Consider the following 66,549-nt stretch of genomic DNA (forward strand, 5'->3'; position numbering starts at 1 on the left):
CGTTCTGTACATAAATAGGGTGTGTGAATTTTGATATCACGTATATTTGAATGTTGTAAACCTATAAAAGACAAGCCTAAAAGTTTTTTAATCCTTATATGTGTTAGAATGAAGTTAGTGTCTGTAGGTGGGTAAAGCAGTCGGCTGATTTTCTGATTTACTTATTTTTATAACGATACATTATGTACGATGTTTTATAATGCTTTTATTTTTTGTTATATATAAACAATAAGCATACTTTTATAATATCTCTAATTTATCAACGCTGGACTTACTTATCGATGCCTTACTTTCTCAAACTCGTATCTTATAAAGAGTGATTATTCAGGACATGGCAAAACTTTCTATTTACTTTTTTTGTCAAGGGTGTTCATTTGGGTGCATTACTGTAATAATAGGTTAAATCCAGTCTGCAAATATGAAGGAAATGTGTTGTGAAATCAGCCTGCAAAATTTGTATGTACAATCCATTTTTTGCGTTGCAGTAACTTTGCGCTTTAAGAAATGAGTTTGAGAAAGTAAGGCGACGTTATGTTGTTTCTCTTTTATATTTTTTTTTATACAAATGTTATATCTTTTTAAAACTATTGCCTCTGTTTCCTTTGTTTTTTCTTTAACTTCAGCTCGTAACAATTTTTTTTTCTTGTTTTTCGAACACTCCGTATCAGAAGTTTTTATAGTTATTTTTCATTTAAACATTTTATTTTTGTTTATAATTTTTTGAACTCTGTCGCATGTGCTTAACAAACAACAAACAGAAAGGGGTACTTTTCGTACGTTTAAGTAAATATATCAGTCTCTTTCACCCTCTATTGGTTTGTAAAGGAGACGGAGATAATTAGTACACAAGTCCAAATAATATGCAATAGTGTATCGGACTGTCGGCATCCTGCCTATATCACAACTCTACGTGCAATTTAGCGTGACTTTGAATGTTACTAATACTGATAATTCGAATGGGCAAATCATTCGCCTAAGTCGAATCCAAACACAATCATTCGACTCGAATCGAATGATTAACACTCCGTCGACCGAATGCCCCTGCCATTCGGTCAGGTGCACGAGTCCAATGATTATTATAACACTGATCGGAACGCCTCATTCGTCTTGTCTATACAACAAAATATCCCTGCCCTGTCACATTTACAGTATTTACCCTATGTCAGAGAGGGTTAGGTGATCACGAGCAGAAATGCTCTATGAAATCTATGGATGACTATTACTAATTAGTAATGAATGATCATTCAAATCATTCGAATACGAAAATGAGTAGGTTACTAATTTGACATTCGAATGACAGGATTCACAATTCGAATGTAGTTGATTATTTGCAATATTACCACAAGTACATTGCAACTGCAGGTTATTTGAGTGCGCGCTTGCAGTCATCGAGCAGTTGGTAATGAAATTGGAGCAACTGCATTGAATGTACGTATCAGGCAGTATTGTTTTTTACATAGTTAAGGCGGAGAATAACGCATATTGTTAGCTATGTACTCAATAATATTTTAGAGAAAATTGAATTGTCCAGTTTTTCAACTGAAAGCATCGATGCAATGATAGCTTAATATAAGTGTCGTAATATGACGATGTTGGCGCAAAAAAATCGATAAGAATGTTACAGCCAAGGCAACTAAAAGGTTAATGTCTGTTCTGGCAACTTGTTTTTTTTTTCCACAAATCCCCACTGCTTAGCTGCACCTGCGTACTCGTAGTGGGGTACTTGGGAGAAATAATCCAACTTTTAAGAGGATTAATGGAATACACCCTTTTGCACTTGTGTCACAGTTGCGTCAACCTCCGTACCAATTAACTATATTTTATAATACAGTGTTTTAGTAAATCAGCCGATTAAAAATATACATTAAGGAGAAAATATTTTTGTAGTGTTATTGTTCTAATAAGTGATAATATGAATGCCATTTTCTTTGCTTATTTTTCTAGCTTAAGTTTACTATTGATTATTGTTATTTACTATTAATTTGATATACCATATTATCAAATCATATTTGCTGTGTGTCCGTTGTATTGAACATTATTAAATTGCGTCCTAAAATGTTTTGTTGCTAAAATGGTATCACAAATCGTTGTTGTTATATAAACATTTATTATTTCGGAATGTCTAGAAAATATGGAATATTTCTGTATTCAATAGATACATTTTTAGAGGTGATCATAGTCATTAAACAATATTTATTTTGGTAATACTTTTTTACTACGAAAAAAATATGAACAGTCATTGTCTTGACCAAAATGTTTGGACCAGTTTTTTTTTCGCGTTTTGCAAGAGGCCGTGTCATAGTAAAATTTGTGACCAATGAAACATCGTCACCCATTCCGTATAATAACTACAATACTTCCTCCTTGTCATAAGTTCATAAATAACGCTTTTACATTTTGGTAGCTTTCGAGATATTGGTACCTAAAGATTTTTTTTGCTTTGAAAAATGTTAAAAAAGTAAAACTGAAACTAAATAAGATATTTAAAAACCGATTAGAGAGAGTAGTATATCTCGTTAAGCTGATCCCAGATGAGTTACAACTCAATTTCGCTAAAAATGTCGATTACGTTAGTTCTGACAAGGAGGGCAAAATACATGAAGTTTGGTAAAGTTCTACAAACTTACTTAGCTACACACATATCATAAATCCTCTATGATGTGTTCAAAAACCGCTAATTACGACCAGCATAAAGATAAACTATTTTGTTACAACAAATTTCTTACCTGTGAAAATGTTATTGTTGCATAATAATAGCGTCGAATACGATTTTATTATTACATTCAAATTTCGAACATCTCTGAAAAACAAAACTTGATTCGACCGTGAGAAAAGTTTTTGCCGCCATTTCGCCAGTCGTAACATGCGGTTCCTGAACACATCATAGAGAGCTTATAATATGTGTATAGATAAAGCAGTGTACATAATTAGGCATTAAAACACTCGTGTGATGTTTTTATGAAACTCGCTTGTCGGCTCGTTTCATAAACCCACGCTCGTGTTTTAATGCCTTTCATTATGTAACAGTCACATAAACTCCTATAATTTTACCCATGGTGAGCGGGTAAATAATTTTTACTTACATAACGTGCAAGTAATGACATTCTGCATTAATTTATATTCATCTCACTGTTTCATCATTCATTGCATTCATTTATCCCACAGGTCTCTTCTTAAGAGGGTCCAACAAATTGGTATTAAGCAATTTGATTATAAAATAACGACATTACCAGGGACCGAAATGGTTTACCATCATAAGTCTTTCAACGTGTGCAAAATTTAACACAAAATGTATGTTGATAATAAGATATACAGTTAATATTTCGATGGAACCGAAAATAAAAACATTGTAAATTAAATGTTGCGTTGAATTTTGCACACGAGTTGAAATACAAATAAAGATCACCGCTTTCGGTCCCTGATTAATACTATTAGAAATACCAAAATCTCATGACACAAATTACAATCTGACCTATCGGATTTGACCAGTAACTGCGATAGAACACTTTCGTTACTTTAATAAAGTTAATAGGTAATTCGTATTGCATACACTACAGAATAAATGCAGATAAGAGGACGCTTATTATGAATATAATTAGGCCCGTTATTGGCATTAATAACAACGCCTAAGCCTGGTAATAGGAATTGGCGTTTCTAGCTCACGCATTAAGTGGGAATGTGATCCTTATGGGCGAGAATGGCTTGTGTGCGTTTAAAGGGGCCTTGTGAAGAGTTATGTCGTTTTGATTCTGAGTGAGTGTGTCTTGTTAGTTCTGGCTCATACGTTAAGTGGGAATGTGAGGGTTATGAGAGTGTGTATAAGGGTGATAATGGTTTGTGTGTGTATAAAGGGGCTTTGTGAAGAGTTGTGTCTGTATTAATAATTATAACAAACTATATAGTTAGTAGAGTAATTTCATATCTCATGTTGTTTTTTTAAACAAGCCAACGGGCTCTTTACAGGTCTCTAGACCACGGTACTGGGATGGTATTAGTCCAACCCTTATGGTCTATAATTAATAGAAACCACAATATTCTGAACTAACCTTTTACATGTTACGTTAAAAATAAGTTATCGTTGATGCACTCAAGTGATATTAACTAAGATCTTACCTATCTTGTAGTTGAAATGGATTTATTAATACCGGCCTAAGTGTTACCTAAAACTTTTTTCAATTTCCTCACTTGTCATGAGCATTTGGTATTGCTATATATTTTTTTTGTTTTGCTATATTTTTTATTATTATTAGTATTGTGGGTAGCTTTTGCGTAATAAAAAAAATTAAGTATCATCCATCACAGATAAGGTCACAAATACCTTATTCGTTAATAAATTACTTTTCATTATTTATGAATAGGAAACGAAGTGTTTGTACTCATAATAAAACTAACTTACTTTTTGAAAAATAAAATTGTTTCCCGTACTTGTAAGCAATCAGATTTCTTTAGTGCGGTCAGTAAAACATTTAATTTTTTCGATTTGTAACGGTCGATAAATATTTAAAAGTCATATACATAGAGAAATAGGCGTAAACAAGGTGTAAGAAAAATTTCATGGAGTGACTCTATTGATGATACTGAATAATTTTTTTCAAAGAACTCTTATTGAATTCGCGGAAAAATTTGTCCGTAATTTTAACAATATGTAATTTAATACGTTATGGGATGTAAATTTTCATCTTCTACTATGAGCACCAGAGCAAACATAACTCTGAGAGCAAAGCCCAGAATACCCTGACCAGAACCAACTTAAAAATGTTTGTTTCATAAGTTGGCTGAAATTGGGAATCGAATTAGGAACCTCCTAATCAAGCGCCCATAGTATTAATCGCTTTGCCACCGAAGAGCATTAGCATACCCCGAAGTCGGGAGGCGACCACGCGCCGCAGGCCGAGCCCGATTCCACCGTAGGGCTCGTATCACATATTTGAATGTGGTAAATATGTAAAACACAAACTAAAAAGTTTTTAATCATTAGTGTTAGAACAAATAATGTCTGTAGCTGAATTAAGTAGTCGATTATAGGAAAGTGGGTTTCCTTTCCGACTGTGTTTCATATTGAAATTGAAAACCCTTTTTACAAAATTGGTTCACAAAATTGGTTGGCAAAATGGGTTCTTTAAGAAAGACGCTCAGTATCATGGGTTTCTACTCTGTGTCGTACTAGGTACGTTTACACTCTACATAATATCAACTAGTCTCCTATATGCAGTGTCTTTAGATATACTTGTTTGCGTTTGGAAAATCTATAATAAATAAATACCTTTATATTATCATGTAAATAATCCACCACTATATGTATAGAGCTTTTTTAACGAAACCTGTAAAATTACGAATTTACCGCATCATATCAGATTTTCTCAACAATATTTGCTTATTTTCAGGTCGTGTGATGGTTTTATTTAAAAATATTTTTTGTTGAAAATAAGAGATATAGTTAAATTTTTCCACGGATACTTAAGTTTTATTAAATCTTTGTAGTATAGGCATTTACAACATTTTTCATAAATCTTTTTGTATCTAACCTTATCTTTTGCCTGAATATAAGCAGATCTAAAACTTGTTTATAGTTTCAGCTATGTTATGAAAGATTGTTGTGTTTGTTACTGGTATTGTGTTATTTTCACGTGCGCCTACTATTTTTATAGACCTTTGCATTTATTATTATTGTGCCACCAACAGATGGCACTACTCGTCAGCGACATCGAGATAATGAGTTAATCACGATTCAGTACTTTCAGTAAAGGCACAAGCTGTAGTTCATTAGGTATGGCGTATTGTATACAATTTTAAATTTAATGCAAATCGAATGAAAATTGTAAGCGCACCATAACCTTACAACTGTATACGTTTACGCTTTTCACTCGCAGCTATAGAGAAAGTGGTTGTTATACAAAAGTGAGTGGAATTGGGTCGGACTTGGATGTTTAAATTATAAATTTATGAAATTGTAGTTGATCAAAATAGAAACTCAGAATGAAAAAGGTTAGATTAGAGTTTTTACAAACGAAACGAAATCATAATAAGGTTCATTTAATACAAATATGCAATCTCGTCGTTTCTACTGAAGTTTGTGTTTTTTGTAAATGCGACATAAGACATAGTGTTGACCCACTCTGATTGATCGATAAGATAGTTGGACATGGCGTAAAAGTTTTCTGTTTAGCCACTGGATGGCAGCACTTCCTCGACGCTTTTGATTACTAATTTGTATTTAATAGGAATGCTTAGATAGTTATATTTAAAAGTGTATTACTTACTCTATTAAGGACAGACAAACCAACGCGTTTGTTACACAGGGTTATTTGTAAAATATTAACAATCTCGCAAGATTATATTATCAACATCATAGACAGCAACTTTTGTTTCATGCCTTTTTATAAAACAATAAATTTACAACAAACTTTTAAGTTTTTGTTGTATTGTATACTACTACTACATAGTACGATAAATTCCTAAAATAAACGCCTCCCGCGTGCCGTCATTCATAAATAGTAGTTTATGTGACTGTTACATAATGAAAGGCATTAAAATACGAGTGAGGGTTTATGAAACGAGCCAACAGGCGAGTCTCATAACTCATATCTCACAAATGTTTTAATGCCTAATTATGTACAGTTCATACACTGCTTTATCTATACACATATTATAGCTCTCTGTGATGTGTTCAGGAACCGCATGTTACGACTGGCGAAATGGCGGCAAATAAAAACTTTTCTCACGCACGTCACACAACCGTATTTTTATTTTTTATTCATAGACAAACTTGAATCGGCCCCAACTATCACATCGTTCGATATCAAGCTTCTCAAAATTGTTTGCTATTGACATTTAATTTCGAATAAAACTTCATCTCGACTGATGTTAGAATTGAGGTTCAATCAAATTGCTTCGTTTTTCAGAGATGTTCGAAATTCGAATTCAATGTTATTATGAAGCAATAATAACATTTTCACTGGTAAGAAATTTGTTCTAAGAAAACAGTTTACCTTTATGCTGGTCGTAATTCGCGGTTTTTGAATACATTATAGAGAGTCTAGATAAAATAATTTTATTGATGGGTGCTTTCTTTTAATACCGCATTGAGTTATCACCACTTAGAGCGATCAATTTAAAATATTTTTATCTTTGTACGAAAATAAAATGTAGTGAAATATTAAAAATCATGGAACAAAAGAAAGACGAAGCATGAGTGGCACAACTGATCACATTCGCGGACGAATGCTGAGCGTGTTGGTTTGACCAAACGGTTTTGTTATTGATCAACTACAATCGCGTAATGATATCTTTTTTTTTGACATTATTATATTGTTAAAATTTATGAAATTTGTATTTGTTTTTTTTTTTTTGATATTGTTTACTTGCTCTACATCTATCAATCATATTTAGAAATTTTAAAAATCTCGCCTATAATTTCTAAGAATGTTCATTTTTCTGTTTTTTTTTAATGTGTCGGAACGATGGAAGGGACCAGAAAGCTTGGACAATGTTGTTTTGAACCTGTTGTTTAGATATAATTTGAATTTATATAATTATGTTGTGATCTTGAAATCTAATCAGTTAATACTAATATGCACTATTGACGAGGATTTAAAAGTACTTATTATATAAATTCTACTGAATTTTGAAGTGGTTTTCCGATCGATATAAATAAAATGATTGCTATATTTACTGAAGACAGAAACTACATCAAAAATAGTTCTTTTAATTAAAACCAATCGGTAGACATTAAAATTCACGTAAAATTATTGAACACAAAAAAAAACTGAAATCGGCACGTCTTTTAATGCATTTTTTTGAGACATTACGTATCACTTTGTTAAAGTAATATTACTTTTCGTAGTTTAAGCAATATGTACCCTTCTAAATCGGAACGCAGTAATGCTAATATTACTGCTTGGCGGCAGAAATCAGTAAGGCAGTACTTCCCCGGATGTACTCTTTCACAAGGAGCTCTACTGCTGTTAAGAAACTGCGCTATCAAGTCATCTTTATGAAAAATGCTGAAATAGCGAATATATCAACTAAGACCGGTCTTATGCGATGAAAACTTTTAAATCTATTAATGGTATTTTTGGAACAACAGGTTCCAGGAAATTCGTCACGGGAACGAGACAAATACGATTTTATTCTGTTTGCCGACTGTTTGGTGCCATTTTTCAATTTAACATATCAATAGGTACTTTTAAATCCTTGAGTCCATTACCAATAGGTATGTGTAAATAATGTTTATGAAGCCATGACGAGTGGTGACAAAACGCTTGTGCTTATTAAAAAATAAAAAAGATATATTCCAATTTAACAATTTGTTTTATTTACAAATAATCACAGATTTAGGTAGATCGTGATGGAATATTAGAGTTCACTGGTATCTTTTTCTGTTTACCCGGTCACGCGATTGTGATAATAAAAAATTTTTAATTTTTTTACTGACTTATCAAATAAAAAAACTGGTGGATCAAATAATAACTGCGCGTTAAACATTGACTTACAAATAAATGGACGACGGGTCTAATACAAAAACCACGAAAAAAATGTCCCAAGTCAACCTATTCGAAATTTAAATTGTTATGTCATCGCAGTATCGCGCTGTCCGTAGAACAAATGAAGACTAAAGCGGAGTGTCGCGCTCTGTATACGATTTTAGCGCCTTACAAGTGCGGACACTTTTTAGCGCGGACCCGACGTCCATATAATTGTAAGTCAATGGCGTTAAAGATACCGTGTGGCTCTCGGATGTATGACGAGTTAGATACTGATAAATAACATAGTAGAATAGGAACAATTATGGTAACTCCTTACTAAAGGCGCAGCGCGTCTTGTACATTCAAGAGCATCTTCATTTCTCTAGTGAATAGCGAACCATTTTATTTCATAAAGCTCTATTTACACTGCTGCGGAAGGGAATAGAAGCGAATTTTGTAACCATATATAATGAACTTAAGGGCACTCCCGACGAGGGATCGCCTTATTGTCACATTAACTAAACTACGTATCCGTTAGTGTGACATAGGGCCGAAACAAAATTGCGATGCGATGTCGCATTGCAGAAATCTACGAGCTTGCACGCATTCCTGGGAAAGAAGATTTTCTTTGTGTTTTTTTATATCAATAACAACAGTGCAACACTCTTACGATCCATGTTGCTACCTAGTTTAAAAAATACGTTCAGTACGGTTGATGGTCGTCGAAAGAATGGTTACTCGAATCGTGGCAGTGAGATGCCTTACCGCACGAAATCACATCGCAGCAATTCGCGTCGTAGTTTTCTGAGTTACCGATCCGCAGTTTTGTATTTCGACCCTTATGGGGGCTCCCCCACCGCGAGTATCGCCTGTGATGTAACAATCTAAGATTCATGAGAATCCGCGGCAGCGACTCGACGGCTCGACGGAAATTGCGCGTCAAACCCTGGAGACCGCCCGGTCACTCAGTACGGGTGAGGGCACGCGGAGTGTTTGAGTAGCATCTCAATCGATATTTTAATTAGCAAAAATACGACATTCTTTTTTTGAAACTCAAATAGTAATTTTTCAATACAGTAGCGCGTACCATAGACAATATAATTTTGGTTCAAACTAAAAGGGCGCTTTTGTAATATATTTCATGAAAATTATGAAATTGTAATTGACAGATTTTGATCTGTAAAATTCAGGAGTAGAAAAAGTTCTTTATGCTATTGTTACAAAAATTCGCCTTCATTCTGGTCCGCGGCAATATAAATCGAGTCTTAGTATCTGCATGCTACATCACTTGGATATTCATTCAACACTAGTAGTCAAATATAGGCTGTACACACTCAGTGGTTTACAAATAAACGGATGATTTTTTAATTATCAACCTTTAGCCGGATTTACATTTGTCGGACGTGTCGTGTCGTGACGCGTTAGAACGGTATCGGTTTCATACACACAACACATGCCATCACAACAGGTTGCGACACACTAATATAAATCTAACCATATAAATGTCAATCCGGCTACGCGCCTTCAAATTGGGAGATTACGTAGTAGCACTTTCCAGTATCGACAGACGCGTACGAGTCGCTCAACCTACTATCTTCTTACCAATTGTATACAAGAAAGATGCGTGAAAGCAACGAAAATTATAACTTAAAAACTTAATTACAACCAATTGTACTCTTTGAACAATCTATAATCTAGAACTCATATTGACTAACGATTACAAATAATCTAGCCACGGCGCTGCCTGCGAACCGCCGTAGCTGGTGGAGAGACATGACGAGCTCCATTTCGCCCACCTGTGGGCCTTCAGGTGAACATCGAAGTGATACCACGCAGATGTTGTTCATTGGTCGCATGCTGAAATAACCGAGTAAAGAAAAGGTTAATCACATTGAACATAGCAGCAGTTCATATAACGTTGCACAGAATTATATTGGTATAGACCACAGTGTCCCAAAGTGGTCCCTCCGAGTGGGCGCTGAAGAGTCCTAAGGGCAGGCGGCAGGGGCCTCGGAAGTAATTGGGGCCCCCCAATCTCGACGCCCTTTGATGCTGTCTCAAAAAAATATAAATATATAAACTACGCTACATATAATTTTTTCCTTGTGATTTTTTGTGTTATTTTAATATAAAAAAATACGTGTTTTCATTTATTTTTGTGGTGGTGGGTGTTGAAATTTTTTTATTTCGCCTAAGTGAGCGGTGGGCCAAAAGTTTGGAACCTATGGTATAGACAGCTGAATGTGGAAAGCACCTTCATAAGTCTACGAAAGATAGATCGAATTTTATTAAGAATTTCCGTCTCCAGCTACTTGGAATGGACCTGTCGTCCAATCTCAACTTCGGCAGATACATTGAATCCATGGCCAAAAATGCAGCCAGGAAGCTTAGCATCCTTTCCAAGGGTAGGCATTACTTCACACCGGGACAGTTGCTTCAGCTATACTAAGCACAAGTCCGGTCGTGTATGGAGTACTGCTGTCACTTATGGGATGGCTCTGCTAAATACCAACTGGCCACCTTGGACTCAAACGATAAACATGCCAAGAGGCTTATAACTGACTCGGAATTGGTAGAGGCGAAGCTGCCGAACCTTGAACATCGCTGTAAAGTTGCGTGCTTATCGGTATTCTACAGGATATATCATGGAGAGTGTGCGATGGAATTGCATAATTTGATTCCGCCTTCCCCTTTACATCATCGGGGGACTAGGCGTAGGCTGGGATTCCACCCCTATGTTGTGGATATTCCAAGGATTCGCACGAAGCGTTTCGCTTCTATATTTATATGGCGAACGGCTATGAGTGGAATTCCCTGCCTGCAGACTTGTTCCCTGAAAGTATATAGGTATAACTTGGGCCTTTTCAAGGCGAGAGTGAACAGGCATTATGTGTGCATGCTACATTGTCGACCTCATCGTCACTTTCCACCAGGTAAAATGGAGGCCAAATGCGCACTTATTTCTTTCTTTTTAAATGGTTTTTGTTACGGAGCTGGCACCACACAATAGTTAATGGTTATGCAAGGCTGAAAAGTTGTTGTTTGACGCGAGTGCTTGTATTGAAACCTGAGCAAGCGAAGGATTCCAAGATTGAATATTTGTGACTCGTTGTCGTCATAGCTTCGAAGCCAATTTTTGTAACCATAGTGTAGCGTAATGCACTTTATGTCAATTATGTAACGTTCAAATTCGATACGAGCCAAAAACCAGGTCGGGCGCTTTCGAGAGAATCCGCGAAGTTTCTGGAATTTCCGCAGCTACCGCATAAGACCTAGTTTGTACCTGCGTTACACAATTGAGACAAAGTTCATTACGCTATGATTACAAAAAGTCGTTAGATTTCGTGCTGACGTAATGTAAATTGAATCCATCGTGTTTACGTAGTACTTTTATACAATAGAAGAGAACTTACACAAAACAACTAAGATCCATAGGCTTGACGCCGTCAGGCGCGTCGACTTTGAGCATCCGGAGCTCAAAGGTCACCTCGCTGTCCGTCCATGCAGGGCCGTGCATCGTGAATAGATCCACCTAGAAATACATATAGACTTCTTATTTGGCATCTGGGACATGATGCTAGACTTTTTTTACGATACTAAGTAACGGAACGAACAAGTCGTGTGTCTGTTGGCAAACGACACGCCTGTCCATAGCAGTTGCAATACCACTTAGAGCTTTAAATCGCAAAGATCTGAGGGGCACTGCGCCCGTCACCCTGAGACATATAGGTCGTCATGTGACGACCGCCGTGATTGAGTGAGTTGTACACCGGTTTTCATGGTGTCGCCATCTCTGAGGTCAATGTAGAAAATAACTTTATTTTTATTATATATTGTCGTGGGTCTGGGTGTTTGCGGTACCGTCGTTGTTTCCGATTTCCATAACACAAGTGCATTGGTTACTTACTTTGGTATCTAAGCAACGTATGTGATGTTGCATAACAGTTATTTGTTATTTATTTCACCAGCACCACACAGGCAGTATCTACTTCAGGGCTCATTGAAAACCAGCGCCACAGTCAATCATGGCTGTGGCTTATGTTGAATGAAGTCCTTTTGCGTACGCCACAACCGCACACATGACAGTACAACATTTGTAGTCGTTACATTTAGTTTGTTTTGCTTTTTGTTTGTTTTGTCTTATTTTATTTTTTTTTTACTCTCTCTTGAAAAGTTGTTGTTTTGCACATGTGGCCATATTACACCAAATGTGCGAAATATTATGTTGCATAACTCTTCAAGTTAACTGACTAAAGCAATGACAGCGCAATGTGAGAGTGTCTCTGGCACAGCTGTTGTTCGTAGGAGCCCCAGGACATGTTCGTGTGTATGTAAACCTTATTGCTTCCGGCTAGTGTTGTTAAACAGAAAGATGACAATACTCACACTGCCATGCGGCAGGAATGCGTTGGCGACGAAAGTAATGAAATTGAAACTGTAGGTACTGGGCTGCTGGATACAGTTCCAGTCCCCCACTTGGCATGAGCGCTGGACGCGAGTGCATATGCTGCGGAATTTGAAATGTTTGATTAACCTAAAGACACTAGGTAAATCCTGAGGCTTTTGGTAACACAAATATATATTTATTTAATAGCGGATGAAACAGCTGCACGTTAGAGAGACTTAACGGCTTTAGGACGTTATTCATTTGGGACATCGTGTGTATCTGGAACACATGACGGGTTAATAATAATAATCCATTTATTTCAGACTTACATTCATGCATAATATTTGTTGGTAAAGAAAAATACTTAAGCTAGTGTTAGGTTTAAAATAATGAAATAAAACTAGCCAATGTCAGGATAACTGGCTACGCATTGGCAGCAGTGTGCCAGCGCATCCACCGCCCCAGCATTGGGGACTCCAATCTTTCCACCAATGAGCGCAGGATGCTGTTCGTACTGAGATGCATGCGACGGAGTAGCTTTGCACTACGCTTTCGCATGATAGCGTAGAAATCGTCTACATATTTCTCAGCAAACATGGTTGACGCGCTACAGAAAGGTGGAAGTCGGAACAGCATCCTGAACGCATTGTTGCACTGGATGCGCAGTGCTCCGTATGTCCGCCCGCTCGCTAGCTCGTCCATGTACGGGTTGAAAAGCCGCGGCGAACTCAAAGCCCCCTGCCTAAGTCCACACTCCAACCTGTACACATCCGATTGAGCACCCGCCCACCTCACTGTATTGTTTTGGTGGCTGTACCAGAATTTTAAAATTGCAGTCAACTCGCATGGTGAACCAGTCTCACTCTCCAGCTTGTGCCAAAGAGTGTTATATGGAACTAGGTCGAATGCCTTTGAGAAGTCCAGATAACACGCGTATGTAGGCGTTTTACGGGTAGTATAGTATTGGACAGTGTGCTTGAGACACAGGATAGCGCTTTTTGTGGACAATCCAGGCCGGAAACCGAATTGATTGACATGTAAATTAATTACTTTATCCAGGCGTTTATCAAGCAGACTGTCCAACCTTAGCTATCACAGTAGCCAGAGATATGGGCCTGTAGTTAGACAAGTCAGAGGCCTCTCCGGTTTTGTTCTTTATTACTGCTACAACCACCGTGTACATAAGATCATCGGGCAAGTAACTATGACTCAAACATGAGTTGAAAAGCCAACACCCGCGGAAAGTGCTCTCCAGCGTACTTTAGTTGCTCTACGCTGAGCCCGTCGTGACCGGGTCACTTTCCCCTCACCATTTTGTTTATAATGGAATGAACTTCACGGGGTAAGAACCTTATACGTAACTCACCCCTACCACACTCTACATCGGGCACCCGCTGCACGGACGGGAGTGACGATCTAACCTTGAAATGACACCTAATGCATTCGCTATTTGAGTGGAATCATGTACACCACTAACACTCACAGGAAAACTTGGTTTTTGATTTAATTTATATTTATAATATATATTTATATATATTATTTATATTTTTGATTTAATTTATTCTTCCAAAATTTACTGAAGTTTTTACTTGCAATAATGTCCATTTTCATTTGTTCGGAATTATCCTAAGTTTAGCTTTAAAATGTTTCCTAGATTCGTACATACGATCATAAATATACTGGTAGGTTTACCATACAAAAGCCACTTTTTGTAACAAATCCGAGCCTCTTGGTGCCCTGACGTATTTGTTCCAGGCAGGTATTTGTTTATGTTTATTACTATGGAGGAAATGAAACTATTTTTCCGGATTTAAATCGCGTATATTTGTTTTTTCAAACAAACCGACGTTTCGGGCCCTTTACAGGTCCCATGGTCACGGTTGACTGAGGTGGTACAGTCTTCAACCAGTTATGTCTAATATTGATGCAAACCACCCTATTTTTTCACTATAGTTACAATAGTTATTAATTAAATACCTTATTTTTAATTTTACAAAGAAAACATTCCAATTTACGCTATATTAAGTTTTACAAATAATTTTATTAATGAATTTTTATTAGGTTCAATTTATTATTAATTATTAATAGAAATTAGAATAAACTAAAACATATAAATTAGTACTGCAGTCTTATGTCTGTTTGGGATTTTTCATTAGAGGAAATGCTGGGTACAGAGAAACCATCTTCCCTGTTGAAATTAGGATGTTTTTTAATTTCAATGGCCTCTCGCAGCATCCTGGGTAGATAACGGACTTCTTTTGCAAGGACCTGGGGTTTGTCAAATTTCATTGAATGTGTAGGTTTATCGATGACATGCTCGCAGACTGCAGACTTGTTTACGCGACGGTGTTTGACATCAGCTATATGTTCTTTGACGCGGGTAGAAATACTTCGCTTTGTTTGTCCAATATAAGAGAGACCGCACTCACAGTGAAGCTTGTAAACTCCTGCATCCTGTAAGGGGATGTTACATTTCACGGGTTTCAGGAACTGAGAAATCTTCCTCAGAGGCTTGAAATAGGTCTTGATAAATGCGCGCCTGAGGACTCTTCCGGTCTTGTCTGTAACACCTCTCACGTAAGGTAAGATGGCAGGTCTTCGCTCGACTGTTGGTGGTTTCACATGGGGCCTATGGCATTGGCGTGGAATCTTCAACTTATTCGCATGTAGGACTTGCTTTATATGTTGAAGTTCCCCAACAGTCAGGTCTTACAACATTTTTACAATTAAAACTGACAAACTTTGTTGTGTTCATTACTACGGGTTTAGTTTGCTGCTGTCTCCGTTCTTTTTATAACGATCAAAATCGAAAAAACGGCGGTATACTACCTCTCTGGCCAAAAATCATCACTTAAAAACATCTTAAGTTTATGATTAGGCACAAACGCTTTAAATTAATGATAAGCTTTAGTCATTTTCATGGCAACTTTTTGTACGTTTACTGTCATATTAGATTTCTTCAAAATATAATTTTCAATGTCACACAAGGACGTCTCCTTCGACACATTGTAAACAAATAATGGTATCTTCAGTTCCGCCGCTTTGAAATTATTATTCTGTTCTACATCAGCTCTTCCTCGGTTGCTCACAAAACGATTTCTTAATTTCTTTCTTTGTACAAGTATCCACTGTTCATCCGGTGCCTCTGGTTTCCATTTACCTTCCCGCAGGACTTTTGATAATGGTTTTTTAACCAACTTATTTTTGATTTGATTGATTGATTGATTGAACGAAGTGCCAGTGTGTCCCATCTCAGACTTAGTAGGCGAAACAGAACTGGTGACAGGTTCAATGGGTGGAACTTGTTGCGTCATGCAACTCGCATTATTTCCCTGCCCGCTCGCAGCTGATGTATTATTATTTACAAGTGATATCTCCATCATCGTACGGGATTGATTAGCGACATTCCTACCCTCCATTTCCTGTTGCTGTTTTGGTAATTGAGGCGGTGTAGTAGTACGGCAGTGAGAGTTATCAAGGTCGTTACTTGCACACACATGTGGTAGCCCCATCGGGCCACTGTCGTAATCATAGCTTTTTAACAAATAAGCACCCTTAACGGTGTTTACTGTTTACCCCACAGTGGCGGTCATCATAGCGCTGAAAGTTGTTAACTATGGAAACAGTTTTTAAGTTCTCAACATCTAACTTTAGTGCATCCAGTTGCTTTGTAATTGCGTACTCGTCAGTGATACGATCGATGTCGCTGCGCATTTTGACCAAATCCTTGAGAAGGCGAGTTACATCAACGTGATCAAAAAGAACCGGGGGTAGTTTCTGCAAGTCTCGTGCTACGAATATGGGAATTTCTTCAGGATTCGTTTCTTTAGGAGACAAATAATATCATCATAATGTCTAAAAGTTTTGCCCTGTCTCTTACGTGCCTTTTTTCGCTTCCCACTGGATATAGATATAACAAATTTTTTGCACACACAATTTCACTTTCCGAAAAAGCAGTAACGCATATGCGGCTGACGCTAGCACCTCACTTATTACTATGTTACACGTAGAACATTTCACAAAATTAGGCACTGGTTTTTAACGGTAGAAATGACTATCACAGAGCGCTATAAACCGTTCGCGGGCGCGTTCGGTTCGCGACTGTTAAGGGGCACTATAAAACATGTTGATAACTTTTAGCTCAGACATCGCACTGCTGTAACAATAGTGTTGTAACTCAAAATATATGAAATTCAAGATTATACTTTTGCTGAATGTGCAATCTGAATTTCTACTCGTCATTACAACCGTCGGCGTCGTTCGAATATTGTGAGAGACAATCAAAAGATATAATTTTATTTTTAAATATCGAGCCATTACCGCCGACTTAGCGTAAGCGGTAAAAACAAATTTTACACGAGAAGGTTTTTTCAAATATTTCTACATACAAATAAATGTGATATTAAATTAAATTTGAATATTAATAATGAATTTCGTAACCGATTGCGTAACAGCAAATTTTTTTTAAAACAATACATGTTAGCCCTTTTTTGGCGCTTACAATATTTTTGCTATCTTTACCTGAAGAGAGACGACAAACTAACGATGAAATTGTGATGTATTATGTTTTAATATAGACTTTGTTAGTTACACTAAAATATAAAAACAGTTGAGGTGAAAACTTAGCTTTTGCTATAATTTCTATTTCATGTAATTTTGACGGGAAATGTCGACGCGTCCTTGTCCGTTATAGTTTAAAATATAATTTGCAATAAAAAACGCTGTCTAGGCAAAAATATCGCTTACGATAAGTCGGCGGTCATCGATGGATATATTTGGTAAGTAGGAAATTGTTTAGATGTATGTTACAAACTTCAATCTATACATAAATGTTAATCATCTATCACGGGAAGGGAGTAATTTGTTTTTCATCGATTGTGCAAAATATACATTTTTGAGTTGATATGAGTTTTGCATGAATATCATATTAATTTTGTTTTAAAGAGGTACCTACATATTTATATTTATTATAAGTTGAGTAGAGCCAAAAAGTTGTCATTCAAGTGGAGGCAAGAGGAGACCAAAAATAAAAGAGCACCCTAGTATAGGCTCCTGACTCTTATAATTTAGATTATATAAATAATCTAAATATAATAAATAATCCGTCGGAATTTCAGCATGATTAAATCGCGGTCTGTATGATTTGTAAAGACCAGTTTAGAAATGTCCTTTCGAAATTAATTTTGAATGTTGGGCACTACTAAAAATAAATTGTTTCTCTGATTTTTGTAGTACAGTCAGCATCAAAATGTACAGTGAAACTAATACATAAATACCTGAAAGTGTTCATTTCTACGTTTACGTTTAAATGTTTTGAATTGCGAAACTAGTCGATAATACACAGTGCTAAAAAATCGACCATTTGACAAACTTTTAAAACCTATTTGGCAATAACTTTAAAATTAACTATGCAGTTATTTTCATAAGAGTTTGATTTCCTTGGCTGTTTATGATTTTGATACTAACTGTATCAATCGAGGTATCTAATGCTTCAGTATTTTTTATTATGTAATTGGCGTGATTATGTGACATATTGATTATCATCAAGGAAACTGACTGTTTAGACTCTAGTCGGTATCCACTTGGGCATTCGATGCGGTGGCAGTAGTAACCTCCTCGCGTGTTCTGGCACACTAAGCCGGATGGCCCATGAGCGCATGTTGCCGTGCCCATATCACACTCATCGATATCTGTCAAATACAATTGTACGTTAGTCTTATAATAATAATAATAATAATAATAATAATAATGCGCACACACTCATAGCCACGCACTAGGGAAGCCTTGTATCGCAGGTGCCATGGACACACACATAGACAATCGCAAATCACACCCAAACTCACGAGAGAAATATATGTAGGTCATACAAATGTTTCTCCCGGCACGGGAATCGAACCCGGGACCACTTGCGTGGCAGTCCAGCATGGTAACCGTTCGGCCACAGAGGCAGTAACACTGACACATATTAAGAAACAAAGAAAGAATGAAGAAAATACATTTGTTTGCATTACAACAAATGACACCACAGAAGTAAAAAAAAGAAAAAGAAAAATATGAAAAACATAATCAAAAAACATTCACACTTAAGACAAATAATTATAAAACAAAATTACAAAGTAAACGAAAACTAAATTAAACCACAGATTATTTAAATAAATATAAATAAAGACCCTAATACTTTATGTGGTGCCAGCATGGTGCCAGCCGAGTAACAAAGGGTCCTTAACCCCGAACTGATTTTCAGTTATGACCCTAATATTAGGGGTTAAAGTATGAAATTGCCGTTTTATTGCAATAGGTTCTTTGAATTTTCATAGAATCTTCATAGTTTGAGGTTTTCGAATGAAACTTTTTTCAAATGGTTTCTGTGATTTTTTTTTTTAAATTTGAAACATTTGAATATCGACTTTCAATTGTTTTTGTTATTCAATTTTGACAAGAAAGATGGATACTGTGAAAATTCGAGTGATTTTTGAATACGAGTTCCGACGCGGAACTAACGCGGCAGAAACAGCCCGCAATATCAATGCTGCGTTTGGAGAGGGGTCTACTAATGAACGCACCGTGCGATTTTGGTTTAAACGCTTTCGTGATGGAAATTTCGACTTAAAGGACGAGCCACGAGGAAGACCGCCCACACAGGTGAATAACGATGAATTAAGAGAGATAGTGGAAGCCGATCCTAGTCAAACTACCCAGGAATTAGCGGCATGGTTTAACGTTACCTTACCCACAATATTGACTCACTTGCGTCAAATCAATAAAATAAAAAAATACGAAAAATGGGTGCCTCATGATTTGACTGATCTGCAGAAAGAAACGCGTGTTGAAACTTGTGTTGCCTTGTTGAACCGGTACAGAAATGAAGGAATATTGGATCGAATTGTAACATGTGATGAAAAGTGGATTCTTTATTATGATAACCGGAAAAGAAAAATGCAATGGCTGACCCCAGGTCAAATGCCACAACAGTGTCCTAAAGCAAAACTTACCAATAAAAAGGTAATGGTAACTGTTTGGTGGTCTCAGCATGGTGTTATTCGCTATAGTTTTCTCCGATCTGGTCAAGCAATAACGGCAGATGTCTATTGTGCCGAACTCCGAACCATGTTGACAAAACTAGCAGTAAAACAGCCCCGACTCATGAATCGATCTTCACCATTATTGCTCCACGACAACGCGAGACCTCACACAGCACCAGAAAACATTTTGACCCTTCAGGAACTGCAGTTAGAAACCATTCGTCATCCTCCGTATTCACCAGACCTTGCTCCAACGGACTACCATTTTTTTCGTGATTTGGACAATTATCTACGTGACAAGAAGTTTTCTTCCCAGGAGGCAGTACAAAATGCTTTCACACAGTTTGTGCAGTCTAGATCGTCGGAGTTCTATCGCAAAGGCATTAATAACCTTCCCATTAGATGGCAGCAATGTATAGATAATAATGGCAACTATTTTGATTAAATAAATTTGTTAAAAATTTAAAAAATAAACAATTTAGATTTTCAGTACAAATCGGCAATTTCATACTTTAACCCCTATTATTAATACCCAGGTTCCCAAGTATAAATAATCTATGGGCATTTCTCTTAGAAGGGCTAAGTTCTCTAACTTCGGTGGACGAATTTTTTTCTTAATTTCAGGAAAAACATTGAGCGGGAAGGAAAAAGAACTCAAACTTATACAGGGTGTAAATTTGAGACGGGGCAGCAAGACCAGCCACCTTCATCGTTGTAGTTACAGGAAAACGTTCTAGAAGACTACCTATGAATTTTGAAGATATTTTGATTGGCATTCACAGATTTTGGAAAAATGGTACAGTCAGCAAGATAAAAGGCAATTTTTACAAAACTTTTTTTTATGCCATTCGATCCGGTCTCTGTTAAGGATCAATAGTCTCTATGGAACCAACTGAGGTAAGAGTACTTGAAATGTCAGAAATCGCAAAAAACTTTTTACCGTACACTTAGTAGGGACATATTTAGTAATCAGTTATTCTAGGTTAAGGAAACTGAAAAAAGTGAACGACTATTTCAATCACTGCAATATGTTATCAAAGCAGTCAATAAAATCCGTAACAGCTCTTTGGATTATAGATTATTTCATCAGTTTTGTGTTACTAATGACGAAGATTTCAACCGTTTGTTGTTTCATACTGAAGTTCGTTGGCTATCAAGAGGCATTTGTCTGACTCGATTTTACAACCTGTTTGACTCTCTGATAGAGATTCTTCGAAACTAAGGATACATAATTGCGCAACAAGCTCATTACATCGAAGAATGATACAGCTTACATGACAGACCTATATAAATTGTTCAACGACATGAATCTCCAACTGCAAGGCGATGAACTAAATTTAATTAAAACAAAAATATCTTTACTGCTTTCGCAGCCAAACTGCTTCTACACAAAAAGAATATGGGCAGACGTGAGTTTTACAATTTTCCGAATTTATCAGTATCCTGCACTAACGACGACTTGTTTGCCTACTGCCAACATTTGGAAAACTTTTACATTTACTTCACCGAACTATACCACGACATTTTGAACTTGAAAATACCAGACTGGGTGTTGGATCTGTCTCCAAATGTCAACATAGCAATATCACCTCAGCTGGAAGAAGAGCTTATAGAATTGACAACGAACGAGGAAATAAAAATCAAGTTCAAAAATGGCTACCAAGAATTTTGGCTACAAAAACCGATCCCGCAATTGTACCCTGAATTGTGGTCAATCGTTCAACGATTCTTGGTTTTCGTGCTGTGACAACGTTGCTTACTAAAAAGAGAAATCGTTTGCTACCGAATGTGGTGATTTGTGGCTGTTCTTGACTAAATTGGAACCTGATATCAACAAACTTATTAAACAGCATCAGATTCATCCTTCACATTAGTATTTAAATTAGAATCGACTATGCTTGTTTTATTTTGAATAAAAGATACACTGTCTGAATACTATAAAGTTGCGTTTCAATAATCATTGTCATTGGCAGGTGTAGCCCGTAAGAGTTAACTTGAGACCTGAGAGCCGTTGTGTACTACCTACTGCGCTCAGGTCTCAAAGTCAAGTCTCAAGTAAAAGTCTCGTTTAGAATGAACGTTTAATCTCCGCTAATATAGCTCACAATAATTAATTTAATTTGAAGTTATAGTGGTTTTTAAGTAGGTGAAAAAATAGGGGTCGCTAAAAAATAATTTATTCTCAAAGTGGGCAGTAGACAAAATAAGTTTGGGAACCCCTGGTTTACACTTATGATGTTTTATTTATTTATTTAGCTATTCATAATTAGATAATGTAGCATAAATATTTTAGTATATACCAACTTTCACACACTCGTTATGTATGTATTTGTATTGTTTGCGCTCGAGTCCGTGCTTCACTCGTATCGGGCTTGCTGAAAACCAGCGCTACGGATCAGATTTTCTGCCCGTAGCTAATAGCTATTATTATTATTTTTGTCACTGTAATTATGTGTTTCACTCCGCCATTTCTATGCAATTAAAATCATTGTGTTCACTTTTATTGTACTGTATTTTAATTTTAAATTTACCCGTGTTTTATACGCAGTATCGTTGGCACCATACGTTGTAGGAATATCATTGATTCAACTGCAGTGCTAAAGCAGTTGCCAAGTGAGACTTCAATAAGGGACATTGGAGATTAAAGTTAATCTTGTTGATGGTAGCCAACCCTTCAATCCGAAACGAAGCAGTGTTGTTTTCTCAATACCAGAAAGGGCGTGGTACCCAGCGGGATCTGTATACACAGATAATCCAACTACCAGTAAAAAAGGATTTGGATAAAACAATAGTCCATACCAATACAATTCCGTCCGTCTTCGGACAAGCGATACCCTGACGGACAGGAACAGCGATAAGAGCCGAGTTCGTTAATACATTCACCGCCGCACAGACGTCCACGTAGCCTTACTGACTGCCACTCTGCACACTCGTCTACGTCTACGCACGTCCTGTACAAAAATAATCATATTTGTGGCCTCATAAGACCCAGTAAACTACAATGGCAAAAGCGCTAAACGCTCGATGTACAATATAATTACATGTTTCAGGTCCAAGTAAGTATGCCCTCAGTTTTGTATGAAAGACGTATTTTCCTAGATTTTCATTATACTGTGCACTGAGTTTTTATAAGTATAATATTGTCTGGGTTGAATTTTATTGGATGTTGAATCACTTCACTTATTATCTGCATTGGACCTAAGGAGGGTAGGTTAGAGGTAAAGGATATTAAATGCAAATTTTGGAATTCAGATTTTTTGCAAACATTGCTTTAAAATAGGAATAAGCTAAAAATCACACAATGGTAAAAAACGTGTGTTCCATCGTTGTTTGTTTTTTATTTAACATTTGATTCACTTGAAAATCGATTTTAAATGCCAAATTAAGAGCCTTGTTCTTTTTAGGACGATGTCTTGTAAAATACGCTTTGGGACTTTTTACCTGTCTCACCAACAGAAATGTATCATACTGTATAAAAATATAAGCATAAATAAAAGAAGTTGAAATAGTTTAGGATGGAGCAAAGAACTCGACCTGGTAACCTATCACGAAATCGAAAATATTTTTGTCCGAAATAACGTTTGGTCGGATTTTCATTACACCGAAAACCGAAAATTATAACGAAATAGTTGTTCTTTCAGGATATTTTGAATGTTTATCGCAAAGACACGATTAGGTTCGGTCGGGTTGGGAGACCCTTTTTTTTTACGGAGCGGAAATCTTTATAGATACCCCTGAGCCCACGGAGACTCAGGGGTTTTGTGGGGCTACCCCCCTAAAACCCCCCGGGTTTACCTCCCGCCGGTTGAGTCGGCGCCGTGAGGTCGGTGCACATTCACCACGACGGGTTGGGAGACCCTGTCCCTGCATTGCACAGGCCTCCGCCGCCGGTAGATGCCCCAAATGTTCCGGGGTATCTCCGTGCAGGTCGCCCCCCATGATAAAGGAGGAGATGGTGTAGGGGTCCGCCCAAAGGCGGACCGGCGGCGGCGCCACCGGAGTCGCGGTAGCATCTGAAAGGTGCCCCGCGGCTCCGGCGCTAGGTGCGCGCAGGGACATCGTGAGGTTTTTAGTGGGTATGCTCTTGGGGACCGATATAGTCCCCAGGAGAGAGTCCCATATATCCCTGCCGTCTCCCAGCGGCGGGGAATGCATAACGCATTTTCCTCACGGTAATAAAAAAAAAGGTTAGGTTAAGTTAGGTTTAAAACAAAAAACATTTTCCTCTCAAAATTACTTTCGAGTTTATGAAATTTCGACCAAACGTTATTCCTGGAAAATGTCATTTCGGATTACTGATAGGTAACCACTCGACCTATGTGCGATCCGTAATTTCGGTAAATCGCGACTACGACTACGTAAAAAGAGGCTTCAATATAAACCAATTTTATGATATCAAATGACGGGATGAATATGTATGTTGTGCTGGTGATAATCGACACTCAGGTTCGTATTCCAGAACTCTACTCAATGCTCAAATCGGGACTTGAGCAGACTTGAGTATGATTTCAAGCACTGGAAATACGACCCTAATGGCAAGGACTTGAGTATGATTTTCAGTGCTCACTGCAATACTCAAGTCCTCACTTGAGTATTGAGTAGAGTTCTGGAATACGACCCTCAGAGCTTTAAATCTAAGGACCTGAGAGTCACTGCCCGTGTTCTGTCACCCTGCGACATAAAATTGACAAGTCTCGTGTGGGCCTTCAAAACTGAAACGCAGTAGCTCACATTATTACTTGGCGGCAGAAATAGGTATGGTGTTCTACTGCTACTAACTTACTTAGATATTTCTTGGACAACCAAGAAACGTGTTAGGTGATTGTATGTGTATCATTTAAATATTTTGTTTCTTTCTTCCTTTCAATTAATATGCATCGTGATTGTGATTGTTAAATGTGTGTGTGGTGTGTTGTTTCTTACGTCTATTTCTGGGTCCGATCAATGGCCATGGAACAAAAGTTGTTGTTTATGATGTTAGTAATATAATCCTGCGAAGTTAGTAATTTACAATTAACCCTGTATAGATTTTAAGACTTTTGGTTGTTGTCCAAATTATTTATTTAATTAATAAGTATTTGCGTATTTGATATATTTGACAAACAATAACTATGTGTAGATAGCATGGGTGATAAAGTATTTGTCTTATTTGTCCATACGACAGATACAGCAAACACTAAACTAACCAAACAGGTAAATACGCAAGTAAAGACGGATTTACATTTGTCTGACGTGTTGTGTCATGACGCGTCAGAACGGTATCAGTTACATATACACAGCCCAAACCGTCATGTCAGATTGCGACACTTTAATATAAATGTAACTATATTATATGTTTGAAAACGATACCGCTCTGACACGACACGTTAGACAAACATAAAGCCGGCTGTGCGCCTTCAAACTGGGAGATTACGTAGTAGCACTTCCCAGCAGCGACACGTACGAGTCGCGCAATCTATGGACGTTCCTACTACCTAATTACCAATTGTATACAAGAAAGATGCGTGAAAGCAACGAAAATTCTAACTTAAAAACTTAATTACAACCAATTGTACTATTTGAACAATCTATAATCTAGAACTCATATTGACTAACAATTTCAACTAATCTAGCCACGGCGCGGCGCTGCCTGCGAACCGCCCTAGCTGGTGGAGAGACATGACGAGCTCCATTTCGCCATGACACGCACGACATGACACGTCAGACAAATGTGAATCCGGCTTATACCGCCACACTATGGTCACATTCATTATTTTAAGTCCTTATTCGATTCCATGTGTGGACGGTCATATTTGTCAGTGTTTGCATGTTTGTCTGTAGGTACATCAAATATTTTTCCAATTACATCAAGCACAGCGAATACAAGTAGCCATGTGATAAGATTATTCTATTCGATTACTACTATCATATATACGTACCCGTTGTCGCTATGTAAGCGGTAGCCCCTCTGACAGAAGCACCGGTAACTACCCCACGTGTTGGCACATCCCTGTTCACACACATTGGGCCGTTCCGAGCACTCGTCGATGTCAACACACATTTTGTCATTAGACGGAGCGTTGCGGAATCCGCTTTCACACTCACATCGGTACGATCCCGGGATATTTACGCATTTTGAGTTATATGGGCAAGGCTGCAAAATAACAAACAATACCGTCAGACACGGAGGCAGTTTAAGTTTAATCTATAAACATATTTTCGACTTTCCATACATTTTGTCCGGCAACAACGATAGATATGTTTAAAACGTTTAAAAAAAAGATAGATATAAATCTACCACTCTAGATTTTCTTGATAAAACAGTAACGTGTGTCGTATTCTTTTAAATTATAAATAGAGGTCGGTATTAATTTGAGAAAAAAACAACTGTTATAATGTAACAAAATGCAATAATCACCAACCCATTTATACGTCCCACTGCTTTTTTTTAAACTAGCAAGTGACAGGACGAACAAGTCGTGCGCCTGGTAGTAACCGACACGCCTATCCATAACAGTTGCAGTGCCACTAAGAGCTTTAAATCGCAAAGTAGCAAGAACTGAGGGGCACTGCCACTGCGCCTGTCACCCTGAGATATAAGTTGATAAATCCTTGGACCTGTAATTTTCAAAACCGGAATGCAATAACGCTCAACTGCTTGACGGCAGTAATAAGTAAATTGGCAGTACTTCTCTGGAATTCTCTTTCACAAAGAGCTCTACTGCTACTAAGATAGAATTATAAAAATGATTACCCTGCCGTACGAGCATTCGTTGACATCTTCACAGTCGTTCTGGCCCACTAACTGATGGCCGGGTGGGCACTGGCACGAATACCCTCCATAGAAGTTCTCGCACCGCTGTTGGGGTCCACATTCCGTAACGTTCTTGGCGCACTCGTCGATATCTATAAATAAATAAAATAAAATAAAAATCTTTTATTTTCAGACACCATAGGTCCATAGTTTGTTAGTAAGCAACCTTATACTATATTAGTAATAAATGATTGTACGGTGAATTTATTTACACATTAAAATTTTAAAATCGAAATGTCAAAATATTCAAAATACATAATATAAAAGTCACTGAAATAATAATGATAATTTAGTCAGTTAGGCAGAAATAGGTATGGTGGCAGCACTTCCCTGGACGAACTCATTCATCAGAAGCTCTACTGCTATTATACTGTTTGTGTTACAAATGTTTTTTTCTCTTTTAACATTCTTCAAATCGTCAAAAGAACATTGGTGGCATCTAACTTATTAACTATTCTTTAGAATAAGGAACAATCCTCAGCTAATATTACTATTTCATATCTTATAGTCTACGCATACGGGGTATTTTATATGGCGCCTCAAACGCGCGTCATCTGCGCGTATACATGTCGCAGACGCGCGGTGGTGAATCGATTCAAACGCGCAAAAATCGCGTTGCAAGCAAGAAGCTTATACACTCGATTGGATTTTACACTTAAAATTTCATGCAGTTGCTTTTTTTGAAAAAAGTAAGTCAAATAAACAAATAAAATTAAAATGAAAACTATATTTTAAAAATGCTCGATACATACGGGCGATTACAGCGCGTCTGCGGCGCGTATACGCGCAGATGACGCGCGTTTACGGCGCTTATACGCACGTCGTTGGCGTAATTACATCAATGTTAAATGTTTTATTGAATGTCAGGATGTTTCACCACCATGATATTTTTTTTAAATAAATAAATAAATAAATAACGCACACACTCAACATAGCCCCGCACTAGGGAAACCCTGTGTCGCGAGTGCCATGGATCACACACATAGACAACCACAAATTACACCCAAACTCACGAGAGAAATAATTGTAGGCCATACAACTATTTCTCCCGGCCCGGGAATCGAACTTGGGACCTCTGCGTGGCAGTCCGGCATGGTATCTGGTCGGCTACGGAGGCAGTTAAATTAAATTAAATTATTTTTTGTGTGTTCGTTCCGTGGCTTAGTTGGCATCACAGTTGGCATAGCATCTAGCTCAGTTTGCTAGACGTCGGTGCGAATCAGGCCGGGTCGAAGGATTTTTTCTAAGTGTTCGATCTTTTTATTAATAATTACATCAATGTTCTTAAGTAGGTATTAAGAGGCTAGGCAAGAAGAAGATACAGGCGTGTGTGTGCGTGTGCGCGGGCGTGTGCGTGTGCGTGTGCGTGTGCGTGTGCGTGTGTGTGTGTGCGCGCGCGTGTCAATCACTTACCGTAACACATTTGCTCGGCGGTCAACTTGTACCCCCACGGGCAATTCTTGACAATGGCTCCAGAGCCGGGAAGACGAGTATTCGAAGGTCTCAGATAGCGAGGGCCTCGCTGCCCGATTTGGGATCCTACTGTGATTATCGATGGCTCAGCGCGCGTGGGGTCTCGCGGTGTAGTTGCTGGAAAAAATAAGATGCTCGCATAGATTGTAACGTAAAGTGATGGGACGAACAAGTCGTGCACCTGGTGGTAAGCGACACGCCAATCCATAACAGTTGCAGTGCCGCTTAGAGCTTTTAATCACCCGTCACTCTGAGACATAAGTTGACAAATCCCATGTGCCTGCAATATCACCAGCATCCTCACCCCTCAAAACCGCAACGTAGTAATGCTCACATTAATACTTGGCGGCAGAAAGTGTGCTGGCAGTACTTCCCTAGACGAACTCTTTCACTAGGGGCTCTACTGCTACTAAAAGTCTATGAACAACAGTGTCTTAGGGCGCATCTTTGGAATAAGTACACACATACACACAGCACATTTTGCATGCATATTTTTTATTAATATCTTCTCTGTCCTCCTTGTTATAACTAACAGATTTATTGATTTATTTATTTATGGAATGAGTACAGAATACACATTGTGAAGATGCTTAAAGTTAACATGCATTACAAATTACAATTGGAGTAAATTTGTGTTCCTATGACAACCACGCACAGCATATTTGCGTTGCGGTAACTTTTCACTTTTTTTTCCATTTATAAATGTCAATTACGCATTTGCTTAACAATAAAACTGAAAATGAAATGACTTAAATCGCGTATATTTGTTTTTTCAAACAAACCGACGTTTCGGGCCCTTTACAGGTCCCATGGTCACGGTTGACTGAGGTGGTACAGTCTTCAACCAGTTATGTCTAATATTGATGCAAACCACTCTATTTTTTCACTATACTTACAATAGTTATTAATTAAATATCATGTTTTTAATTTTACAAAAAAAACATTCAAACTACAAATTATAAATAAATAAATAAATAAATAAATTCCAATTTACGCTACATTCAGTTTTACAAATTATTTCTTACAAGTCTGCAGTCTGCGAGCATGTCATGGATAAACCTACACATTCAATGAAGTTTGACAAATCCTTGCAAAAGAAGTCCGTTATCTACCCAGGATACTGCGTGAGGCCATTGAAATTAAAAAACATCCTAATTTCAACAGGGAAGATAGTTTCTCCGTACCACCAGTTTGGGATCCAGTATTTCCTCTAATGAAAAATCCTAAACAAACATATACCTAACATATGACTGCAGTACTAATTAATATGGTTTAGTTTCTTTAAGAACTCGAAATAAAACTCAAACTAAATAAGATATTAAAAAAAACGAATTAGAGGCGGTTGTAGATCTTGTTTCGCTGATCCCAGGAATGATAATAACCGAATTTCGTTGGTTTTGGTACTAATGAGTTGCTTACTATTCCTATTTAATTAAAATTACAAAAGACTTATGCCTTAACATAATATTTGTAGACATTTGCATCACCAACTAACATATTATAGTAATTTTACGTTCTATTTCTCTTTTTATTCTTAAGTTAATGAACTAGCCACCAAGCACCCGAGTTATTAGAAATTGCGTGCAAATGAAAGAACCCTTGGGTGTGTACAGTTATGGCGAATACTTATATATTAATAGATCGTGCACCGCTTGCGCGCCACATACGAGAGTCATGCCAAAAGAAATTAGATTTTCAAAAAATATAGAAATTATTCTTTATTACGGGTATCGGTTTTTTCAAAATGTTCATCATGACCACGTAAACACTTTTCCATTCATCTAAACCACTTGGAAAATATCGATGACCACTCTTCTTTAGACATCTCAGAAATCTCCAAGTTGTAAGCACCCGAGGCATATTCTTTGCTTTCAAACCACTTGCCTTTTAATTGTTCTTTCATTTTTGGAAAGAGGTAAAAAACACAAGCTGCTAGGTCAGGGGATATGGTGGGTGAAGCAGGATAGACACATTTTTTGAATGCAAATAGTCTAGTGTTCTAGCAGAAGTGTGGAGCGGAGTTGTCGTGATGCCAGAAGAGGTGCCGGATCCCTGACTGCGGTCGCTTGTCACACCAAGCTGACAACACTTTTGGGGCACAAACTGTTACATACCATTCAGAGTTAACTGTCTTTTCATCCTCTAGCACTACAGTAGCAATGTCATGCAGAAAAATGAGGCGACCATTTGTTTGTTTGTGCTTCCTGTATCACGACATTTCATTGGCGTCGGCTCATCTTCAAAGCACCATACCGAGGTCTGTCGCTTTGTTTCAGGATCATAGTAACATAACCATGTTTCGTCACCTCTCAGTACGTCATAAATTTTTTTTCTCGCCAGCGTTGAATTTGTCTATCATAAATTTGCACCAATCCACGCGACGATCTTTCTGCTCATCGTTAAGTTTGTGCGGAACCCATTTCGAAGAAAGCTTAGGGAGAGACAGTTGTTCGTGAATAATAGTTTGCAATACTGCTGATCCAATGCCCAGTTCTCGCTCAAGCTCTACATATGTAGGTCGTCGGTTTTTACATGGTTTTTACGAATTACTTTTTCGACAGCTTGAAAGTTTTCTTGAATAACCGCGGTTGGCGGCCGACCTGACTTCGCCTCGTCTTCAAAGCTTCCCGGTCCTCTTTTAAATTCAGCAAACCAATTGAAAACTGTAGCTAATGAACAAGCAGTATCACCAAAAGTTGTGGCTAAAAGTTCAAAACATTCTTGCGGATTTAAACCTTTTTTGTAGTCATAATAAATCATAACACGAAAATCACGTCGAGAGAGCTCCATTGTTTCGAACAAAATTCCCGCCAGATTGTCTCCGAAAAATAAATAAAAAAGAACACGATTTAAGACTTGTTCCATTTTCAAATTTATTAGCAAATAACCTGCCTTTACGACGGTGTATAACTGCCAGTATCAAACAAGTGATTAAGCTGGCATTATCGCTAAGCGATAAAACATCGATAAAAGCTCTGATTAAATAAAAGATAAAAAAAAAAACGTGACTAAAGAGTATCTAAGTTCTTTTGGCATAACCCTCGTATAGGTAGGTATTTAACATGTATTTAACTGTACGCATGCAGCACGCGTGCAGCGCGCGCGTCACGCACGTACAGCGTGTTCGCGACGCAATCACCAGATCTGTACGCACCCTTTGGATAACATTTGTACTAACTCCAAGTTGTTATATGTATAGCATTGACATCACAAGCTAAGAGAAGGGTAATGTTAGTTCTTACAGAACGTAGGGTACGCGGGTGAGTACGTGCCGCGACATCGCAAGCCACATACGCAATGAAAACCTCCTGCTGAGTTTACGCATTCTTCGCTAGACGAACAGGTGGATCTGTTCGTGGTGCATTCATCGATATCTGTAGCATATTTAAGCGGTAAATACTTCCAGACTGTTACTTACTTTTATTATTCTTATGAATTAGGGTGGGTTGTGTCGCGTTTTTTGAGTCGCTAAATTTAAGCTGCTTTCGGTTTCATATAAAAGTCCGATTTGTGTACACACAAAATGAGTTGTCTACCGGTTCACTGTCGCAATTACGACCGAACTTCGGTCGTACTGTCAGACGTGCTTGTGTGGGTGGAAAGAGGGGTAAGGGAAACATTTATTATCAAGTGGTAGTATTTTACAAATTCATCTGGATATTCACACAAACTTTTATAAGTATCAGAAACGGCCCATACCTTAATCTTTCCACATTGAGTGAGTGTACCCAGCTTCTTTGTCTTTTTCTAACACCATCTAATGATCCATCACATTATTAAGACACACACCCATCATATAACATAAAACACGTTCAATACGTTCAATCAAAGCAACTGAATAAAATACGTTCGTCTGGCGCTCCAACCGAATTTCAGTCGAACGTAAACTACGAGACTCAAAAACGCGACTCACAACTCAAAAAATTACGCTCGCCTGGCCCTTACTTACCAACACACCTTCCTTGTTTTGAGTCGAATTTGTAACCCATCGCGCAGTCGTTCGGCGAGAGTGGTGGGAACTTGTTACTAGGTCTTTCGAGGTTGTTTCTGGGCGCGTACGGTGACCAGGCTGTTGAAACTATAGGAGCGACTGGAAATCACAAATTGAAAGATTGAAGGTTGCTAACAGATGGACTGCATGTGCGCAGTCATTGCGCACAGTCGTGACTATATCACGAGTCCGAGAATCAAAAGCAGCAATTAGTGTTCTTAAGAGAATATGTGATTTCTTTTTGTCTGAAACGATTTTTTTCAGTTAGCATTATTTAAGCATTTTCAGATTTATACTGTAAATAAGATTTTTTAAACGATTTCGATATTTTTTTATAATACAGTAAAAAGTTACAAGTAACATTTCGTGCATCCATAAAGTTGATATCTTTTGATATCACGCACCAGCAGTTATCGCTGTATGCAGTCTGTTTCGACTGTAAGCAGTTGTATAAATCTACTTCGCGCATGTTGTCCGTCTGGTAGCTGCCTAATTAGACGTAACGCGAAGTAAGCCCGGTCTCATCATTCTCATCATTTAAAAACTAATTGGTTAGCCGACGCTACTATATCTTTGTGCACTTGCCAAGTATAAGTCGAGATTATGTTCTGCCTGTCTATAAAGTTTTCACGTACTATACCGTAATATCACAGTGGTAACATTTCACACATTTAATATTACTGGCTGTCAGGTAATCAAGAACTTAATCCACAAAATGTCAAGGTCAACTTACCGGTAGTAGTCCTTCTAACACTCGTGGTAACAGTCTGTTGGATCTTAATGCATCCAGCACCGGTCACGTTCCTCTTATATCCTGGCTTGCATTCGCAGATATAGCCTTCTTGACGATTTATGCATACCTCCAACTCACCGCAGATGTGACGACCGGTTTTACACTCGTCTATGTCTGCAATGTCAAAAAATGTTTATGGAAAAAATATTTTCATGTATTTTAGAACTGGTAAAAAAGTCGTCCTAGTCTATAACTTTGAGCATATTTACCGCTTCTAAAGCAGAGACCGTGTGTTCGAATTCGGGCTCGCAGCTCTAAGTTTCTCGGAATTTATGTGTGAAATTTAATTTTAAACCATGATCTTTTCGGTGAAGCAAAGCATTGTTGTGATGAATCCTGCACGTAGAAGAAGGTTTACAACCCTAGGAATACGTCTAAAGTCCCCAACCCGCATTGAGCTAGCGTGGCGGACTATGGCCTAAACTCTAGCCTGTGAGTCTCCCTTCCGAGTAGAGGGACGTGTAAATGAGTTGATTATGATGATTTTAAAAGTACATGATCAGATAGATGAATCTCTCAAATAAAAACTCCCAACCCTTACAGTGTAATCGAACAATACAAAGGATTGGAAACTGCCATGTTGTTGCCAGCGGCACATTACATTTTAAATTATAACATAAAATCAAGAAACAACGCAACTGCGACGTAAACAGAGAATTGTTGGACTCCTGCACTAGGCAAGGCCTGTTTCGCAGATAATCAATATATCCTTGTTACTGATAAAAGAATAGCGCAATAGGAAAAAACAACACCAAAGAGAAGCTTTACAATTATTGAATAATTTTACATATTATGAATTACATGTATATAACAAACTATGTAGGTAGAATGACAAATCATACATATACAATAATTTGACGAAAATGACGCAAAATATATCCTCATGAAATAACATTGTTATTAGCAGCGCTTCAAGCATATCCATAGAAAAACTGGAAGGAGTTTCTAATTATGGTACGTGGAAATTTCAAATGAAATTATTATTGATAGACCATGGGCTACGGAATTTAGCAATTGGTTCCGAAGAAGCGACTGCTGATTCTTTTAAAATCAGAAAACATACGCAAAAATTTGTTTGAATATATAACCCATTTGCTACCCACATTTGTGAGAATTGCAAAGACTGCTGCAGATGCGAAGAGAAACTTGAAGGCCGCATATGAAACTTCTGGCATAAGTCGTAGACTTCACTTAAAGAGAAAACTATTGCAAATTAAATAGGTACATTGTTTTCCTCATATCGACATCTTGTGTAGTTTTTTACATTTGTCGAGATTTTATGAGATAGAAGACTTTGTATTTTTAATTCAGAAGCTGGCATCATAAAGGCGATAGTTGTTAGCATATACTAAATCTATGGTTAGCATAATGTACTGCAGACTTTAAATTTTTAAAGGAAAATACACATTGACTGTACATAAGACTCATTTTTTTACGAAGAGTTGTTGAGAAAAATATTCCTTTATAGACGTTAGTGTAATTACATTCGCTCTTACCTACACATTCTCCCTTCTCATTTTTTTCGTATCCATTAATGCAATGTAACAAGTCATTTAGACCAACATTATCGTCTTGTGTACTATTAGGCTTCTCATGTTTACTTTCTGGTTGACGGCCAGGTGTTTCCGGTTTGCTGTTAGGTCTTCCTGGTTTATAGATCGGCCTATTAGGTTTACTATCCGGTCTTTCCGATCTACTACCAGGTGTCACTGGTCTATATTCAGGTATATGAGGCCTGATGTAAGGTCCATCTGGTCTATTAAAACGGTTATCTGGGCTATTGAACCTGTTGTCTGGTCTATTTGGTCTACTATCAGGTCTGGTAGTCGGTTTAAAGTCTTCTTGTCTATTTTCAGGCCGATTCTCAGGTTTACGGTCGATTCCAATAACATTAGTCCATGTATCTTTCGGTATTTCTGCTGTATTTATAGCGACGGAACCTTCCGGATCTTTTTCTTTTTCAACAACAAAAGGGTCTTTTGGTTTGTTGGCTGCGTCTACTTCTATAGGTACCACTCCGGGACGAATTTCAGGAATAACAGGTTCTGGTTTTCTAGTACTGCTTGTTGTTGTGGGTTTATTAGTATATAGCCTTCTGGTGGTCGACTTGGGAACAAAGCGCCGTGTTGTTGCTCTAGGAGGGTGGAGGGTTGTTGGTCTGAGAGTCGCCGAGGTGATTTCTGGTTTCGTTTCATCCATGGATGATGAGTTGTCTTCACTGAAATAGCATAATTCTTTAGATACATAATAATATAAAATATTTGAAGAATAAATCAACCTGTGAATTTAGCATTCACGATAGAACACTGCGGACGATACATATTGTTGGAATTTGGTAGAATTAGGTTCTCAAACTGAATCCTTCAGAATGAATGAATAAGTAAGCAAATTACACTTGGAATCATCAAGGCAGTTAAACTCTATTATACTCATTGGTCGAGGAACTCTAGACTAGAGGTCGCTCCTTATATATTTTTTTAAATTAGATGGAATTGCTCTTCACCACTACCTAGCTCTGGAGCAAAGGTAGGATCTACGATGGAACGAGCTTGCCCGGAAGATGCCTATTCAGTCGCACTTTAAAGATACCCGGGTTGTATGAATTCGGAAATACATACGCAGGCAGGGAATTCCATTCCTGGGCTGTGCGCATAATAAAAGATGATGAAAAGCGCTCAGTACGCCTGAAGGGAATATCGACCAAGTAAGGATGATATCCCGCCGTACGTCTGGATGTCCGATGGTAAAAGGGGGCGGTATATAAACATTTGTGAACATTTCACATTTACAACATTTATTTATTTATTAATATTTAAAATATCATAGATCGATGCAACCTGTAAAGGCTAAACGAATAAACTGTCATAGATTTTTGGCATCCAAGTACGCAAATGCTGTATGATAATAAACCTTTAGCGTAAAGTTTTGTTTCACTATAGCTTTAACCTTGTAAATGGTAAATTTTGAATACCTATCAACCGGAATCTTATTAACTTGTTATAGAACCGTATTTGTGATTTTGAGAAGACGACTATCAAGTACAGCTAGTAATAATGTAAATTTCACACAATTTTTTTCGTCATTGAGGAGCAGGTTATTAACTGCAAACCAGTAGTTGATTTGAAAGAAATAGCATTTTTCACATCGTCATCAGAACATTGGTGCGTATTAACTCCGACATCATAAGGCCGACCTGTCTTGCGATACAATGTAAACTTAGGGTCGTATTCCAGAACTCTACTCAACGCTCAAGTCAGGACTTGAGTATGATTTAAAGCACTGGAAATACGACCCTAATAGCATGGACTTGAGTATGATTTCTAGTGCTTTAAATCATACTCAAATACCTAATTTGAGCATTGAGTAGAGTTCTAGAATACGACCCTCAGACTCTTAAAACTTAATGTTCTTAGGTTAGGTCGACGAAAGAGAAGTAATGTCACTGTTGCTACCTTTTAAATCGAAATCCCGTTTTGACATTCATTTTTTTTATTATACCAAGTGACGGGACGAACAAGTCATGCGCCCGGTGTTAATCGACACGCCTGTCCATAGCAGTTGATGTACCACTCAGGTATTTAAATTACATCCACCATGATAAAAAAAATGCGCGCCAGAACCATTGACTTACAAATAAATGGACGACGGGTCTAATACAAAAACCACGAAAAAAATGTCCCAAGTCAACCTATTCGAAATTTAAATTGTTATGTCATCGCAGTATCGCGCTGTCCGTAGAACAAATGAAGACTAAAGCGGAGTGTCGCGCTCTGTATACGATTTTAGCGCCTTACAAGTGCGGACACTTTTTAGCGCGGACCCGACGTCCATATAATTGTAAGTCAATGGCCAGAACTAACTCTGATCTTAACTTATAATAAAAAATTTTTATTAATAAATCAGTCTTTTAAAAACTTATTGTTAGATTTTCCTCTTCTACCAATTAATATCATAAATGACCAGACCAGTAAACAAAATACTGTTTAATATTTTACAGTCCTAGGTGGTAAAGTTGCAAACCTATACGTTTTACCATTTCATCACTATGCGTTCCACCTGTTATTTAATTACTCTAAAAGCCCTAATGACTACAAAAGCAGGATAGGCACTTACTCAGGATAAAAGTGCACGTAGTCATTTGACGGCACCGGAATCGGCTTTTTGGTGGTGGTGGTGGTAGTGGTGGTAAGGACTGTGTGGGGAGGTTTCTTCGAGTTGCAGATGTATGAGCCGAGGGTGTTTATGCAGTACTGGTTAGGGGAACAGTCGTCAAGTTTCAGAGCGCACTCGTCTATATCTGTAAACGACCGAGAAGAAGTTATTTGGATCAAGGTGTATGCTTTCATTCTCTGTCCGAAACAATTACTGTGAAATAAGTAACACTCAACCAAATTAAAACACAATATCAAGCTTAGAGCTTCATTCGTATCATGTGACTTTTTTACGGCGTATGTTATACGCACTGACTGGTAACGCCAGGTATAGTTTGTCTGAGCTCGCACCTCCTTACCTTTCCCGTCCTAATCCGTGCTACGCCATAGCCACATAAATCGCCAGTGAAATTAAAAAATAAGTGTGTGACGTTACTATTCGAACTGAAAAATTCGCATCCGCGACATCGCATTATTTTATTAAATTAAATATCCCGCGCTTCTCCGCCCGGCATTGAGCCGCGTACGCAATATATTACGTGGTGGCGTTATTGGTGATCGGCCGCACGTGAAGTGTGTGAAAGAAGACGTGCTCTACGACGTTTCGGACATAAAGGTTGGTGGTAGCACGGCTTCCATTCCTTTTACTTGCGAGCTCATCTATCCCGCAGCTCCCCACGAGTTATATCGAAGTTTCTTTTAATTTTTTTTTAATTATAGCGTCACCACTGACGACGTGCGTTTACGCGCCGTAAACACACGTCATATGCGTCTATACGCGCCACAGTATCACGCAGCGAATGTATCACGCATTTTGATAAGAGATAGTTTTAATTTAAATTTTGTTTGTTAATTTCAGTTAATATTTGAAATGCAGCAACTACATGAAATTCTAAATGTAAACTCCAGTGGAGTATATAAGCTTCTAGCTTGCCACGCGATGTTTGCGCGAGTTTAAATCGATTCACTACAGCGCGTCTGCAGCGCGAATACGCGCAGATGACGCGCGTTTACGGCGCCATAAACGCGCGGTCGTGACACGTGTCGGCGCGTGTCGGCGCCTATAAAATACGCCACTTTTACCGCGCCGCCGTCTCTCGCAGTCGTCCAGTTTATGACCTTAAGTGGGTACTCCACTAACAAGAACAGCTCTTAAATAAAAATAAAACCGTGGTAAAAAAAAACCTGTATAATTAGTGGTAATCACTTAAAACCCATACCATTAGGCTCAACTCACACTCACGCAGAGTCGAAGCGTCGTGTCGCGTCCTGTTTGTCGCAACGACGCCTGGCGACGCGCGACGACACTCGCATTAGTGCGCCCGGATCACAGTGTGGTCGGCGTCTGACGCCTCACCGCGCTCAAGTAACGCGCGTCGACGCACGTCTCCATATTTGCATAGCACAAATTTGAACCTTAATGATGGGAAAATAGAGATGAAAATGCTATAGGCGAAAAACATGACGCGTCGCGACGCTTCGACTCTACGCCATTGTGAGTTGAACCTAAGCGGATTCTATGGGTCGACATATTATAACATATGAACAACGTATTTTATTAGACAACATCACATACTGCTTTGACGCCAAAGTAAGTAACTAAAGCACTTGTGTTGTGGAAATCGGTAACAACGACGGTACCACAAACAGTTCAGAACCGAGACAATACAGAAAACTTAGTTTCTACATTGACCCGGCCGAGATGGCGACACCATGAAAACCGGTGTGCAAGCCACTCGACCACGGATGTCGTCACGAACTATGACTTTAACCCACTCCACTAGCCGGACAGTGTAGGTGTACATTTACAACAGTATACACGCAAGTCAGTACAAAATTACTGAAGTGGTTTACCGAAATGTGCGACTTCAACTGGCTAACGTATCAGGAATGTGTGTGTGATTATGTGAGTTCGACATAAAAGTAAATCAAGTCAAGTTTCTAGCCAGGATTAAATTAAGGCAAACAAGAATTACTTCTCATCGCCTTTAGGCAGATTACGACATACTTAACCTAACGTGTTACTAAACAAATATTTGCATTAAAATTTTGTTCTAAGTCCAATATAGTGTAGAGATAGTAAGCCTTAGAATTTATAACCCTACACTTAGGGATGTTTAATAATTGATACAATACCTTTTAGTTTAATACATAGTAAAAATACATACACGATACACACGCGTGATTGCATCGATGCAATCGCCTATAATTACCAAGTGTACTGATACAATCGCGCCTTTGTATCGATGCAGTCGCGCGCTTGCATCGATACAATCGCGCCTTTGTATCGATGCAGTCGCGCGCTTGCATCGCTGCTTAAAATCGCGCGCGTATGTAAAGGTAGACGATTAACGACTGCATCGCTGCTAAAGTCGCCGTGTGTAACCGCCCTCAGACCTATCAATAAATGTATCTACGTATGTAAAAATATATATAAATAAATAAGCATAAAAAGTTATCGACTAATTTTCATTCGTAGAATCTTTAACCTCTTTTCTAAAAAGTTATCATTTGCAGATAGGTCCATGAAGCAAAATACCCTATTTACAATATTGACAGTACATTCCCTCCGTATCCCATAACCGTGTGACGCCCTTTATACCTCAGCCCAGATAATGTTAGACACTACGATGTTTATTGAAGAGTTTAAAAAGTTGTACTGACCAACGCAAGTCTCGGATGTATCAAGTTCGAATCCGCTTTTGCAGTAACACTCATGCCCGCCGTTCGTGTTGAAGCAGTCTTGAAACCTATCGCATAGGTGACTGCCTTCAACGCACTCGTCAATGTCTGAAAAAGATATTAGACATTAGTTCTATCTTACGATCTGAAGGGACTCTAATAACTTTGTCGGAGGTTACTGCTATCTTCTTTCGAATGTAGACTTATTTACACTTATTGACATTATACTGCCCTCTCTCAGTTGTAGTACCTAATAATTTTTAATTAATTTGTGTCGATTTTTGATGATTAAAATTATTAATAAAATCAAATACAAAGATTCGACAACAAACACATCGAGAAATTCGTGGCATGGATTTGCTTAGAGATGTCAAATCAAGCCGAATCCGGCCGGATCGAAGGAATTTGTTCTTAGTGTTCGATCTTTCTATTAAGAATTGGGCATTTCTCCTAGAAGGGCTAAATTCTCTGACTTCAGTAGTCAAATTTTTTTTCTTAATATGAGGAAAAACATTGAGCGGGAAGGAAAACTAACTTAAACTTACATAAGATTCTGATATTTGGGCAACTAGATTGTTAACATTTAATGACATATTTGACCCACCTAAATCAGGATAATTTAACAAAAGCATTATTTTTGTATAAAATATTATGAAAAAGGCAATAAAACCATTCAAATATCTGCAGAAACATTTACTAATATGACTAACTATTTATTAAATGTAGTGTAAAAAAACTGAAATGTATTTATAAATCGACCAGGACGACGCAAAGAAATTTCACCTTATGACTATTAATTAAAATTAGTTTTCAGTTTGGCTGGTCAGTTTTTTCGCGATTTATATATATATATATAAACATACTTTATATATACATACTTTTTATACATGAAGTAATTCATGCAACTTCAAAATCTTTCCTTCCGCTTTTTTATCGCATACCTCTGTCTATCTATATCTTTAAACCTTTCATATGTAATTGGATCGCTATTTATCTTTGCAAATTTTTTTCTATTTTGATTTTCCTTGTACATTTTCGGCGGGAAGCATGTAGTAATAAAATTGTGAAAATCAATAATATTAACTAAACATGTATATGAAAAACGTATACAATTCTATCTTTTCAAAGAAAATATGGCTTCGATGGCAGTTTTTTCCGACTTCGGTGGAAGCTTTCCTAACTTCAGTCACGGGATTCAGAATATACAATATAATATTCAGAATATTACAATATATATTTGATATTACTCGTAAACGACAATAATTGTAGAACCAATTAATTGTTATTATATTTTAGTCGTTACAACATATTATAAACAATGTTACATACAACCATAAAATTAGTTTTTGAAATATCGGATACACCGAATTTAAAAATCAACCTGGACCAAACCCATCGAATTACCTATTTACACGCAAAAACTCCTAAAATCGGCAACAAATCATCCACCTTTTCTCTTCAGTTACAGGGGCGTGATGGAAGAATAATTCGAACAAAGTCAAAGTCAAAGATTATTTATTCCATAGGTAAAATAAATTTACACTTGAAAACGTTACATTTAAGCTACTGCTCGTTCACTACGCTGACCTCCCTGAGAAGAGCGAGCAAGAAACTCTAGGGATTGCTCTTTTCAAATAAACTTAAATGCTATGGAATACACTTTGAATCAAATTTGTGTGGATTCTGGAGCCATGTCGTCTTTCCATACATCTTTATCTAACACGTAGTCTTCAATTTTGTAATATGATTTTTCGATCAAAGTATTTTTTTTTTCATTTCGAACGAATTGCGAAGCTTCTTAAATGCTTCACTTGTGATATGTAGCGTGATTAGTAACAACCACCGAATTCCCGCGTAAGCCTGGGACACGCAGCAATCTTGGCATTGTGAGAAAAGTATTGTCTGGTTTATTGTGAAATTTAGATTAAAAGTACTGTCATTTAATTTCTCATACGTGAACTAAAGTCTAATATTGATATACGGTGTGAATTTTGAGAAAAATGGCACTTTGTGTTGAATACTGCATTCGGAACAAGCAACCGTTGTCAGGTTTTAGGCATTTCGGATTTGGAGAAATGCCAGTTTATTTTAGAAAAATTTATTATGTTTTGTAAAATGTCGTGGAACTAAAGTTGTTCTTTGCGATGTTAGTAATATAGTCCTAAGAGGTTGTTAGTATTTTAAAAATAACCCTCTATATAAATATCACAAACTACTGCAATATTCCCACATTTATATCAAAAAATATAATAAAACGATAAATACATATATATAGTTCAAGTCACAACGCAAATACTTAATATTAATTTTAATATGGTTAATGAATGACCACCAACAGCGCCAAGACCCATAAACAATATGGAACCCTAGATGCACCATAACACCATACGAAGACAACATCTGATGCTAACCAGAACTGGATAATGACAACGTTATCTTGGGACACAATAAATAACCATAAGAGAATTGTTTTTGCATCAGAACAGAGCACATTCCAGGACTACATCTTTATCTTAATGGCATCCTGACGACAGACGAGATTCCAGAACATTCTCGAGGATCTATGTAACGACGCGACCCTACCATTGCCGGCTGGTATAAAGAATCACACACCGGCGGCAACGTGGCACCCCTCCTATTCTCCCTGTACACTAGCGATATCCCGAAGTATCAGTCAGTAAATCCTGCCCTCTTTGCCGACGACACTGCGCTCTATTATTCGGCGCGCAGCTCTAAATTAGTTTCCGCGGCTCTCCAATCTGCCACCACACGCCTAGGCGAGTGATTTCGCAGATGGAGAATCGAAGTCAATCCCGACAAAAGCGCGGCGGTATTCTTCACACGAAGTAACCTATCCAGTCGTAGGGTACAAAACCTCACCCCGATCTCGCTCTTTGGGCGCCTAATCCCTTGGGTGAACACGGTCAAATACTTAGGAGTTACGCTCGATGGGAAGCTGTCATTCAAAGCACACGTGAAAACCATCCGCGATCGCGCCCACTTTGTTATGAGCCGGCTCCACCCCCTTCTCGACAAGCTTAGCAAACTCTCCCTTCGTAATAAGGTGAGTTTGTACACGACCTGCCCAATCATGACGTACGCCAGCGTCGCATTCGCTCAGGCAAATCCCGCGCTTGTACACCGCCTGCAGGCTCTCCAAAATAGATTCATGCGCAACGCGACGGGTACCCCGTGGTACCTGCGGAACGCTTACCTCCACATAGATTTACGGCTCCCCACTATAGCCCAATTCATGAAACAGGCATCGAGGAAATACTTCGACTCTGCTCCTCACCACTTCCAACACACAATTATGGCTCGGAATAGTTTTCAGCGATTAGGCCCCAATTGCTCTTGGATAGTCACTCTTTTAGACAAAATATTTAGTAAAAATTACTATACCTTCACAACCACCTCCCAATTTCTTTCTTGTACCTTCTCGACATTCATTCCCCTCGATATTTGGATTTGCTTTACTGAAAATATACCGGTATGGTAAGTTAATTTACAACCCGACTGAATAATATAAAGTAAAACAAAATTTGTAAAATTACATAAATTACATAACCGGTTAGCGGAAAGTAGGTGAAATTCAGTAAACAAGATTCATGCCCTAATTTGCCACCCTTGGAGGTGGTATATTTTTTTCAAATTAGAATAGGATCACTACTACCTTTTCCAACAAAAAAAAGAATCATCGAAATCGGTTCACATATCACGTAAAATCGCGTAACATGCAACACAATTATTACAATTATTTCTCCGTTATTATTGTGAACATTTTTAATTTTTTATATTGTAATGTATTTATAATGTATGTTGTAATGTATAGCTTTATTAAAAGCACAAGAAGAAGAAGATATATCATATCATATCACGTCACGTCACAATTTCGTCATACAATTTCTCGCTCTACGAATGCTATAATTCCATATTTAGGAGAGAGTACCAAGACCTTTTGTTTCATTACCCGGGTCTGTAATTTGTGGGATACGCTTCAGTCTTTTTTTTGCAGGTGTAGGCTCCGGGCCAATTGATGCATTCTTCGCCACGTCCGCACGCTTCTGAGTTTTCTTCACATTCATTGATATCTGAAAATACCAGTAAGAAGATTTCTAGTTAGTGTGCATGATGATTGATGACCGATATAATAAGGGTGTATCGTTTTTCAAATTTATATGAATCCACAGATACAAACCGTATGTAGATACAAGTCGTATCTAAACGCGATTTGAAAATGGTGAAAATCCTGTTCTCGGCCAAATCTTGAAAATTTCTCGTTTGCTAAGGACTCATTAACGTATTATTATGTTAAGACTTAAGGCGAGCCTAGATTTAAGGAGGCGCGGTGAGGTGAGCGCTTCCCGCAATCTGCGCGCTTAAAATAATATGAATAAAATAAGAACAGGCGGAGAAAATTTGACACAGAGACAACGTGACTGACGGGGCGGTAGCGTGGCGTATTGTGAAGCCCACAGACCACGTGAAGCCGCTGGGCAAACTTCAAGTTTTCGGATAATTATGAATTTAATAACTACACTACTAAAACTATTATAATTAATTATAGACAACCATAAGATTCAATCTAAATAAATTGGTGTAGACCTCCATTGAGTGTGCTACTTGGAAAACAATTCGTTTTTTCTGTTGACGCAATTGAATGTAAAAAGTAAATAATGATGCCAGTATTCTAGAAATAACTTGACAGTTTTTAAAAAGAATAGCTGACCTTCACAGATTCCAGTGTTGAAGTTAGCACTGAATCCAGGCTTGCACCGCCTAGAGACATGATCTTGACAGAAAAAGCTGCCATGCGTGTTAATGCAGTACTGAGACAGTCTATTACAATCGTCCAAATGTTCTTCGCATTCGTCCACATCTGTAGAATACAGAGTACAGTGCCTTTTGAAATTTGAAATATTTTTCGATTTTTTCTTATTAAAAGTATCGTTATATTATCTATCGTGAACATTTTTAGGAATCGTTTTTTCGCACCGTATAGAAATCAGTGCATATCCTCAATTTTAATATATATTTTTTCCAAAGTGAATTCAACACTTTCACTTTTATGCGGAATCAACTAAAGCCATTTGATGTAGTATAGACACTTATGATCGATATACCCTACTTGAAACTTACCTATACAATCATCTTTTGGCCCGGCTCTAAAACCAGGCGGACATATGTCAATTCTCATGTCAATACCACTTGGAGTCACGGGCGGTCGAAGTGTTGACGCCACAAAATCGTCTGTAAGCGGCCTGCCCGGTTTGCCATTACATTTGTACCCGCCTATAGTGTTCTCGCAAATTCTTCTTGGACAAGGTGCATATGGTAGATTGCATTCGTCAATATCTACAACATTTTATTAATTTAAAATCTCTCTTTCGTCAAACCATGAAAACATGATGAACCAACAATCGTTTACTCCATTGACTTACAATTATATGGACGTCGGGTCCGCGCTAAAAAGTGTCCGCACTTGTAAGGCGCTAAAATCGTATACAGAGCGCGACACTCCGCTTTAGTCTTCATTTGTTCTACGGACAGCGCGATACTGCGATGACATAACAATTTAAATTTGGAATAGGTTGACTTGGGACATTTTTTTCGTGGTTTTTGTATTAGACCCGTCGTCCATTTATTTGTAAGTCAATGGTTTACTCTAATAATGTCTTCAATTTGATTGTCAAATCTTTTATTTCATATTTTTCACACATTGCGTCACATTGATTAGATACTATTACTAATTTGTAAGGCAAATGCGCCTCAGAAGACTCTAGGGGCTGCTCTTTGTACACATTTATCATTTACTATTATATTTATTTCAAATATCATAGAAAGAAACAATCTAAAAAGTTAAACGGATAAATCTTATTATAGAAGCTTATACATATACACGAGACAGTACTCCTGCGCATTAACACCTCACGGCAACTGGTGCGAATCATCAAGAAGCGTCAAATCACATAACATAAGGGACTGGACCAAAGTCACGAGTGCAGAACAACTGGCCTTGAACAGGGACAAAGACAAATTTGCCATATTGACGGCCAACTTCAAATAGTGGAGAGTCATTTTAAGAAGAAGAATATACACATTATTAGTAGTGATTTGTAAATATTATTATAGATAATGCAAGAGAACGACTACTTACCGTCACAAACTTGATTCTTGACATTAGGTTTGTAACCGGGCGGGCATGAGAAACCAACCTCTCTCTTTTTTATTGGCACACACTTGAACGAACCGGGAGTGTTGTGACAGACTGTGCCGTCAGATGTGCACAAATCGTCAGTTGACTCAGCACATTCGTTGATATCTGGAATGATAAAAGTATTGATGATATATGGGATATCTAGAAAGGGTTTTTTGAGGAGAAAGTCGTAGACTGAGGCCAAGTTGCTTCTCAAATGTAATATGGAGCTTATCCGACTCAGATTCATCTTAAAATTTGTGAACACAAAAATGTTTTGTGGATATACACAATTATATTTTTGTAGCTGATAGAACTGTAGATATAGAGTGAACATTGTCTTCCAGAATAGCAACTGATAGGTAAGAACGAACAGTTCTTGTTTTTGTATGCCAATTAAAATCAAATTTAACGCTTTGCTTTTAAACATACATTTTTGTTTTTTTATTTATTGAAGAATACACAAAAATGCTAATTGGTTATACTACGTACATATTTGATTACTACGCTACATTTGCTTTACACTCTAGTTTGCTAATGCTGTCATAAAAGCTGTTAGCATCCTGGACCTCAGAGCCAAGACAATAAGCTACATGAGACAGCATTTCGTGGGCGCGTTGTCGGCATGGCAGGAGTGCCGCACGGGAAGCGCATACAGCTGATGTCGGCGTGTCGGTCTCAAACTCAAACTAAAATCATCTTTATTTCATAGGTAAGTAAACTACACTTGAAATCCTCATATTGATTAAACTCTACTGCTTGTTCATAATACAGTATCCCCTGAGAAGAAAGAGCAAGAAACTCTAGAGGTTACTCTTACAAGTACGCAGAAGTTGTACATAACCATTAGTATAAAGTTTTTATTTCACTATAGTTTTAAATCTCGTAACTACAGTCTTAAACCCCATAAGCCATCGGCGTAGAGATCTTCATATCCTTTCACAACTCCACTCAATTCTATTTTATCCCTTTACGCCTTGTTATCTTAAAGATCGCTTTACTTTTCACTCTTGGGTCCCCTTCGCTCCTCTGATACTCTCATACTGAACTTGCTCTCTTATATCTCTAACTTTTATTCCAACACTTTTACCATTTCTGCGATCAGATTGTGGAATTCTCTCCCTGAATCGATTCGACGATCCCTTTCTCTTGATTCCTTCAAATAACTTGTCAAGGATCACTTCCTCAACTTCTAAGTTTCGTGTGTCTACTATCCTTCCATTTATTTCCTACATTTATACATCATTTTTCTTTTTCCTCTAAAAGTCTATAAGCATTTAATATTATTGTGTATTTATTGTTATGTAGGTATGTATTCACATTAATATTATTAGTATGTATATGTATATCTATCTACGGATATGTATATATTTTTATTATTACTTATTATGTAGTGTACTTATGATGATATTATGATACTATGATATATTATTACTTATGATATTCTTTGGTTGCACCCCTTTTTGCATATCCGAAATGCCTATCGTAAGGTTGCCTGGAAGAAATTGCTACATAGCAATAAGGCCGTCTGTTGCACATTAACTTACTAATGTATGAAAGCTAATGTATTTCATTGTAATTTTAAGTGCAATAAAGAATATTTCATTCATTCATTCATTCAAATCCTCGCTTCACCTCCTCGCCTCAGAGAGAAAACCTCACATGCATCGTTTTCACATAGTTCGTTTTTACTGATTTTTGTTGAAAATAAGCTTATAAACTTCTTGCTCAAATATAAAGTACATAAAACTAATCTAGTATCTGAAAGAGGTATAATTTAAGTAATTAAAATGCTGACTATAGACATTATTGCGTTTGCTACATTTTACACCATATTTTTATTTTCGTCCTGAAAAATTACGATAGAAGTCACATACGAGGTATTTACTCTAAGACGACGAAATAGATTTTAGTTTAACATCTTGATTTTTTTCTTTATCCTTGGACTTTCATGTCTAGTAGAGTATTATTGGGCCTTGTATTCCATACAGAGTTTTTTACCTTTGCAAGACTTCTTATCGCTCGAGAGTCGATAGCCATCATGACAACTGCAGGTTACTTTGTCATTTTCGATATTGCACGTTTGCTCGCATGAATCAGGTTTACAAGTGATTTTCTCCGTAACAACCTCAACTGGGGGTTTATTGGCTGCTTCCTGAAGATGTGGAAATATTTTGAATAAAATACGGATCAAGTCAATTGTTATAAAAAAATTAAACGAAAATCTTAGCCAGTGTCTATAAATCGCTCTCTTTGTGTAATAAATGTAAAATTTTCAGGAGAGAGGTTGAAAAATTCTACAAACGAAATTAGTCACCTTTTACCTAATTACCTTTTTAACCGACTTCAAAAATGGAGGAGGTTCTCAATTCCAAATTTTGTATGTATGTTACGCGATAACATACATACAAAATTTGTGAATCGATTGTGATGATTCTTTTTTTTGCAAATTTGGGGATGAATGGCTTTTGAGGTCGGTTTTTTTATTATACTTAAATGGGACAGTTAGAAAATTTAATGTATCCTTGTTATAAACAACGCATTTGCATTTTTCAAGATTTTTTTTTCGATAAATATTCTTTCAGTTGTCTATGCTTAACAATAAAACTGAAACTAAATAACATAAAAAACCCGCTTATAGGTGGTTGTATGTAGATCTCGTTTTGTCGATCCCAAGTATACTAATAACTCAGTTTCGCTAAAAATGACGATTATGTTGTTTATGACAAAGACGGCAGTATGACTTTCATGTCATAAAAGCACTTCAGATGTATGAGAGAGTATGATCACTATGACATGTGGCTTTATTATATACCATGAACCTATAACTCAAGAGGACTGCTATTCAAATATTGATCATGATATGATAGCTCATGCTCAAGAGAGAATTTATAAATTAACGCTTCCTAATATAGATAGATGGAGCTAATCCTAAACACAATAAAAGAATAGCCGGCTGTGTACACAATTTTGCGCCCTTTACCCTTTTAAACCGGAACATAGTAATGCTGACATTGCTTGGCGGCATAAATAGGTAAGATAGCAGTACTTCCCTTTACCCTTTTAAACCGGAACATAGTAATGCTGACATTGCTTGGCGGCATAAATAGGTAGGATAGCAGTACTTCCCTTGACGAATTTATAAGGAGCTCTACTGCTACTAAATTAATTAATTCCTCTTTAATATGAAATATAAGACATTATAATTTACTTGTAATGTTGTTCAATTATTGACCATGAACTAAAATTACTTTCTGAACTTTGATAAATATGCGTGTCGATAGATGGCAGTGTGTGTTACAAACGAATTTATACATTAACGTTTTCTAATATGGGTAGACGGCACTCATCCTAAACAAAATAAAAGAATAGCCGGCAGTATACATAATTTTTTTTTTTTTATAATATCAAGTGACGGCACGAATCAGTCGCACACCTGGTGGTAAGCGACACGCTTGTCCATAACAGTTGCAGTACCACTCAGAGCTTTAAATCGTTAAGATCTGAGGGACACTGTCACAGCGCCCGTCACCCTGAGACATACGTTTATACACGTACACATTTTATACACGTACATAGATTTGTATTTTGCCAAATACATAGATTTGTATTTTGCCAAATACAAATCTATGCAATAAGCGCCATCTAGTTAATTTGTTTGTTGTCACTAGAAATTAGAGTAGCTTGGATAAATTACAGCTTGTCAAAGTAAAACAAATTAGTTACAAAAATACCAATTTGGTACTCGTCGCGACATCTGGTGTAACAATAGGTACGAAATACTCGACAACGCTGTCTTGTACTTTGGAGTTGTTGATCTTTAATTATACCAAGGGTACGAAATGTTAGTTAAATTGCGCTCACAGTTGATATTAGGTCCGCGAGAGTGTTGAAACTGACAAACCTACATAACAAATAGGTAACTAAGTAGAAATAGGCTAAGTTACCAGACAGCACTTATAAAATGCGTTCTTCCTGAGAGTCGTCGCAGTACTCATGTCGTTGTCTGGTGGTCCCCCACATCCAAATTTGCCTTGAGACTCGCCTGTTAGCCTTCCAAGGGAACACTCTTCACAACAATTCTGAAAATGAATAAAATTTATAATTACTTTTACGTGAATGTACACGCCGCGTAGGCTACATAAGACAAGTTAGTCATATGAATTAATTTTGTAAGAAAACGTAACTTTTACAGTCGTATTTGTTGTATATACAGTCACATGTGTCACCGGAGGAGAAGCTGAAAAACTGTTTTGCTACATCAAATGGTTTAAGATATACTGTTAAGTATTGGTTTTATAAAAAATATACGATACATCTATGGTTATTGTCTAAATAATGTGCTAACTCGTTACACGATATGATGTACTTTACCCGATCATATAAAATCCCGAAAACAGGCTAAAATAAAAATCTAAAACTAATTATTCAAAAATAAAATAGGTATCTAACTTTGCACATAATTATTATATGTAGATATTATCTTTAAGTACTACAGAAAACCTGCTAAATATTGGTTTTCAACAGAAGCCCCTATAGTTATTCAATTCACATTTATCCCAAAACTTCAAAATTGCCCAGCGGTTTACGGTTCTGTGTCAATTAATTTTCTCGCTAAAATACTTCGTCTTAAAAGCGTTCTGCACTTCTCTGTACTCGTTGAGCCTGTGGTTCGGATACAATCAACGTGCGTACAATGTTCTGCGCATCCAATATACTTAGTAACGCATTCAGGGTGCTGTTGGGGCTGCCTCAATTCTGTAGTGCTTCGAGTATGTTCGTTGAGACACGCGCAGAGACAGTTCAACGTTGTATGGCGCAAGAAAACGAACTCGCTTATAGACAGAGTGTGGGGCATACAGCATCTTGAAGATGATATCTAAGAAATTTGATTGCACTTTGATGTGGAAACTCAGTCAATGGACAAAACCATTTTTATTATTATTATAATTATTAAGTACTAACTTAGGAAAGAAATTTTTGAAGGATTCCTACTTACAAATATAAAAACAAAACCACTGAACATCTGTCTGACCTCTTGCTGAGGATATGCATGTCAAACAGGAGAATTCAAAAATTCTTATCTCAACAAAATAAGAATCTGCCAAAGAGGGATAAAAAGAAGCTACATTAATATAAAGCTGAAAGACCATGCTAAAAGCTCAACGGTGAGGAAAAACACAATGGCAAGTGATGTTATAAAGCGAGTATTATCCCTAAAATGGAAATGGCTGGCCACGTTCAAAGAGCCACAGACAAAAGGTGGTCACAGACAGTGAAGAATTGGTACCCGCTTTATAACCAAAGAAGACATCAAAGAGATGGAGCGATGATATTGCAGAAATAGCAGGATCGCTGTGTCCAAGATTCGTACAAGACAGAGTCTGTTGGAAGAAGTTGGAGGAAGTTTTTACGAGAGGCGTAAATGCGTACGCGAGGCGATGATCTTGTAAGGGGAGCGAGTAACCCATGGAACCACGTCGCGTGCGATAATACGATAAAAAGCGTGCGTTTGAAAATCTTTGGGGGAGACCTATGTTCAGCAGTGGACGATGATGTGGATGATGATGGGAGTTATAAAATGTTACATAATATACATAATTTATTTCATGTAGTTCGTATTATCATTCTTATGACTTTCCTGTAATACAAGCACTGTGGACGTATGATCACATGTGACTCTATTATAACCAAGGATGACTTTTTGAATGATGGATGATCGTTCATTTAATTACCTTTCCGATGTCAGTATCAGGACTAGAGCAACGCTTTGCACTGGAGAATGTCATTCCGTGAGCGCAGTCTGCTTTTCGTCTAAAAACAAAGTTTGTATATGTATTTTTTGAACTACTAAAAATACGCCAAGTATACCTTTGGCAGGTGCCACGTACGTTCCTTTTTCTAAAACTATTTCGTCCGTTTTCTAAAAATGTTAGTTTTCTATTTGCGTCATTTTACTATTAGATAGGTAGGATATCAAACAAACTTATGACATACCTACAATCAGTGGCGGATTTTCAGTACCCTAGGCCTCAGGCCATGTAGTCAGTACCAGCCGCCCCTTTCTCAGCACTCATCATATACTGGTAGACTACATAATCAATTTACTTTATTGCCAACTTTTATCGAAATCAATTCAGAAATTTATTTAACTATAATAGCTACTCTGTCTAATGGTGGACACCGCATGAAAATCCGTTCAGTAGTTTATTATTTTATCGCGATCAGACAGCCAGACGCGGTAGTGATAATATGTAGTGATGTAGTGATTATACATTACATTATAGATATGTAACATATCTATATTTTATACATAAAATGTACAACAGTGATTTAGGAAGATTATTGTTACACGATGCGGTGCAGTGCGGCCCGCCATAATGTGCGTGAGCCTTTAGAATATTTAGGTATTTTGAGTTATTTCTTGTTATCACTTTTATCATCATCGTGAATTTTTTGTCACGATTAGCCGGCCCTAAAGTCTGGCCGCTCTAGGCCCGGGGCTACTGGACCTTAGGGCAAATCTGCCCTGGGTACAATGGTAATAATGAAGAAAAAGGCTAGTCTAGGTTTGCGGGTATGGTCTGTCTGGAGTGTATGTTGTGTCGAGGTGCAGACTTGAGTGTACTGTGTCAGCAATAAGGGCCCGACTCTGCATTATCATTAGAGTTCAATCGAACTACGACATTGATGATTCTGCCAGGTCTAAGGTATAAAAATAAGTAATTCAGAAATAAAAAATCAATATGGTGTCAGAATATAAGGTACGTAGTCATAATATTAACTGTAATACGAATAAGCAATTATACTTAAGCATGGACAAGGTAATTGGAAACAAAAGAAAGAAATACGATGAAAAAGAAGAAAGGTATACGATGTATGTGTGTGGGTACGGAGTGTGTGGTTGTGTAATTGTAGATGAATGGGTGTTTTTATTTAGTGGTGTGTGTTTGTGTATGTAGATATGTAATAAGTGAGTGGAGTGCATGTGTGGTTCGAAAGGTATATATCACTATGAAAATATTCGCGGGCAGGTAATGTAAAGGAGATTAAGGTTAATTTGTGAACTTTTTATATTTGTATACAATATTTACAGTACAGTGAAGTATTAATCTTCAATTTCTTATTTCACTTTCTGCATTTGTTCACTATCATAGACTGTACCTATAGTATAGTCTACTTGGATATACTTTTCTAAAAATTTTTTTCATTTCAAATGCAGGTACTGCGGACAAGACGTCATTTTGTCATACCGCAGTACCATCGGCGCGACTGCAGGCAAGCGCGTGTTCAACTAAAATAGTATATTACTAGGAATTGCTATCAAGTACGCCGTCGCAACAGTATGTGTATGAAAGTGTGTATACGAATTTAAGGATGCTGTTAGCCAATTTTCCGAAAAATTTGAAATAGAGGAAATTTTTAAAATTTAAACTTTTGACAGGTGTCAATATCAAATGTGGGAAATTAAAGGAAAAATATCCTGAAAAAAACCACGCAGTGGCGGCGGTGCCCCTGTTGTTCCGGCGTTGTGTGTAATCAGCCTAACAATCGCGAAAACTTAAGAACTTATTGTTAAAGTACTAACTTGATGTACTGTTGGCAGCAGCTCTTCATCACCTCAATACACACCAACGTCTGGTTGACCTCAATGCTGTCAGGGGGTTCGGTGCCGTCGCAATCCTGGTTGCCCAGCACTGCGTACGCTTCGCCGTGAACACAACATGAGTCGGTCACTTCTGCTCTTTCCTCTGAGGTTAAGGCTGGAAATAGTTTCATTATTAGTCAACATGGATTATAGGCGTTACACAGGTGTCAGTAGGTACTAAAGCCAACCATGAAATCTCTCATTCCGAAACCAACCCTTCGATCCGGCTGGACTCGAACCAAAGACCTCTACCAACGTTGAGAGAAGGCGAGTTGAGAATTGGATCCAATTCTGGATTTATCTTTTTACTGCTGCACACAACAACGCGTAGTATATCTACCATGAATAAGCCTACGTTGAAAGTGAATTGAAGGAAGATGACTGCAGAGTTTGAGAACAAAACTTCTCAAAATATTCTTTATCTGGATCAAAGGCATAATTTACTAGACATCGTTGTTATCCCTGAGAAATATCGTTTATTTTGATCCGTAAATGTAGGTAAAACCAGCTAACAGCAATATAACATTACTAACAAAACGCCCAGACCAGTACCGATTTAGAAAAGTTCGTTCCCCAAATTGGTTCTACCGAGACTCGAACTCGGCACCTCCTCATCCAAGTCCCGCAGTGCAAACCGTTGGGCCGCCGGGATCATCATGTTTTTAACTTATAAGCATTTGTTACGTTAGTAAAACTTTATCTAAAGACAGAAATGTATTTTTAGGTAGCTATACATGACTGTCGTGATTTTATTATAGCATATATTGCTCTATGTGTAGAAACGGGCTTATTTTCCCAAAGTCAAAGTCAAAGTTATTTATTCCATAGGTAAAAAATAAATTTACACTTGAAAACGTCACATTTAAGCTACTGCTCGTTCACTACGATGAACTCCCTGAGAAGAACGAGCAAGAAACTCTAGGGATTGCTCTTTTTAAATAAACTTAAATGCTATGGAATACACTTTGAATCAAATTTGTGTGAATTCTGGAGCCGTGTCGTCTTTCCATACATCTTTATCTAACACGTAGTCTTCAATTTTATATGATTTTTCGATCAAAATATTTTTAATGTAGTTTTTAAACTTAGGAAATGATAAACTTAATATATACTCCGGAATCTTATTGTAAAAACGTTTACAGTTCCCCATAAAAGAGTTGTTTACCTTCGAAATCGTGGTACCATAAGTTTGGACTTAGCTCTAATGTTAATATTAATATTATTCTCAACTCCACGGTTACTTGCACGTATTTTACGTGTACTTCGGTAATAAAACCAATCAGCTAAACAAGTGGGTAAATTATGACGGCGTGGGTGGATCATACAGGGCCTCTTCAGATGACAGGATTTCTATATTTAACTAGGCACATAAAGTAGTCTAGTTATTCTTTGCCTGGCCCAGCGGTTACCAATGTGGATGCTAGATGACGAAATTCGATTTTCAGTTGAACCAATTTGGGAGAACGAAAATTTCTACATTCATTCTACCTGCGTAGTGACCCTGTGATCATTTCCGGGCTCTAACTTGAGATCAGGTAATAGGTGTGATTGTCTGGCACATTACATACAAATAAAAAAGAAAAAGAAAATATACTGTTATTTATAATAAAGATCTAAATTTAAAAAGGTCCGCGCAAATATATAGGTCTGTTTTTAGACAAGCAAACAGATCAGATCCCCGTCAAATACGAGTTCGTATACAAACATGAGAACTGTGAACCAGACATACACTTGAGGGAAGATAGTTATCACTTAAAATTGATCTTTCACCTTGCTGGAAAGTTTTGGTAATAGTTAATTGTCATTCTAAGTCTCTAGACACGAAATCATTGGTAGAGTTTGGATGAGTCTTCCGCAGTTTAATGTTGCTTAATTGTTATTACACTGCTGTCACTTGGCTGCCCCGATTTTTTCTTCCAATGAGTATCATTCTTAATTTCGAATAACATTACAGTACTTCGACTACACATTAATTCCACGGAACACTACTTCGACAAAACACATGTTCGACAGGTCACTAGTCCGACAGAATACTGCTTCGACAACACAAACATTCGATAGCTCACTACATCGACAGAAAACTACTTCGACAACATATGTATTCGACAGGTTACTATTCCGACAGAACATGAAATATAAATATAAGTACAATATTGCTGTACTGACAGACTACTTAGGACCACTTCATTCTTAAGCGGAATATATCATATACATATTTATGTCTGAGAAATAATTAATAAACTTGTTAAGCAGTTATTTATCAATAGTGACCTGTCGAATGTTTGTGTTGTCGAAGCAGTGGTCTATCGGACTAGTGACCTGTCGAACATGTGTTTTGTTGAAGTAGTGTTCTGTCGAATTAATGTGTAGTCGAAGTACTGTTGAGCCGAAATAGTGTTTGTCGAAATTAAGTATGACACTCCATTTTTATAGACAACTCACGCTTGACCAAGAAATTGGCAACGCCAATATTGTTTGCACAAAAAAGACTTAATGGTAAATCCTAAGATAGGTTATAGTTTCGGATTTCCCCTTACTGTCCCAGTTAAAAAAGAACATACTGTGTTATCGCACGTTTGGTTTAATAAGGTCACATTTGCAAAATGACAAGCAAATTTAGGAAAGAGATCTAATGATTTTACGAACAAAATTAATAGACTAACTTCTATGTTTAAATAAGAATGTAGCGAATCACAGCACACGCTTCAAATCTCCGTTGTATATAATATATTTTATATGGTCTTTTTCTTTTTTCAGTTTCATATTAAATTCCAAAATTAAATGTGATTGTTTTTGGCGCCATTTCTTTACTATTGTTTCTGTTTTGATTGATAGCGGTGCGTTGTCTGAACTGTAAGTAGGTACATTTACTTTGGTCTTGCTCACTCTTTGATAGCACCTACCCGAACCCATTGATACAGTCCGCTACAAAGGGAGATAAAATTCATATTATTTTTAGATTTTCATGTTTTAAAAGCACTTTTGACGTATGTTACGTTTTATACGATATATTTAGATATTCCAACTACCTTGTCTGTCGCACATTTTAGGAGTATAATAAAATGTATGTAAACTGCTATAATTCCTTTCCATTTCTATAGTAAAGAGCTAAAAACTTTATAATGTTAATAAAGCGGGAAGAAAAATTCATCCTATGAGCATTTGTTACGTGTTTGCTAGAAACTTCTAAGCAGTAGTATAACATGATATTACCATCTCCCTGAAGTAAATAAATTAAATATATTTTGTATAAAATAATAATTAATATAATCTAAATTATTATATGAGGCTGGGTATTGATAAAACGATCCACTAAGGCTCTATTTACATTGCCGCAACACGGAACGGATTACGGTAACCAAATTGTATATAGAATAATGTAGGTACTTTACGTTAATTGTGTAACATACAAACTACGATACGGCTGCAGGAATTCCAGAGTCTGCGCGAGAATTCTCAGGAAGACACGTGATCAGTTGTTTAACTCGTATCTACATAGTTTGTATACACAATTGACATAAAATTCAATATGATGTGGTTACAAAGATTATTTTTAAATCCGTTACGCGGCAACGTAAATTGTGCCTAAGAGTACCGATTGTAAACAAGATGTGTTTATTTCCTAAGATCACGTTTTCTTGAAGTTCTTAGGTTGTACGCTATCTCATAAGCGGAAAGCGGGACTGTCTTCCAGTCGTTCGATTTTTGTCTACTCCACTCCAAATGGAACATCCTGTAATTAGCTTGAATTCAAATTTTTCCCGTGCTTATTAGCACGGTATTCGGTTCATTTTGCTTGGGTCGAGCAGCAGAGACACTGGCTGTATTGCAGAATTTATTTTTTTTACAAACGAAATTAAACAATTTAAAAAATGTATATCGTACTACGAACTACCTAAATGGAACACGTATACTAATACGTGTTCTATTTAGGTAGTTCAGTTGATATAAAAAAAACCATTGGTTTATGTAAAGCACCTGTTGAATACAGCGGTTTGAAAGGAAATTTGTGTTTTTTTTCTATCGTGAAAATTTTTAAAAATCGTGTTTTCACACCGTATAGTAATCAGTGTATATCCTATTTTACTACATATTGTTTCCAAAGGATTAATTCTACACTTTCACTGTTATCGGAATCAACCAAAGCCATTTGAGGCTGTATAGACTCTGTATATAACATAGTATGTTGCCACACACCCCTTAAAGCGTTGTAAAGACTTCCTCAAATATAATAATAATTTAGAAAGCGATCTTGCTCGATATGGCAGGTATTATTCGCCGGTTCTTGACCCTGAGTACTTGACCCCGATCAGTCGTGGCATAGATTTCCAAAATAATAATAATAATAATGTGCCAGACAACCACACCTTTTAATTTAATTACCTGATCCAGAGCCAGAGCACTCAGACCAGAACCAATTTAGAAAACGTCATTTCTCAAATAGGTCCTACCGGGAATATAACCCGAGGTCACTAAGGTCGTCTATACTGCACTCCCGTCCTATCAACATCTAATTTGAAAATAAGCGTCAAGACACGTCCTTTAAAAATTGAAACAGGGAATTCGTTTCAAAATGTACAGATTTATATATTACATTTTGTACGATAAGCCGATTTTCCAGTTAGGCGGTTAGGTTTCTGGTGCCAAAAAAGCCACATATTTCGGGTTTACAGGTTCCACGGTCACGGCTGGTGGGATGATAAAGCCATCTATCAGTCAGCCGTGATTACGGGACCTGACTCGAAACGTTGGTTTGTTTGAAAAAACAAATTAACGCAATTTAGATTCGAAAATCTAAGAACTTGATAATAAGTACATATTTGTCAAAATGTTTTATTTTACAAAATATTTTTTTAACAGTTTCAAGTGACGGGACGAACAAGCCGTGAGCCTGATGGTAAGCTACATGCCTGTCCATAACAGTTGCAATGCCACTCTGAGTTTTAAATCGCAAAGATCAGAGGGATACTGCCACTACGCTCGTCACCCTGAGACATAAGCTGACAAGTCCCATGTGCCTATAATTTCACTAGCACCCTTACCCTTCAAAACCGGAATACAGTAATGCTGACATTACTGCTTGGCGGCAGAAATAGGTAAGGTGGCAAGTACTACCCTGGACGAACTCTTTTACAAGGAGCTCTACTGCTACTAAAGCTAGTGCTGTTAGGTTCCTAGGTGACTACGAGACCTGCTTGCTTTTGATTGCGTCTCCCGATCGGAAACTGCGCCTTTTCCGAGTCGAGGCGTATAAGTGCGAATGGGCTACCGATTCCAATTTGAATTAAAATCCGGGCCCAGACTCGAAACGTTGTTGGTTTGTTTGAAAAAACAAATGAACTCGATTCACATCCAAAAAAATTGTTTCGTTTTCTATGTGTAACATTAGCGAAAATCTAAGAACTCGATAATAAGTATTTGTCAACATCTTTTAAACAAAATAATTTATTTCAAAATACGAAATCCGAAATGAATTGTCTCTTTATTGATTTATCTTTCCCACCGGAATATTTATGGCATAATCTATCCGCTTTCTGCTCTCTCTTATTAATATATCGTCACCCCCAGTCATATCTTACATCTTGTTTATAATTCGCGAGTTGCGATGATCTTGCGACCTTTCTATTTATACTGCACCTCAAATAATGAAGTGAAAACAACTATATAGATATTTACTTGTTTTCAACAGCGTCATACTAGGAAAAGGCAAACATCTTATGTGTTCAGAAGCTAGTGTTATTGTTCTTAAATGTACTGCGGTCGGACCCACGGGTGACGTGTGAGATGACACACATACAGTTAATTTTGTTTGTTGAAACGATTGGGCGGCATTATACACGCTGCAAACATTTGTGCAACAGGTAAACAGTAAACAGTACATGCCACAAGAGAAATAATGTTTTTGTTGGAGGTTATGGGTCCGTATATGAAACTTCAAGGTAAAGAAACAATAAACCAACGTTTTAGACTAGACGTAGGTTTGGGTTCCACCCCTATGTTATGGATATTCCTAAGATTCTCACGAAGCGTTACATTTCCACATTTATATGGCGAACGACTATGGAATCGAATTCCCTGCAAGCAGACTTGTTCCCTGAACGTTATAACTTGAACCTTTTCAAGGCGAGAGTGAATAGGCATTATTTAGGTGTGCATGCTTCATCGTCGACCTCATCGTCACTGTCTATCAGGTGAGATGGAGGTCAAATGTGCACTTACATTTTTATAAAAAATAAGAAATAAAAAACCTCGGTTTGTTTGGAACAATAAATATACGCGATTTAGACACGCAAACGAGCTCGATATTATCAAATCCCACGTGCCTGTAATTTCACCGGCATCCTTTTACCCTTCAAAATCGCAACGCAGTAATGTTCACATTACAGCTGCAGCAGTAATGAGTACAAGGAGATCTATTAGGTACTGTTTCTAATAATCTGTCGAATATATTTAACCAGATTTATAACCATTAATCATCGAATGATAAACTGTCGTTGCCTATTTACTCAAATGTTCTGTTTCACAAAACAATAATCATGAAGAAACAAACTCGAACATTACTCACCGTTTGCGAAATTCACGGAAATAATACATAACACTATTGCTAACACAGTACATAACTTCATATTTATTTATTTTTTAAATGATATAATTAAATACAAACTAAAAGAAGCGCAAGTAAATTTCAAATAAAACAAAATTCACTATTTCATATTTCTGTTTCTTCACTAGTACTTCTGCTACTTTTTTTTTAATAACAGTCTTATGATACGCGTATTCCGCCTCGCGTCTTATTCGTAAGTGATACGCAGGGTCACAGATATTTGATAACATTGTACGAGCTGTAAGCAGACTGTTCACAAATGCTATAATTCGCGTGCGGGAATATCTCGCGGGAAGATTTCGTACTTGTTTCGTATTGTTGTTCCATATAGGAATTTCCGGTTCATCCGACAGGCTCAAGAAAAGTAATGGACTTGGGTGTATAAATATCATACAGCTTATTACAATGTCAGGCACATATATATAGAACTTGTCAACTTAATGGCGGCGTTTCATATGGCTACTTCATTCGCTATTGTTTTTTTGGCACTTTTGGAAAAATATTTGACGAGCAGATAAATATACAAACACTGACAAATATGACCGTCAGCCAAATAAGGAGTTAAAATAACGGATATGACCGTAGTGTGGACGATTTACTTGCGAATTTGCTATTTGGCTTGGATAGTTTAACCGAATCATTCTATGGATATTGTTCTCGAATCGAAGAGCGCTTTCCGAGCTATTCAGAACATTCAATTTAAACGTTCGATTCGGATACGATATCGTTATCCAACCGCGCTTACGGAATTAGTCGGTGGAATACGAAAATCCTTTTATAAATATTTTTAAAAGACCTAAAATATAGTAATGCATCGTCTTGCATTAAAATGAATTAATAAAATTAAGCAAAATCCAGACTTTATTTAAAATAATAGGACGTTATTCTAGGATTATTTAAACAATAGGAGTTCTATAAGTATTATATAAACAATATGACGTTCGGTAACTTTCATTGAATAACTGTGTTCTGAATAACGTCTGTAGCCCTTGCCGGTCGAGAAGTTCGAGTAATCGTACGGTGTAACGTCATTTCGGTTTGGTTTCGAACACGACAGTTTGACGTTCAATTGGGGTGTTGTGAATAAAAATGAAAAGAAATCGTAAGACACCAAATCGAATCTAGTTGTCGTAAGGTTCTTCGACCCCCAGAGCGCGGTAACGTGAGTTTGGTGTTTGCTGTATTTATCGAATAGGCCAACTAGGCAAATACTTTGTTATACAGACTATCTACACATGGTTATTGTTTGCCAAATATGTCAAATACGCAAATACACAAAGCCTTGTGAACTGCCACCATGTTTCAAGCTGACGGGCGCAGTGGCAGCGTCCATCAGCTTTGAGATTTTAAAGCCCTGTGTGGCACTGCAACTGCTATGTTCAGGGCGTTTCCCTTAACACCAGGCGCACGACTTCTTCGTCCTGTCATTAGGTATCATAAAATAATATGTAATTCAGCAGTCAATACAGAGAAAATAACATAATTCTTAACAGTTCCTAACTGAAAGGCCAGTTATTGACTTCGTTTATATCGATTACTTGCCTCCTTTTTATAATTAGTTTAGTTTACACCGATCAGAAAGATTAAGGGCGGGCTAAAGCCTAAAACCAACAAACGTTGTAATCCTTACTTGACACCATTATTCATAAGTTTTCCTTTACTTTTCCACTTATACGTAATATATCACTTGTACTACACACACATATATATATAAAGTTTTCAGCGAACGAACTAACAGATATTTTTAATGGTTCTTCACTTTGCTGAAAACTTTGAAACCTTTTAACTTACACGCTGCATCTATTGTATATCGATTTTTATGGAATGAAAAGGTAAGAATAGTGCAAGAAAAGAGAAGCTTATTAAAGACAATGGAAAACTGAAGGATAAAAATATTTGGGTATCTGATACGTCAAGACAGTTTTCTTAGAAGCATTATAACTATAAGGAAAGATCTAAGGAAAGAGAGGCAGAAGACGGAGACGTAATTATTTGAATAAGATAAGTGACTTTATGATACAAACATCAACATAATCCAGTATAGGCAAGAGCAAGCCTGCGCAAGTTCAACCTTGGTCCTCAAAGGAAGCACATTTTTCTACCTTTGCAGTGAATCGGAGGCCGCAAACGCCTATCAACTGACATCAGCATTTTAGTAGCAGTAGAGCTCCTTATGAAAGAGTTCACCCAGGGAAGTACTGTAAGCATTACTGCGTTTCGGTTTTGAAGGGTAAGAGTGCTCGCGAAATTACAGGCACATGGGATTTGTCAACTTATGTCTCAAAGTGATGGGCATAGTGACAGCACATTCATGAGTTAAATCTTTGCGTGGCACTGCAAAACTGCAACTGTTATGGACAGTGGTGTCGCTTACAACCAGCCGCGCGAGTTGCTGGTCTCCTCATTTGGTATTATATGGTAAAAAAAATCAGCGACACGAGGTTACCAAGAAAGGGTGGAATCGAATATAATGCCAAGGTTTCTGGCAACATGGATGATAGACAAAGGGAACGAGTTGAATAAAAGAGGGGGAATAGTTTAGTCATTGGCAATCTGCTTTGAGTCACGAAAGTAAGGGAGTAAAAGAGTTGATAAAGATTGAAAAAAGAAACGAACAGAGTACCCCGCTCTGAGACACACCAACGGTAACGTCACTGGACCTAAAACACAAGGACAGATTCAGCATTGCCAACAAAATATCGAAGTCAACAGTACGAATTCAACGCGTTATTATTGTAAGAGAAGTTAATCGTGTTTTGTCAGGAATTCAAAGTTAGAAATCTGAACGTGAATATCATTGTGAGAATTATAAATCATAAATATTAGATTTTTTCCGTTTGTATCGGCTATTCAGGAGAACGGAGTAGTGGGATGTAAATTAATTGTTACGAATAGATATATTTTCGTAAAACAAAGTCCCCATATAAATTGCAGATTCTTTCAGGTTAGCTATTTCTATAAAAGTACTTAATAACCTTCGATCATATTGATTGAAGTATATAACCAAAGATTGTATACATTTGAATACTAACCATGTTTACATTTAGATAATAGCATATACTTATACACTTTTGTACAAAACAAATAAATAAAAACAATAATGCTCTATGTAATAGGTAATTACAATTAATATTTATTTTAATAAGTTCTGTAGAGATTGCGTATCAGTTTATAGCTTTTATGGTTTTTGGCAGTTCGCTGTAGCCGCAGTATTCTACCGATTTAAATTCAAATAACTCTGTCTTCCTGTATATTAACGGAGTCCTTGACTGTATGCGGCATCTGCAAGATGCATTCTTAACAACAACGTTATGACATTGGAAATAAAACTATATTTTTCTTGTTTTTTTTTTCAAACAAACCTGTTTTTCGCAACGTATTTCAAAAAAACAAATATACGCCATTTACATTCGAAAAAATACTTTATTTTCCAATGTATGAGAGCCTATGCATACGGCGTATTATAGAACGCGCATTTAGTGTAGTGAATCGATTCAAACACGCGTGCAAACATCGCGTTGCAAGAAAGAAGTTTAATACTCCACTGGAGTTTACACTTAAAATTTCAAGTAGTTGCTTCATTTCAAAAACTAACTAAAATTAACAAACAAAACAAAAATTAAAACTATCTCTTACCACAATACGCGATACATACGATTTAGCGCGTTTACATTCCGTATAAAATACGCTGTTTGCATACTTAGGCTCTAACAATCGCGAGAACCTACGAACTCAAAATGTAATGACGTCATTGTAACATCACAGTAACGTTCTTACGAAACACAGACTTTATCAAAATGTGAAAATTCAGTAGTTAACAATGAAATTTATACAGAAAAACAGAAAAAATGAATCACGTGTAGAGAGAGAACATTCATCTGGGTAGATTTCTGTGGCAGAGACACATTACGCATTCCTCCATTTTTTCATAGAGGGCGTAACGCTTATTGAAATAGTTTAACACGCATTACATTTAAGAGCTCTTCAAATTTAGTATCATCAACCCATTTATACATCCCACTGCTGTGCTGTGGATCTCCTCTCAGGTGGGGGTTTAAGCCATAGTAAGCCACGCTAACCCAATGCGGGCAGGGAACGTCCCACGTTTTCCGAGGGTGAGCCTTCTTCAACACGCAGATTTCATCACGATATTTTCCTTGGTAAAAGTGAACATGGTAAATTAATTTCGTAAATTACCGTATTCGTAAAAAACTTTTAACTAGTTGCAAAATTTATTTTATTGAATATATAAGTGAAGAAAACTTTCATACGTTTCTCACAAATGACCCTATGGCAAGTCGTTTTTAACCTACTTTAAAAAAGGAGGAGGGTCTCAATTCAACTTCATCTTTTTTGTATGTAGTTTACGCGATTATGAGAGCGGATATTCAAGATTATCTTTATTGGAAAAAGGATACCTCAATATTGGTCCAAATAACCAACCTCTAAGGGTGAAAAACTAGGAGATGAATCCAGTTTCTCGCACTTTCCGGTCACTGATTTCAAGAAAACTTGGCAAATAGATGTAATTCTTCGAACTTTGGAGGTCGTTTTTTTTTTAAATATAAAAAGTTATAATTATAGCCCAATACAAAACAAGCACGTGGCCCGGTATGGCGTGGTCGCGGATTCAAGTACAACCAACCGGCTTCAAGAAATTTTTCTTTTTGTTTTTCGATCTTTTGTTTCATTAGTAATTTTAACTCGTTTTCTGTAAATTTTTAAGTCACTGTTTCATCGGAGGTGCGATATTTTAATACGCTAATACCATAGCATAATCAGACCTAGTCTAATTAATATTCGATCAAGTTAAAAGACGCATGATTCGAATAAAGCTTAAATAATTTGTTTCGGACAGATGTCGGAAAGAGAACGAGAGCAGATCCCCAGGTCCCTACATGACTTAACGCGAGAATCTCGTCCTAACTAGTGTTAGATCATGGAACAATTTCCGTGAAAAATTTTTCATATTTTGCAGAAAAATAAATATTTTTGTGGATATATTTTCAATATTTTTGTAAGTCAATGATTTTTTCTATTTTCCACATCTGATGTTAATACCTACAGAAAGTTGAAGTTACTGAACGAAAACGGTGGAGCCATAAAGGCTTTTTTTCGCTGTTCTCCAATTAATTTAAATCTAGTTTTTCTGTAACTTGCTTTAAGCTATACAATTTTATTTTATAATTCACGCTAAATAAAAATTCAATAAAATATTTCTAAGCGAAGAACATAATATGGCCCGTCAAATTATACTTATCCAATTCCTAATTTAATCTAATTTAATCCTAATTAAAAAAATAAATATTCCTGTAAAATTTCCACCATTTGAAATTTTTCGATAAGTTACCCAATTTTACTCCTGACAGTATCAAGGACAAGTCTCATCTAGAGAGAACGTGTAATTGACTTCTCTAATTATATCGTAGATAAATAATTAAGGGCTTTTAATTAATCAATGTCTTACGAAATGCCACATCTGGGCGAGAAATTAGGCAAAGTCAGTAGGTCAAGTTCGTTCGATAAAGAGACCTATGATCCAAATTGTATATTTGTAACTTAATTCTTGGAAATATGTACGAAAATAAACATTTGTATGTAATATGTATATATTTATAGGTATTTTTCAATATTACAGTTAATTTAAGTGTTAAGGAAAGTATAGTGACACTTTAATTATATCGACTCCTGAACATTGAATTGTGAAAAATGTAGGTACCTACTTAGAATAATAACGCATAGAATGATAGTTTCATATCAAACGAACTGTCACAAGTGAGGCAAAAACCAAATTCATGTAGGCGTAAGCAACTTGTAACTACGCTCGTCGGCACGCACACAAATATACAAATAATGATGCCATGGAATAACATTTCCCTCAAAAGTGGGGAAATTGTATCTTGCTTAACTCATCATTAAGTTAAAGGTGCCTACAGATTTGCCCGACATTGTCGATCAGGTGCCTACAGATGTGCTCGGTTTTGTCGATGAAAAACGAATATAGCACTTATTTGTAAATCCAAGATGGCGGACACGATTTTTCAAAATATGCTATATGGGTATCCTTTTCGAGGTATTTGGGGATGCTCATTACGAATATGGCACTCATTTCTAAATCCAAGATGGCGGACACGAGTTTTGAAATAAATGCAATATGGGTATCATTTTCGAGGTACTTGGGGATGCTCATGACGAATATGGCACTCATTTCTACATCCAAGATGGCGGGCACGATTTTTCAAAAAAATGCAATATGGGTATCATTTTCGAGGTACTTGGGGGTGCTCATTACGAATATGGCACTCATTTCTAAATCCAAGATGGCGGGCACGATTTTTTCAAAA

At 37.2% G+C, this 66,549-nt stretch overlaps 1 protein-coding gene across 1 annotated transcript; it reads right to left on the reverse strand.

Annotated features, from left to right (window-relative positions):
- Positions 1 to 8,719: 8,719 nt before the first annotated feature.
- On the reverse strand, positions 8,720 to 60,227 carry LOC113228275. The gene is made up of 24 exons (XM_026461540.1): positions 60,167 to 60,227; positions 53,542 to 53,716; positions 51,689 to 51,767; positions 49,901 to 50,035; positions 47,955 to 48,108; positions 45,915 to 46,079; positions 44,897 to 45,112; positions 44,487 to 44,636; positions 43,728 to 43,848; positions 43,160 to 43,233; positions 39,740 to 39,865; positions 37,038 to 37,221; positions 34,421 to 35,142; positions 32,865 to 33,038; positions 32,090 to 32,230; positions 31,383 to 31,514; positions 28,081 to 28,257; positions 26,608 to 26,759; positions 25,793 to 26,007; positions 22,674 to 22,825; positions 18,410 to 18,542; positions 12,852 to 12,972; positions 11,879 to 11,997; positions 8,720 to 10,322 (listed from the first exon to the last, which is right to left on the reverse strand). Exons 1-24 carry the CDS (start codon positions 60,225 to 60,227, stop codon positions 10,160 to 10,162), a joined length of 4,041 nt encoding a protein of 1,346 aa, XP_026317325.1. The 3' UTR covers positions 8,720 to 10,159.
- Between the last annotated feature and the right edge of the window lie 6,322 nt (positions 60,228 to 66,549).

The sequence above is a fragment of the Hyposmocoma kahamanoa genome, unplaced genomic scaffold (assembly GCF_003589595.1).
Source record: "Hyposmocoma kahamanoa isolate Upper Pololo Valley unplaced genomic scaffold, ASM358959v1 224, whole genome shotgun sequence".
NCBI classification, from domain to species: domain Eukaryota; kingdom Metazoa; phylum Arthropoda; class Insecta; order Lepidoptera; family Cosmopterigidae; genus Hyposmocoma; species Hyposmocoma kahamanoa.

Bases quoted from the DNA above. Each gene is read 5' to 3' on its own strand.
- LOC113228275 (XM_026461540.1), bottom strand. From the start codon at position 60,227: ATGAAGTTATGTACTGTGTTAGCAATAGTGTTATGTATTATTTCCGTG. The intron at 31,515-32,089 runs GTAAGTAAGGGC...AATATGCTACAG, and splicing joins AAAACAAGGAAGGTGTGTTG to ATATCGATGAATGCACCACG. The intron at 18,543-22,673 runs GTATGGACTATT...TGTATTTGACAG, and splicing joins AGACGGACGGAATTGTATTG to ATATCGATGAGTGTGATATG.